Below are 72,089 nucleotides of genomic sequence, written 5' to 3' on the forward strand. Positions count from 1 at the left end.
ATTTTTGAGTCTAATAATCGATCCTATGGTATTATTTCACAGATTAGAGCTGTAACTAATGGAAATTAAGGGTTAAAAATTTAGGAAACTAGAGCTTGGCATTGGAGACTTAGACATGAGGATTGAGAGGCCATTTTGTGGTCGGATTTTGGGACTTTTGATATGTATGAACTCGTGGGGAGACAAGGAATCTATTGATATAAATTTTATCGAATTCCGCGACGTGGGCCCGGGGGTCGGGTTTTGGTTAATTTCGGGATATATGTTGAAATTTGAATATTTTCGCATGGGCTTCGTTCCCTTAGCATTTTTTACATCGTGATTCTGATTTTGGATAGATTTGATGCAATTTGAGGCCGATTCGAGGGGCAAAGGCGTTGTTGGCTAGAGTTTGGACTGGATTGAGGTGTGTAGTGATTGTAAATGTTGTCCTAAGGGTATGAAACCTCGGATTGCATATCGTTGTGCTATATTGAGGTAACGTACACGCTAGATGATGGGCGTGGTTCGTGCACCGTTGGGGATTGTGACTTAGTCCATCTCGAATGACTGTTTTACCGCGTATTTGATTGAAAACTAATTGCTATCATTATGTTTTGGGCTGAATGCCATATTTGGGCCTCGTGCCAACTATTTGGATCCTTAGGGGATTTTTACTGATATTTCCTCACTGTTTGACTTTATACTTGTACTCAGTCATGCTATATTCTACTGTTTTCATAACTCAGCCATGTTTACTCTGTTTTAAACATTAAATGATATTTTCAATGATAAATTGGGTTGAGCATCATGTTTTACTGTTGCCCGAGTGACTTATGAGATTCTGATTGAGTAAGGCCAATGGCCTGTGTTGTAAGGATACACTGATTATGATTATGAGGCCGAGGTCCTGAGTTGTACGCCACGAGGTGACTTGATATGAGGCCGAGAGCCTATTGATTATGCCACGAGATGGCTTGATATTGCGCTAGGGCCGTAAGGGGCCCTCCAGGAGTCTGCACACCCCCAGTGAGCGCGGGTACCCATTGTGATGTGAGATATAGCCCGAGGGGCTGGTATTGTTCCATGTGTTGCCTGAGGGGCTGATTCTGTTGGTATTGTGCCCGAGGGGCGGTTCTTTATGTGTTTACCTTTCCTAGTTGCCTGTCATTTACTTGCTTAACTGTTAAAAGGCATTCCGAAGAAGTTTTAACTGAACTAAAGTGACTTTATCTATTTTCCACTATTTCATTGCTTTTATTGGCTTTTACTGCTTCTTTATAATCTGTTGATGTGCCTTTACGTGGTTTCTTATTACTTAGTCTGCATTTATTATTATTACTCACTGAGTTGGAGTACTCACTTTACTCCCTGCACCCCGTGTGTAGATTCAGGCGCATCAGGTCCTGCTTGCGAGGGTTGAGAGAGCTTCCAGCAGATTCCGGAGATTCACTAGGTAGCTGCCCGACGATTCGCATCCCACTGCTTCTCCCTCTATCTTATTTTCTTCTGTTTTAGTTATGTAATAGTTGTGTAAACTCTTTTCAGACTTGTAGTTTTTATAATAGATGCTCATGACTGGTGACAACCTGATGTTGGGCTATGTCTATTCCGCAACTGTATTATATACCTTATTTTGGGATTCTTATTATTATGTTAAAGACGTAGTTTTATTACTTAATTGCTTAAAAATGAATTGGGAATGTGTGGGCTGACCATGTCTTCACGGGAGGTGCCATCACAATCGGGTCCGGGTTTAGGGTCGTGACAATTAATGTATCTCCTGAACAGAATAATATTAATCTACCTCATAAGAGAATATGTTCTTCAAAATTGAGTAAAACTTATCTGTGCACTTTTGTCTAAGTCATATTAATCTGGATAGGATTTCAAGTTGGTAAAGGATGGACCTTAAGGTTCATTGAAAATAGAGGCATTATGAACTTGTAGATCATGTTTGGAAGGAAATTTGACTAAAGGTTGTTTCCCTTCAAAAGGAAATAAAGCTAGTGATAAGTTAGAATGAGTCTCTTCTGATTTGTATGGTTAAATGAACTTACTGGTAAGCAATAGTTTTGAGTATTTTTCTGACGTCCATAAATGATTACTCAAAATATTAATATATTTATTTGATGCACCATAAGTCTTAATGAATTAAGTAATTCAATATTTTAAGACTTGAAACGGAGAAGCACCAAGGAAATATATTAAGTTACTGCAATTTGATTGTAGTGGAGAGCACCTCTCTAAAGAGTTCTTTTGTTACTTATCAGAATAAAGGATTACATCTCAATTGACTACACCTTAAACTCCATAATAGAGTGGTGTAGTAGAAAGAAGAAATAAGTCTCTCTTGGACTTGGATAGATTAATGACGTGTTATTCAGATTTGCCTTATTTATTTTTGGAATATTTCTTGGAAACTGAAAAATTACATTCTGAATTTAGTTCCTTCTAAGTTAGTATCTGGGACATCTATAGAACAATGGACTGAATGTAAGCTCAGTCTATGGCATGTTCAGATATAGTGTCCCAGATATGTGCTGAAAGGGAAAGCGGATATGTAAGTTGGAACTAAGAATGGATAGGTGCATGTTTATTGAATATCCAAGAAAACGAATAGAGTTTTATTTTATTGTCCTAAAGAAAATAAGGCAATTGTTAAAACAAATGCATTTTTCTAGATAAGGACTGTTTAATAAAACATGTTCCTAGAAGTAAACTATTTTTACAGGAATTGGGCAAAGAAATAACTAGATGCTCAAGAACATCAAAACCCACACGTCGGAATTGGCGTTCCATTGCATTTAAGTAGTGGGAGAACGTTAATAGACATGATATGCCTTTATCGAGTGGAAGTGATATTTGAACAGTGAACACTATAGTAGAAGTCACTAATATTTCAATGCCACAAGGTAATGAAGGTAATATTAGTAGTACTTCGTCGTAGTGGGAGAATGCTAAAGAAAATGATAGTTCGGTATACACACTTGGGATAGTTTCGGTAATAGGATCCCTGAAGAGTTTAATACCAAACTAGATAGTTACGACGAAGCACTACTGGACAAATATTGCATCAGATATAACTTGGCAAGATTCATTAACAAAACCTTATTTGGTGAAGACTTTTAATAGTCATGTAAAAGAATGCCTGGGAAAGTTGTAGATACATGGTTATGAGTCTAAGTGGGAGATTATTGGGGCATATACTATTAACCATGAATTTGGATATAGTATATTCTAATAATTGTCATGGTTAAAAGTCTAAGTAGAAGATTGTTGGGATATATACTATTAACCATATGTTTGGTTTAGATATAGTATTTATTATGAAAATTATTTATTCAGTTTTAATAAAGTTTTAAATAGATCATATATTAGTCTGTGTCCTTTGCTTATATAGTAGATGATTTAATGTATAAAGTTTAGCTTATACACGAAAGATTAAATCATCGGTTCTTATAAGTATAAAGTTTGAGTTCACAATCTAATAATGGAATTAGACAACCCATCAGGAATAATTGTAGCATAAGATTAAATATAATTTATCTTGATTGTGGGAATGGTTTAATTCCAACTTCTAGTGCTAGTATATTTTGTATGTATTGAATGGACCAAGTAGAGATAAGTATTTTATACTGACTTAATAAAATAAACTCTCTAGCCATTAAATGTACTTATACTCTTAATCTTGATATAATTATTATTAGTTGTGTACATTATTATTATTTTGATTTATTAAAATGCGAGATTCTTTCGTGGGTCAATATGCTTGGTAAATTGGATAATAATAATGTACATTGGTGAAATAATAGTTAGTTGATGGAATGCATGTCTCGATTTAGAGATTGATGATACACATTTATGAAAGCTTATAAGTTTTCATGTGTAAACCCGGCCGGTGAATTTTTATCAAACACATGAAATTAGTTAAGCGAAAGTCTAAAGAAAATAATCAATAAATTAAATCGCCGGTAATTTAATTTAATTGATTAGTATCTGAATCTTAACATGGGGAGTTAAATAAGATTTAATGGATGAATTTCGTAATTGAATAAGGAGTGCAATTACGAATTTTTAGTGGAATAATTCGTAAGGTGGATATTAATTTCGAAAATTACAAATTAATTCCATAATTGGAAGCCTTGTTAATTAAATTCTGTGGTCCCTACTGTGCCTAAAGAATAGGAAATAAAGGAATCCTTTTTCTGGTGGAAAAGAAAACCCAACAGGTTTTGGAAAAGGGTTTTAACCCTTAAAACTTGTGCTATAAATACATAAGGTTTTTCACATAGAGAAAGTAGATATGGTGGCCAAATTTCAATCCCTTTTTCCTAGAAAAATTTCGCCCACACGAAATTACTATTTCCGGATATTATTTGGGTAACATAGTAGAAAACAGTGGAACGTTCGGAGATCGTGATCGTGCGGGTGGTGGAGAATTCATTGAGTTGTTGTGGAATTGAAAGCTCACGTGATAAAGGAGCTTTGTCACGCTTCAAGAGGTAACCTATGAAATCCCGTTTATACTTGTTGTCTAGATTACATGTGATTTTGATACTAGGATTGCTTCCGCTGCTTATAATAATCCATCAAAAGATAGAGTGTATGCAGACCTTACTACTATCTTATATGAGATAGAGAGGCTGTTTCTGATAAACCCTTGGCTCAAAAAAAATATTTTCAAAACGCGATTGAAAAATATAAGAGTAAAGACGATATGATGAAAATGCTAAAGAAAAGAAGTATTGGTAGCAAAACTAGTAAAATAACCAAAGCAAAGGGAACAACAGTAGTAATAAAATTAAAGAAAAAAATAATAATAGAATAATAATAATAATAAGGAGAAGAGGGAATAGATAAGATGCTCTAAATTTGAACTACGTCCTCCCACACAATAGAGAGAAGTCGCTCGATTACTAATTTATGGGGGGGTTAAATACTACTCTGTAGGGCAAGTGTTGTATTAACCAAAGAAGAACAGAGAGGGCTTAGACCTTACCTCAAAATACAACATAAGAATGGAAAACCAATCCCTCTTTCAAAAGAATGGAGTAGGTACATTATATCAGATTCTACTTCATCTCTACCACTTTTTAACTACCAACTAATATATCATTTTCAAATATATTTTTTTGGTCATGCAAAGGAGTGGATAAGGTTAATTATTGGTCGGCTAGTAAAGTAATTTCACTAGTCTCCCACAAATTATAATATAGTATATCTCGCCAATCTCTTTGGAAGATTCGGTTGGAGAGTTTGCTTGATGTTCTTTAGATACATCTTAAAAAGAATTCAATATTCTTTAGTGAGACTAAATTTAGAGGGGAAGAAAAGTAGTGCTTATAAGTGGATTTTAACTCTTTGTGTTTGAGTGATGTATTGACTATTTGGCTTGGCAAGTAATGATGTTGTAGAAAAGGAATTCCTTTTTTTTTTCGAGCAAAGGAAGTTAGAACAAAATCTTAGAGGCTAACCAAAAAGGATTCTAATTAATTAAAAATAATATATTTATTCTTCACTTTTATCTTTGTGTATAACTTCAATTCTCCTTAACCAGTTTCCTTTCTAGGACGACCAAGAACCTAATTACCTATCAAAGTTGGGGTTGGAAAAGTTTGCACCTGAACCCTAATATGGACAATTAATATCAAAACTTTAACATATGCTTATGTTTTTGGCTGGGAAAAATGGAAGTTGAAAAAAAAAATGTGACTCAGATGATATCAAACGTTACTTCAAATTTAACATATATGGGTACCTTTTCTTGTAGTTAAAATGATAATGTTCATTATATTCTCGGTGGACGTGAATTATTAATATTAATTGCTATATTAATATAGGTTTTTATGATGTTTTATACTTCAATACCACACAATAGGAGGGAGGTGATTTGTATGGTCACCAATTTTGCTTAAACTGATTATGAAAGGACCTGGTTCTTCTAAGTGTTCCTTAACCTACTATTGCAGAAATAGTAAATGCGGAAAGTAAAGAATACAAGTATTTTACGTGGAAAATATCTGGCTCAAAAGGTGAAAAAACCGCGGCCTACTTAACAGTAAGATTTTTCCAAACTCTTCACTAAATCACTGAGCCAAAAACTGCATTTACAAAAGTACTTATGTAAACCTAGGACTAACTCTAATCCCGTTGTGGCAAACAACTTCTAACTGCTGCAATAACTTCTAGTTAACTCTAACTTAAAGACTCTGAGTACCTATTACAATTTCCTTTAGATAAAGCTGAAAGGTATAATATGAAAACACCTACTACAATTGAACTAGAATAAAATACAGATACTTGGAACTAGTTCTTCTATCTGGTTCATGTAGCTTCAGGTTTGCACACTTGAATCACACACGAACTGCTTGCAAAATTGCCTTGCTATTTTGATCTCAATTCACGTTTAACTTCTGCTTATATGTGTTACTTATAAAAGAGAACAACACTAATATTTATAGAGTTAGTAAATAAAGATTAACTAGAATTCTGATGCTACTCTTCCTTGGTGGAAGAGTTCTAGTTGATCTCAACCTCTAACTTCTTCCCTATCTTGATGAACAGTGTTCTCTTTGAGTAAGGAGTCCTTCTCCTAATCAATTATGCAACCTTTTCGATAAGGATCAGGAGATATCAATTTTGTCAAGTTAGGTTTATCTCCTTCACGTGCATCCCACACGCTCAAGTCTGTCCGTATCTGTGCTCAACGGGGATGGACCTGGTTCATGCCTGAGTTCCTTTGTCAGTCTTCAAAACTAACCTTTACTTGGGCCAACAAATGCCCCTTTTTTGATGATGACAAACTTTGTGTTTTTCATAAGCTTAGGCCCTGTTTCAACTTAGCTCAACATCAACACAATGTTAGAAATATTTTTCCTTTTTATCACTTATCATCAAGGACCAGGTTCATTAGGTTATAAACATCACTTGTTCAAAGCTAAACAACACTTGTTTAAAGCACAACCTATTTATTTTTCCTCTTTTGGCATCATCGAAAAGCTGCATAAAAATATGCAGAACCCAGATTATAAAGCTTACTCATGGCCACTGGGGCTATCCTAAATGCAATCATGGATTAATCATCATTGATCAAGCTAAGGAATTTCAACCATCAAAGAAATAAAAACAAACAGTTAGAGCAAAAACTAGCAGATTTCATTAAATTCATTAAAAGTTGATATGATTCTACCACAATGCACAAAAGGAAATAAAAATACTGAAAGCACGAGCAAACATCAATAAAAAAAATCCCAAACTAGATCACTAAAGGAACTACACTAGGCTAGGACTTTAGGCTTGGAAGAGGTAGGGGCTGGGTTATTTTCTTGGAGAAGTTTCAGCATGTCTTGAATAATTCCATCATTCTTCTCCTTTTCCCTTGCATGTTCAGTTCTGAGAACATCTCTCTCAGATTTTACCTCAGCTAATCGTGTCTTCAGCCTTGCTATCTCAACATACTTTGCCTCAGTCTCATGTACCAAGACTCTGACTTTGCTATTGATTGATGTCTTTTTGGATGAACCAGGTTCATTAGGAGTGGCAAGAACCTCATAATCACAAGCAATCAGAGTTTTTGCCCCAAAATGATCTTTGCTTATAGCGAGCTCCCACTTCTTCAAAGGCATCTTAAAATGAGCACGTACAGTAGTAAGAATGAACCCATATGGAATAGCATGGGACTTGGTACCATTGATAACCCTATCAAAAAGCTGGACTATAAACCCAGGCCAATTTATCTATTTCCCACTGTCTAGACACTACATCATAACCAAGTCCATAAAGCTCACAATGTGCCTCCTCTCCTGCCTAGGAAGAACACATTTGATGACACATTCAAACAGCACCTTGTGGGAAGGCTTCATTGCACTCTTGTATACAGCCTTGGGCTCACTTTCTTGCTCATGATCACTAAATTTTCTGGTGATGGTAAGGGCAGTCGGAAGATTTTCTAGGCTTGGCCACTTAAGCCTAGTGTAATCATTGTACCCCTTAGCAAGTACACCTAGAATTTCACCTAACTCTTTCATATCAAAAGAGATTGGCACCCCTTTCACCAAGCTGGTAACTCTTCCATTCTGCACAGCAGCATTTGCCATAAACTCAACTACTTTATCCCTAGCCAATCTGCCATCCATTTGAAGGACCATGTCCTTCCACCCTTGCACTTCTAGCTTTTCTAGCAGCAGGACCATCTCTTTTTCCTCTAGATCCTTTAGTAGTCTACCCTTCAAAATAGTCCTTTTGCCAAGCTTGGCCAGTTTGTCCACTTTACTGTCTGATCCATCCTCCTCTTCTTCACTCGAATCCTCTTCTTCAGCAATGTTTACTTGTTTAGGTTTCACTACAGACCTGGTCTTTTTTGCCAGGGTAGATGGTTCAACAGTCTTGGGTACAGATGTAAACTTCTTAGAAGAAGTCTTGGCTTTCTTTGGCTTGAGGGTCTGAACCCCACCTCAGTAGTCACTATTTTACTTTGATGGACCAGGTCCATCTCATCCACATCAACAGCCTCAACAGGCTCTCCCACTTTTTCTTTCCCTTTATCCATCTTTTTCTTCTTGCTTTCTTCTAAGGCTTTCTGAAACTCCTCCTCACTTTGCTTCAGCTTGCTCCTCGTGACTCTTCCTCTTGGGAGAGGAATTTTAGTAGTGTCAAAAGGAGCAGCCTTCCTTTTCTTGTTGGCTCTTGCTGTGCCAGGGGTCTGTGTTTTAGGAGTTCGATTTTTCTTGGGGTTATAACTGTCACCTACCTTTTTCAAGAGATCTGCTAGGGTTTCTTCAACGGATGACCTAGGTTCATCTGTATGCTTTCCAAGATTAACCAGCCTTTCAGCGGCTTCCCTTGATCCACTTCTCCCTGTTTTCTTGCCATTTACCTCCACCTTTTCTGACTCAGCTCCACAGATAGCCATCCTATCAGTTTCAGAAGTAGGTGAAGAATCAGCCACTTCTTTCCCTTTTCCCCTCTCATCACCCTCTAGCACCCTCACTCTATTTTTCTTTTTCTCTTTTATTTTTAACTCCTCTTCTTCTGGACTCAGGCATTTCTACATCCACTACAGATTCAACTAAAATAAACTGATTCTCTAGATTTTCAACAAACACAGAAATAACCTCATTCGTAGTATTTGTTCTAGAAGTTACCTGCTAAGAATCAGAAGACCCAGTTCCTTCCCCCTCAGTTGCAGACTTGAAAGAGTCACAAGAGTTTTGGGGTTCTTTGTCTTGACTTGCCTATAACTGTGCATTGAGTTTCCTTGAAAGCGCACCTTTAGCCACAGTTTTTCGAGCAAGCATTTTTACTCGTCGTTTCCTAGGTTGAGGGATAGTAGAAGATGAGGAACATGGTGGAGGTGTACCAGGGTTACCTTGAGGGTTAGTTATTTTTCTTGATTCTGTGATGAAGAAGATGAGTAGGTTGAATTTTAGAAGAAGAGAGAAGAGAGAAATTTTGACGGTTTTTGGGAATTATGAGAGAATGGGAGGGATGATGATGAATGATTTAAAGTAGGGGGATAATTAATGAGTAACGGAAGCTTTAGTAGTCAATTAGAAGTCTAATCAAATTGAAATTTCAGATTTGAAAAGACGGTTGAGGAGTCCCTAGAATCTAGGTGAGTTAATTTGGGTGGGAGTCTTTGAACAGAACTGGTTCACTTATTGGATAAGTTTAAAAGAAGTTTATCTTAGGTAGGACTCTGCTCATGATTCAAATATTATTATTTTAAAATATACAGAGTGTAGAAAGCATACCGTATTATCTTGATGAACCAAGTTCTTCACTGATAATTCTCTTGTATAAGTCCAAATTTGCAAAAATAGAGAAAATATCAGTAGAGATTAATGAATTATTTTAACACATGGCACAAGAGTATACTATCGAAAGTATGAGACTGAGCAAGATTTAGTCTACTTATGTACAATTTATAGACTTTCTAACCAAAAAAATATTTTTTTTTCATTTTTTAAAATTTTTTTTAATTCTTTTTTCCATTTAGCATTGAACTGGTCCTTTTAGGTGATCTTAATCATCCCTAATTCCAACCTGTTCCTCTCAAAATGGTCTCTACTCAAGCCTTTTGTGAAAATGTCAGCAATTTGCTTATCAGTAGCACAAAACTCCACAGTGATCAAGCCTTTCTCATAGTTGTCCCTCAAAAAATGGTGCCTAATATCTATGTGCTTAGTTCTCTTATGATGAACCGGGTTCTTTGTCATACTAATGGTACTAGTGTTATCACAAAAAATAGTGATGCAACCAACATCAATTCCAAAGTCCAATAATTGTTGTTTGATCCAAAGCAATTGAGCACAACATGAAGCAACAACAATATACTCAGTTTCAGCAGTAGATAAGGCTACTGAACTTTGTTTTTTAGTAGCCCATGACACAAGACATGAACTAAGAAAGTGTGACATACCTGAGGTGTTGTTCCTATCCACAAGGAAATCTGCATAATCAACGTCAGCATATCCTACTAGGTTAACATTACTACCTTTTGGATACCAAAGGCAAAGGTCAGTGGCGCCCTTCAAGTATCTCAATATTCTCTTGACAGTAGTCAAGTGGGACTCCATTGGATTTACCTGAAATTAAGTTTCTATTGATGGATCATAGTTCCATTTGAGTTTTTGTTTAATTTGTAAGCCTAAAAAGAAATTAAGCTCACCCATCATACTCATTTCAAATTCACTACCCATTAGTTTAGCAAATTCCTTACTTAGTTTTTCAGTAGTTGCTCCAAAGATTATGTCATCAACATATATCTATACTACTAGAAGATCTTTACATTTTCTACTTCAAGAATAGAGTTTTATCAATTTTACTTCACTTGTAACCATGTTCAAGAAGAAATTTTGATAATATTTCATACCATAATCTAGGATCTTGCTTGAGTCCATAAAGTGCCTTGTCAAGTCTGTACACATGATCAGGACGCTCCTTGCTTTCAAACCCTGGAAGTTGCTTGACAAACACTTCTTCCTTTAAATAGCCATTGAGGAAGGCACTCTTGACGTTTATCTGGTGAAGAGTAAATTCCATGTAAGCAGCAAAGGCTATGAGGAGTCTTATTGCTTCCAACCTTACAACTGGAGCAAAGGTCTCATCATAGTATATGCCCTCCTCTTGGCTAGATCCTTGAACCACTAATCTTGCCATGTTCCTTATAACAATTCCATCTTCATCAAGTTTGTTTCTAAAGACCCATTTTGTGCCAAGTACTGATGTCCTTGGGTCTTTGAACTAGATGCCAAACTTGACTCCTTTCAAACTGGTTGAGTTCATCTTGCATTGCATTTACCCAGTCTGCATCCTGCAAAGTCTCAGCAACATTTTTAAGTTCAATAAGAGATAAGAAAACATCAAAAGCACACAGATTATTTATTGAAGATCTAGTTTTAATTCCAAAGGTTGGATCAATAATTATGTTCTCAATGGGATGAGAACTTTGGTACTTGTAAGGTTTGACAACCTACTAGTTTTATCTTGATGTTTTTCCAATGCTTTATTGCTGAGGAACAAGCTCATGGACAGGTTCCATTGAGGTATTAGATTCAGTTCCTCTTTGTTTAGTTCCCCCCGTCAGGTTGCCCTGAATAGAAGAACATATTCCATCACATGTTCCTTATTCTGGTGCAGCTTCAGCCAGGGCTGTGATTTCATTTAAACTTCTTACCAGCCTAATAGCTTCATCTTCAAGTTCTTGTCTCTCAGAAAGAATGTTAGTTTCATCAAAAATCACATGTACACTTTCTTCTACACACATAGTTCTTTTGTTGTACACTTTATAAGCTTTGCTATTGTCATGACCCAATCCCCGATCCAGTCATGATGGCGCCTCTCGTGAAGACAAGTCCAGCCAACTAAACCCAATGCATCCTATTTAAAGCGGTTAAACAGTTCATAAGCAGTTTAAATGTGATTAAATGATAATAATTAGCGGAAGTACAACCCGACATAGCCTAAACCAGGGTGTCACAAGTCACGAGCATCTATTAGAGTATAAATACAACTGCAAGGCCTGAAACATATAAAATAGGATTGATAAACAAAAAGAAGAGATGCAGTGCTGCAAACGCTGGCAGTCACCTCACTAAACTCTGATAACTTAGCCTTCGACCAGCTCAAAACCCGCTATCGAGTGAACAAATACCTGCATCTGCACACGAGGTGCAGGGAGTAAAGTGAGTACTCCAACTCAGTGAGTAATAAAGGTAAATAATAACTGAGCAGTAAGAAATCACGAAAACTGCATCAACATGTTGTATAGAGCGGTCTAAAACCCTTTGAATAAAAGCAGTAAAACTGTGAAATCCTTGGAAAAACATCTTAGCTCAGTTTAAACCTCTTTTAAAAATGACTTTTTCAACTGTTACACAAATGAATGCAAACAAATAGTGCAGATAAGCACGAAAATCCGCCCCTTGGGCACAACACTCAATTAACAGATAAATGTTAGGCGATCAGATAGATATCACATGAAGTAGCACAAACAATAGATAATGGCAGACATATGAAGTAAAGTAAACACGTAGAACAGTACCAACACCGCTGCGGCGTGCATCCCGATCCATATATCGCTGCGGTGTGCAGACCGATCCATATATCTCGTCGACGGCGCTCACTAGGGGTGTGCAGACTCCGGGAGCGACCCCTTACGGCCCAAGCACAATATCAAGCCATCTCGTGGCATCAAATCTAGGCCTTCGGCCTCATATCAATATCAGTATAACACTGTTGCGGCGCGCAGCCCGATCCCATAGTATCCTCACATCAGGCCCTCGGCCATACTCAGTCCAGAAATCACATAAGCCCCTCAGGCGTTAGTAAAAACAGTAGCTCTCAGGCTCAAAACATCATTTAATATATCATTTTAGTTTCAAAACCGAGTAAAAGTAGCTGAGTTGTACAATAGTGGAAAACAATACGACTGAGTTCAAGTAGTAGGTCAAAACAGTGAGTAAATAGTGATAAAAGTCCCTTAAGGGTCCAAAACTGTTGGCACGAGGCCCAAATATGGCATTCAGCCCAAAACATGATAATACTTTTCAAAACATAATGATGATAACAAATAAGTTTCAATCAAATACACGGTAAAAGCGTCAATCGGGACGGACCAAGTCACAATTCCCTACAGTAAACGACCACACGCTCATCATCAAGCGCGTGTCTCACCTCAATATAGCACTACGATGTGCGAATTCGGGGTTTCAAACCCTCAGGATATCATTTACAATCATTACTCACCTCGAACCGGCGAAATCTCTAGCTCGCGATGCCTATGCCCCTCAAATCGACCTCTACGTGCATCGAATCTATCCAAAATCAGAACGAATGCATTACAATATACTAAGGGAACAAAGCCCAAGCGAAAACAATCAATAACGGGCACAAATCCTGAAATTACCAAAAACCCAAGCCTCGGGCCCACTTCTCGAAACTCAAAATTTTTTACATCAACGGGTTCCTTATCCTTCCATGAGTTTATACATATCAACAACATCAAAATCGGAGTTCAAATGACCCCTCAAATCCTCCATTATAGGCCTCTTAAACTCAAGCCATAATCCTCCATTTTTAGCCCTTTAAACCCATTAGTTACAGCCCTAAATTCATGAAATTCTACTATATGAATGTGTTTTAAGTCCAAAATCCTTACCTCAACGAAGTCTATTTGATTCCTCTCTTCAAAATCGCCCAAAGCTCCCAATTCCGAGTGCAAAATTGGTTAAACCCTTCAAAAATCTCAAAGGAAGACATATATACATTTTGCCCAGACATAACCGCATCTGCGGTCTAAAATCCGCTTTTAAGGTATCGCATATGCGGTCAACACATCCGCTTTTGTGGAGTTCATTAAACCGGCATAAGCCGCATCTGCGCTTCCGCAGATGCGATCCCTTTAGCCGCTTCTACGGTCCAGCTCGCCGGACCCATTTTTGCTTCTGCAATGATACACCCGCATCTGCGGTCCACAAACCGCAGATACGGAAATACCATAAGCAGCAAATCTAAAGCTGCAACACAAATTCCAATTTCCCCGCCAACCATCCGAAATCTCCCCGAGGTCCCCGGAGCCTCAACCAAAAGCACGAACATGACCCGATACCTTATTCAAACTTGTTCCAATCATCAAAACACTTCAAACAACATCAAATCCATCAATTCACATCAAATTCAAGCCTAAGTTTTCTAAAAACTTCTGAAATACGCTTTTGATCAAAAACCTAACCAAACCACGTCCAAATGACCTGAAATTTTGCACACACATCACAAATGACATAACGAAGCTACAGCAACTCTCGGAATTCCATTCCGACCCTCGGATCAAAATCTCACTTATCAACCAGAAATCACCAAAATACTAACTTCGCCAATTCAAGCCTATTTCTACTCCGGACCTCCAAAACCAATTCTGATCACACTCCTAAGTCATAAATCACCCAACAAAGCTAACCAAATCATAAAAATTCAGATCCGAGCTCATATACAAATAAGTCAACTCTTGATCAAACCTTTCAAATTCAAAGCTTTCAACTGAGACTGTTCTTTCGAATTTATACCGATTTTCGTAAAAACCAAAATCAACGATTTACATCAGTCATAATACATCATACGGGGCAAGTCATGCCCGAGAACTGGCGATCAAAGTACAAAATCTCGAAACGACCGGTCGGGTCGTTACATCCTCCCCCACTTAAACACATATTCGTCCTCGAACGTACCCAGAGTTGTTCTAAAAGCCAACCCGTAGCTGAATAATTTTACCATGCATATACCCGGGGGTGATCCCACGTCACCCTATCTCATATAGGTCCGATAACCCATTGCAACTGAAATAGCACAATCCAATCTAGCCCATAAGCCATAGAACCACATTTCCACTTCCGAAACCATCAATACGATCAAAACCTCACACCTATACTCTGAATAGACCCGAACCAGCTGTAATAACCCATGCCTGCAACCTCGGGATCAATCCCATAATAAACCACATAACTCAAACACTCGTAGCGATAACTTTTATTCACAGCAGCTGCCCACAACAACCGAATACTGTTAGAAAACCTCTTATCAACTAAAGTCTCATTCCAACACTTTCATATACTACCAACGATAAATAAAATACGCACTGAACCATAACCATTTCTGAGATCGACTATTCATGTAGCCACTTCTCCTTTGGCAAATACCATAGCAAATTTCTGAGCCGAACCTCGACATTATCCTCCCAACATGCTGAAATCGAATCCGTTCGTATTCATTAAAGATCCCAACGATCTCCTCTAATCCAACACATCACTCTGGTGACATGACGCATCAATAGAGGCCTAAGCCACAACTGGCATAATACGCGCGCCAATAAGCAACGGTCCTAACATACTCAATCATGAAAATGACTCAATGAAGGAGTTGTACCTCAAGATTACCCGTACCACCACAACACAAGACTGAGGACCCGTCTCACATCATAGAAATAGAACACCCGAATCTAACCTGCAAGGTCATATATCCACCTAGCTTCGCTGCAAAAATGCGCGATTCTATCCAAACATTGTTCCACGTGAAACACCTCAGGTCACTATGCTCGAAATTGACAACCGCACACAATTTGACACCTGGAGCCAAAGCAAATCACTACACCTACGGTGAAACAAGGAACACATACCACGCAGACCCGATACGACGTAACCGATACACCATCCACCGCTCAATTGCTTTTCCCGCTCGACTTCCACTATGAATCCCAATAGAACCGCACCATATGTGCCCATAATCAACAAATCATAACGTCTTGCAACACAGAAAGGCAGCTCATAGATCTCCCAGATCACTAGTAAGCTCAATAATGGTCGAATCAACCTGTCCCTCAACAATATAGCTTGGGGCCAACTAAGCCGACTCAGCTAGAACACGCATCCACATTGGCCTGCCACGAACTCCTTATCAAAGAAGCCTGAAACTGCTCCTTCCACTACTATAACTCCTGCTGGAGCCATACGATATGGTGCCAGACGCCAAATCAATACCGAAATCAACAAACCTGCCCGGCGACATGCCCGCCCACAAGGAACACATCCGGAGAGTTCCTCAACACCGGAACTGAATCAGTGGTAGAATCCTCTGTACTGATATCCATCATGAAGGCTCAATTAAGAAAGGCAATCCTTCCCAGCCGTTCGCTGGGTCTTTGAAATATAAACCACCCTACTAGAACATAATCTACCGCCCCTCGCCACTCAACCCGTGGCATTTCCGGCATAGCCTATAGCGTAATAGTCCAGAATAACCCAACACTGAGATGACCAGTCTGAACTCCAACATCACATCCAACATCTAACATACCAACAAAGAAAAATCCACTCGAGCCTCCAAATCTCGATAGTCGCTAAACAGTGTCGATACACACGATCCACAACCACAACATAGCCTGAATATGAGAACTTCCGTCTCCAAATCTACACGGCCCATGAATCACCACATCCGATCCCAATTTCGCCGTCTGAATACATGCTACGCCTCAAATACCCAATCATTCCATGATAGATACTCAAACAATTCCCTGTGCCCCCAAGCAAACTCGAATATCACCAGTCGATCTAACAAGAAAGTGCCGCAATACTACCGAAGTACCATCAAATTAATCACATTGTCTTTTCTGAAACACATACCCTCGTCAAATCACCCCAATTAGCACTACCTCTTCTTTAATCATCTGAAACTGGTCGTGCTGCCTAAGAATTCAAGAATGTGAAGTTTTCCTAAAGGTTCTGCAGCCTCTCGAGGATAAATAAAGATGTCTCTGTACCGATCCGCGAGACTCTACCAAACCTGCTCATGACTCGTGAGACCTATGTAACCTAGGCTCTGATACCAACTTGTCACGACCCAATCCCCGATACGGTCATGATGGCGCCTCTTGTGAAGACAAGGTTAGCCAACTAAACCCAATGCATCCTATTTAAAGCGGTTAAATAGTTCATAAGCAGTTTAAATGTGATTAAATGATAATAATTAGCGGAAGTACAACCCGACATAGCCCAAACCAGGGTGTCACAAGTCACGAGCATCTATTAGAGTATAAATACAACTGCAAGGCCTGAAACATATAAAATAGGACTGATAAACAAAAAGAAGAGATGCAGTGCTGCGAACGCTAGCAGTCACCTCACTAAACTCCGATAACTTAGCCTCCGACCAGCTCAAAACTCGCTACCGAGTGAACAAATACTTGCATCTGCACACGAGGTGCAGGGAGTAAAGTGAGTACTCCAACTCAGTGAGTAATAAAGGTAAATAATAACTGAGCAGTAAGAAATCACAAAAAATGCATCAACATGTTGTATAGAGCGGTCTAAAACCCTTTGAATAAAAGCAGTAAAACTGTGAAATCCTTGGAAAAACATCTTAGCTCAGTTTAAACCTCTTTTAAAAATGACTCTTTCAACCGTTACGCAAATGAATGCAAACAAATAGTGCAGATAAGCACGAAAATCTGCCCCTCGGGCACAACACTCAATTAACAGATAAATGCTAGGCGATCAGATAGATATCACATGAAGTAGCACAAACAATAGATAATGGCAGACAGATGAAGTAAAGTAAACACGTAGAACAGTACCAACACCGTTGCGGCGTGCATCCCGATCCATATATCACTGTGGTGTGCAGCCCGATCCATATATCTTGTCCGACGCTCACTGGGGGTGTGTAGACTCTGGGAGGGGCCCCTTACGGCCCAAGCACAATATCAAGCCATCTCGTGGCATCAAATCTAGGTCCTCGGCCTCATATCAATATCAGTATAACACTACTGCGACGCGCAGCCCGATCCCATAGTATCCTCACATCTGGCCCTTGGCCATACTCAGTCCAAAAATCACATAAGCCCTTCAGGCGTTAGTAAAAACAGTAGTTCTCAGCCTCAAAACATCATTTAATATATTATTTTAGTTTCAAAACCGAGTAAAAGTAGCTAAGTTGTACAACAGTGGAAAACAATACAATTGAGTTCAAGTAGTAGGTCAAAACAATGAGGAAATAGTTATAAAAATCCCTTAAGGGTCCAAAACAATTGGCACGAGGCCCAAATATGACATTCAGCCTAAAACATGATAATACTTTCCAAAATATAATGATGATAACAAATAAGTTTCAATCAAATACGCGGTAAAAGCGTCAATCGGGACGGACCAAGTCACAATCCCCTATAGTAAACGACCCCACGCTTATCATCAAATGTGTGTCTCACCTCAATATAGCACTACGATATGCGAATTCAGGGTTTCAAACCCTCAGGATATCATTTACAATCATTACTCACCTCGAACCGGCGATATCTCTAGCTCGCGACACCTTTACCCCTCAAATCGGCCTCCACGCACATTGAATCTATCCAAAATCAGTATGAATACATCATAATATGCTAAGGGAACAAAGCCCAAGCGAAAACAATCAATAACGGGCACAAATCCTGAAATTACCAAAAACCCGAGCCCCGGGCCCATTTCTCGAAACTCAGAAATTTTTACATCAACGGGTTCCTTATCCTTCCACGAGTTTATGCATATCAACAACATCAAAATCGGAGTTCAAATGACCCCTCAAATCCTCTATTAAAGGCCTCTTAAACTCAAGCCCTAATCCTCCATTTTTAGCCCTTTAAACCCATTAGTTACAGCCCTAAATTCATGAAATTCTACTATATGAATATGTTTTAAGTCCAAAATCCTTACCTCAATGAAGTCTCTTTGATTCCTCTCTTCAAAATCGCCCAAAGCTCCAAATTCCGAGTGCAAAAATGGTTAAACCCTTCAAAAATCGCGAAGGAAGACATATATACATTCTGCCCAGACATGACCGCATCTATGGTCCAAAATTCGCTTTTACGGTACTGCATATGCGGTCAACACATCCGCTTCTGCGGAGTTCATTAAACCGGCCTAAGCCACATCTGCGAACCACTTCCGCATCTGCGCTTCCGCAGATGCGATCCCTTTAGCCGCTTCTGCGGTCCAGCTCGCCTGACCCATTTTCGCTTCTGCGATGATACACCCGCATCTGCGGTCCACAAACCGCAGATGCAAAAATACTAGAAGCAGCAAATCTAAAGCTGCAACATAAATTCCAATTTCCCTGCCAACCATCTGAAATCCCCCCGAGGCCTCAACCAAAAGCACGAACATGACCCAATACCTTATTCAAACTTGTTCCAATCATCAAAACACATCAAACAACATCAAATCCATCAATTCACATCGAATTCAAGCCTAAGTTTTCTAAAAACTTCTGAAATATGCTTTCGATCAAAAACCCAACCAAACCACGTCCGAATGACCTGAAAATTTGCACACACATCACAAATGACATAACGAATCTACAGCAACTCTCGGAATTCCATTCCGACCCTCGGATCAAAATCTCACCTATCAACTAGAAATTGCCAAAATACTAACTTCCCCAATTCAAGCCTATTTCTACTCCGGACCTCCAAAACCAATTCCAATCATACTTCTAAGTCATAAATCACCCAACAAAGCTATCCAAATCATAAAAATTCCGATCTGAGCTCATATACAAATAAGTCAACTCTTGGTCAAACCTTTCAAATTCAAAGCTTTCAACTGAGATTGTTCTTTCGAATTCATACTGATTTTCATGAAAAATAAAATCAACAATTTACATTAGTCATAATACATCATACGGGGCAAGTCATGCCCGAGAACTGGCGATCAAAGTGCAAAAGCTCGAAACGACCGGTCGGGTTGTTACAGCTCTGTGAAGAATATCCTAAGAATATTTCCTCATCACTTTTGGGATCAAACTTACCTAGGGAGTCTTTTCCATTATTGTGCACAAAGCACTTGCATCCAAATGCCCTAAGATGGGATATATTTGGTTTTCTCCCTTTAAGTAACTCATTGGGAGTCTTCTCTATAAGAGGTCTAGTCATGCACCTATTGATGATGTAGCATGCAGTATTTACAGCTTCTTCCCAGAAACTAAATGGCAGTTTACTAGAAAGAAACATAGTCCTAACCATATCTTCAAGTGTCCTATTCTTTCTTTCAACTATTCCATTTGTTGTAGAGTCCTAGGAGGAGGAAAATTATGATCTATGCCATGCACATCACAAAATTCAGCAAACTTAGCATTTTCAAATTTAGTTCCATGATTAGACCTAATTGATGCAAGTTGATTACCTAGTTGTTTCTGAGTTTTTCTAACAAAAGAAGTAAACGTGTCAAATACTTCATCTTTAGATATTAAAAACAATGTCCAGGTAAACCTAGAGTAATCATCAATAAGCACCATCATATATCTTTTACCACCTCTGCTTAAAGTTCTCATTGGACTACAGAGATCCATATGGACCAGTTCCATCGATCTAGTTGTGTGAGTCTGTCTTACCTACCTTTCCAACCCCAATGATCTCATTTTTCTTACCATTTCCAAAAGAGACATTACCTCCTTTGAGGTCTTCAAGTGAAAGGAACTGGTTCTTACTTCTTATCATATGCTTTGAGCAGCCACTATCCATGTATCATATTTGACTGCTCCCCTTCACTTGGACCTGCAAAAGAAAATCAAGGGTTAGTCTTAGGAACCCAAACTAGTTTGGGTCCCTTTCTATAGGCAAAAGGGTTAATTAGATTCTTTTTAGCCCATCCTGACAGCCTATTTTCCCCCTAAACAAATGTTTTGTTCTTTGACTAGCCTTTTCTTTTGCAGTACATTCACTTTTGTAGTGACCAATCTTACCACAGTGTATGTGCATATTTTGTTCTCAGGAAGTGTGATGTACTTGCTTTTAGGATCCCACTTAGGTGAAGGAGTCCCATAGCCAAGTCCTCTCTTATTGCTACTATGGTGTTCTTGTAGCCATGAAAGTGCATCAGAGGACCTACTCCATTTACAAGTTCTGTCTAGCTCGTGCTTAACCTTGCTTAGATCCTCCTTTAGGACTCTTATCTGCTCATCTCTTTTGTACAACTCATCTTTCATTTTTCCTAGGTTTTCTTCTAAAGTGAGGTGTGTGATCAGCTTTCTTTTTACCTGTTCCTAATTTCAGTTTTAAATTTTCAGATCTAAGCTCTTGCACAGTGGTGTCAAGTTCAAGAACCTGGTTCTTTAACTCAGCATTTTTACTATCACTTTCACTAGCTCTAAGTTCCAGATTTTTGCACTTAGCTTTCAAAATCACACATTTCTTAGACTGTTGTTCCTTTTCATTGTTTATGAGCTCAAAATCATCAATGAAATCTAAAAGTAACTCAGATAGACTTTCTTTAGAAAAAAACTTAATCTTGTCTTTGAGATGAATTACACTTACCTCAGATTCCTCATCAGATTCTCTAATGGACATAAGTGCTTGTTCATCTCCATCTTTATCCTCTGAATCCTCATCTGAACTTTTTCCCCAGGCAGCAACCATAGCCTTTGTTGATCCTTTGTTCTTCTTAGGATGAACATGTTCCTTCTTCCTATTTCTTCGTTCAACCCTTTCCTTCTTCCATTCAATTTCCCACTAAGGATAGTTTTTAATGTGGTGGTCAGTCTTCCCACACTTGTAGCAACCCTCGTTGGTATGTTTTTCAAGAACCCTTGGTTTGTTGTAGCTTGCATCTCTTGAGGAACCCTTTCCTCTCATTAGATACTTCTTGAAGTCCTTTGTGATCATAGTCATTTCATCCTCTTCTAGATCAGCACCTTCAGTGATTCTGAGTGCCAGGATCCTTTTCTTCTTAGGTGCATCCATCTTTATGGTTTGCCTTATAAGTTCATAGGCAGTAAGATTTCCAATTAGCTAATCCAACTTAAGAGTGGCAATGTTCTTTGATTCCTGAATGGCAATGATTTTGCTTTCCCAAGTGACTAGCAGAACCCTTGTCAAAATTTTCTCAACTTTGTCCTCTTCAAGAATTACCCTTCCAAGAGACTTAAGTTCATTTGTTAGTGTGGTGAACCTGGTATACATCTCTTAGATGATTTCGCCTTCCTTCATGGTGAAATTCTCATATATAGAATACAGCAGTGTTCCTCTTGACCTTTTCACTTGAGGAGTTCCTTCATGAGCTACTCACAGAGTGTCCCAGATTTCCTTAGCAGTGGTACAGCTTTGAATTCTACTGTACTCGTCTGGACCAAGTCCATACACAAGCCATTTCTTGGCCTTAGCATTCTTTTCCCATTTCCTCAAGTCCTCATCATTGCAGTCAGCTCTTGTTTTTGGCACATCTACTCCTTCAGCAGTCTTCTTCATGGTAGCCATGGGACTATCAGTGATAATGTCCCATAGCTCATAGTATTCTCCGATGATGTGATCTCATCCTGTTTTTCCATCAAAAGTAGTACTGGCCATTAAAGAGTGGATGTCTAGCAGTGGATTGCCCTTCCCAGTTTCTAGGTGGTGCACTCATCTTGATCTTTTCCTAAAGTGTTAGCCTCTTCAATGATAACCCGCTTTGATATCAATTGATGTTTTATACTTCAATACTATACAAGAGGGGGGTGATTTGTGTGATGACCAATTTTTTGCTTAAACTGATTATTGTAACACCCCAGACTTTAGACAGAGTCCCACATCGGCAAAACATAAGAGAGATATTGCGTATATAAGTTAACAAGCCTTAGACCCTAGTGACGCATTTTAAACCCGTGAGGGCCTAGGCCCAGAGCGGACAATATCACTAGCGGACTGGGCTGTTACAGATGGTAGCAGAGCCACTCTTGTGTCAGCCTTTTCGATGGTGGGTCAGAGTTCAACTGAGTTTAGGCAAATCCCAGTTAGGCGGGGCAAACCTCAGTATTGAGTCTAAGCAAATCTCATACGGTGGGGAAAACCTCAGCGAGGACGCTGAGTCCATAAGAGGGGGTGTATGTAACACCCCAAACTTTAGACAGAGTCCCACATCGGCAAAACACAAGAGAGATGCTGGGTATATAAGTTAACAAACCTTAGACCATAGTGACGCATTTTAAACCCGTGAGGGCCCAGGCCTAGAGCGAACAATATCACTAGAGGGTTGGGTAGTTACAATTATGGAAGGACCTGGTTCATCTAAGTGTTCCTTAACCTACTATTGCAGAAATAGTAAATGGGAAAAGTAAAGAACACAAGTATTTTATGTGGAAAACACCTGGCTCACAGGGTGAAAAATCTGCGACCTACTTCCTAGTAGGATTTACCAAACTCTTTACTAAATCACTGACCCAAAAACTGCATTTACAAAAATACTTTTGTAAATCTAGGACTAACTCTAATCCTGTTATGGCAAACAGCCTCTAACTGCTGCGACAACTTCAAGTTAACTCTAACTTGAAAACTCTGAGTACCTATTACAATTGCCTCTAGATAAAGCTGAAAGATACAATATGAAAACACCTATTACAATTGAACTAGAATAAAAGACAGACACTTGGAACTGGTTCTTCTATCTAGTTCATGTAGCTTCAGGTTTGCACACTTGAATCACACACGAACTGCTTGCAAAATTGCCTTGCTATTTTGCTCTCAATTCACGTTTAACTTCTGCTTATGTGCGTTACCTATAAAAGAAAATAACACTAATATTTATAGAGTTAGTAAATAAAGATTGACTAGAATTCTGATGCTACTCTTTCTTGCTGGAAGAGTTCTAGTTGATCTCAACCTCTAACTCCTTCCCTATCTTGATGAATAGTGTTCTCTTTGAGTAAAGAGTCCTTCTCCTTATCAATTATGCAACATTTTTTATCAGGATCAGGAGATATCAATTCTGTCAAGTTAGGTTTATCTCTTTCACGTGCATCTCACACGCTCAAGTTTGTCCGTATCTGTGCTCAACAGGAATGGACCTGGTTCATGCCTAAGTTCCTTTGTCAGTCTTCAAAACTAACATTTACTTGGGCCAACACCTTCCTTGCTCGTCATGTTTAGACTCAAAACTTGCGCTCGACTTGATAAATAATTCTAAATAGCACAAACTTAAAATACAAATTAAAAATGTTGTAAAAAAAGATCATTGCCTAATTCGTGAATAAAAATAAATTTTAACATCACACTTGAAATATAACCACTTTTGAGCTTTTAAAACTCATTCAAATCCTTTGTTTCAGCTTAATTATCAATAAAGTGTTGATAGTTGATAATTTCACCGAGTAATATACAATTCTTATGTTGAGTCAAGTTAATCCTATTCAATTACTCGACCAAGTAAAGTTCGAGTTTCAAACAACTACATATTTCAATATATTATGTACAATCTTTATAGACACATGCAATTATCAGAATGCTCGACTGACAAGTTCGCTGGTTCGTTCTTAAAAATTATCTTTAAAATCTTATGAGATTAGCAAAAGATTTATTATTTAGGTATCAATGGGAAAAAGGTTGTGGTATTGATAGGAGTATCAAAACAGCAGCAAACAATCTAATCAAATATAAACTATGCACCGAATATTATGTTCCATGCCGCAAAGATATCGAATAACATGAAGAAAGGAAATTTTATAACAACTCGTATCAACTCATTTGGTGCAGGAAAGCCATGCATGTGTTTTTCACTTCTAGGCAAATTCAGAAGACTAGCACCCATAATATTTTTTTTTTTATTTTGAATAATTCTAGATCCTGCTGAAATTTCCATTAATGCATAATAATAAGAATTACAAGGAAGAGTTTCGCAAGTACAGATATGCTTTACTATTCAAGCTCAAGGGAAACACTAGCACATGGTTCACATATGCCATGGCCTCAGCCCATCCCTCTTTCATCACCGATCTTTGGGTTTCTGATCATCCAGCATTTTAAACTTTTCTTATGGATTTAATTTATATACCACTGAAATGTATAGTCTTTTCACAGCTATGGTAAATTTTAAGGTTATAGCAGGTCACGTGCTTTATTTTCTAGATAAGTAATTTGTACGTACGCTTACTCGTAGTTGTTTTTTTAGGACCATTGGTATCCGTTAACGTGTTTGTCCAAGTAGTGTAATCGGTTCTGCAGAAAAAATTGCACGGGACTTATGCCCATTTTTTAAAAAAATTTTAATTTGTACCCAATTTTTAAACAACTTCAGCCCATTTCTCCTCCTCCTTTTTCTCCTCCTTCGTTTTCTTCTTCTTCTATTAACAACTGAAAGGCACTATGATTAATTCTCTAATACTACCACCATCTTAAGAGTTCTATTTTTAACATTGTATTGGTAGAATTTTTACATTAGGTGAATGCTATGGTTGCAGCAGTAGATTTGGAATTTGTTTATGTAGAATAGTAGTACTAATAGATCAGGAGAATAATATCGGTTTTTTTATTTAAGAAGAGGATTGAGGAGGAAGATCACAGTTCTCTTGCCTTTGTACTTGTCTCAATGGTAAAGTTCTTAATGTGCTGCAGTGTCAGAACGAACATCTTTGGATTATTAGTGTTTTGTGTAACAACTATGGGATAATTGATTGTTGACTTAAAATTTTGTGAAATGTTTCAGTGCTGATTCGATTTTTACATATAGAACTTAAGTTTTGCCATTTATATTTCACTCTTCCTGCAAAATGTTACTTCAGCTTATATAGTACTGAAGTTTTTACAAATGAACTAAATAACTTCAGCATCTTCTGCTGAAGTTTTTGAAAAAGATTTATGACAAAACTCATGAATCCAGGACAAAAAACTCCAACTGTTTTAGTACTTAAGTTTTTACAAATGAACTAAATAACTTCAGCATCTTATCCAGGACAAAAAAACTTCAGCACTGCCTTTGCTACTTCAGGCCCGTCTACTAGAATGCTGAAGTTTTGCGTGATTGTCTTTGCTACTTCAGCCCCGTATGCTTAAGTTACGCGAAAAAGTGGGTACGTTTGCAATTTTTTTTTACAAAGCGGGCACAAGTTAAAACGTGACCCAAAAAGCGGGTATAGATGCAAATCTCCCGGTTCTGCATGGGCGGAGCTAGGGTAGCAGAAGCGGGTTCGAACTTTCCAAAAAATTACAATGTGTATATAAGGCTAAAAGTATTTTTGTGTATATATATTAGCTGTTGAATCCCCTTGATTTTTTCGTGTGTTTACTTTTCTTATTTTTTGAATATTTTGAATTCCCTTGTGAAATCCTGCTTGTGCCACTGTGTGTTTCTCCCGGAAACCGGAAATGAGGAAAAAGGATTTACATGGTGAGAGACTAAGACTGGACGTAACCATAAACAGAACTACCTTCAAGAAACAACTTCAGCAAGTAAGGAGAAACATGGACTACAGTCGACTGGGAAGTGCAGTTAATGTGGAAGAAGGAGAAAATAGACTAAAAGGTCATTGTCAGCGTCCTGCCTCGGCGACGTTTCGTTCTTATCCTCGGAGCTACAATGAAGCCATTTTGGCATCGTAATCTTGGGAGGCTCAGTAAATTGGGGACCTAAAGTTAAATTTTATTATTAATATAGCCAATCAATCACATGACTAATAACCCGTTTGGCTTGCGAAAATCAGCTTATTTTGATAAGTGCTTTTTTTCAAAAGTATTTTTCTCAAAAGTACTTTTTGTGAGAAGTAGTTTGTGTTTGGCTAATTAGTTTGAAAAGCACTTCTGATCAGCAATTACTGTTTGGCCAAGCTTTAAAAAATTGCTTTTAAGTGTATTTTTCTCAAAAGTGCTTATCAAAAAAGTGTTTTTGGAGAGAAGCTATTTTTTTCTGCTTCTCCAAAACTGCTTCTGCTTCTCCTCAAAAGCACTTTTTTTACTTCCAAAAGCTTGGCCAAACACCTCAATTTTTGGCCAAAAGTGCTTTTGACAACAAAAAAAAAAAAAGCACTTTTGTCAAAAAAAAAAAAAAACTTGGTCAAACGGGCTATAAATAGTTTTCTTTCATTTTTATGAAGATTTTGTGCTTTTTATCTTAAACAATTTTTGCAGAAAATTAACTAAAGAATCTACTATATATTAATAGATAGTGAGGCCTTAAAACTTTTGAGCCTATAGCCTTTATTGCTTTAGTTACTTGGCCCTTCAGCCGGCACATCATAATTTTGTGTCAAAAGAGAATAATTCGAATTCGTCTAGTGTCATGGGTTCGAATTTGGCCACGTCCAGGTGAGTCTTTTCTTATTCCCTTAGCTTGTTGGTATTGAAGGGAAGGCCATCTAGTAAGAGTTGGACTATAAATGTCGCCACAAATAACCTTCAGTTACAGTTTTTCTTGTGACAATACAATAGTCGCCGTTAATACCCTTTAGCAGCGACTCCTAGGTATTTGTCGCCACAATAAAGGTGATATCTTGTAGTGAATTTGGCCACGTCCAGGTGAGTCTTTCTTATTCCCTTAGCTTGTTGGTATTGAAGGGAACGCCATCTAGTAAGAGTTGGGTTATATATATATATATATGTCACAATCCAGTATTCAAATACGTTTGGAGTCGAGAACATGAGATTTTTTCTCATGGATCACATGATTACACAGTTGATGACTTGCAATTTCGCCCGAACTGGGTGGGAGGGAGTTGTTTTAATTTCAAGCTGGCCCAATGCTCTTGACCACTCGAGCAGAAGAAAAAAAAGATCTATAGCTTAGAGAAAGGTAATAACAGTTTCATTCTTAGTTTACTTTTCCATTAATGAAGTCACTTATAATTAACACAATTTTATGACAAGGTTGTAGAGATGAAGGAAGTATGTAACGTATTCAAGGAGAGATTATTTTATGAAGATGTAGGAAAGGGGCACTTTCTCAAAGGTGCAAGGGTCCCAACAATCTGATAAATACATGATTTATCAGTCTAGCTGTTATTGATGTTGGTAACTAAGGAAACTGTGTAAATCATAGTGCAACGGAAAGTTGCCAATTGACATCAAGCATATTCGACTATCGAATTGTCAATTCTTGCAAGTAGCAAATTTCCCTGCTGATTAGAGAGTAAGGAAGCACTTATTTTGGAGCGATTCCCAACTGCTTAACATGCATAGCTGATAGTAAAGAAAGTTTCAAGTAGATTTGGCCTTAATGAAGGGGAGCCTTGGATGAAGGGGAGCCTTGGAACAACGGTAAAGTTGTTTCCATGTGATCCTCTAGGTCACGAGTTCGAGCCGTGGAAACAATCATTAATGTTTGTACTCCCTCCATTTCAAATTTATGTAAACCTGTTTGACTGGACATGGAGTTAAAAAAAATGAAGACTTTTGGAATTTGTGGTCCTAAACAAATCAAAAAGGGGCCCAGAATATTTGTGTGGTTATAAAAACTTCTCATTAAGGGTAGAATTGTAAGTTTAAGCTAAATTGTTACCAAATTTAGAAAGGGGTCAATCTTTTTGGAATGGACCAAAAAAGAAATATGTTCACATAAATTGGAACAGAGGGAGTATTGGGGTCGGTTGTCTACATCACACCTCTTAAGGTACGGCCCTAACTCGAACCCGGCATGAATGCAGGATACTTTGTGCACCGAATTGCACTTTTATTTGCCCTTAATCTGCACAAAAACAAATTACTATATAAATTCCAGAAGCCGAGCTTTGGTTGCCCTATACTGTTGGAGTAGAGTGCCCTTACTATTTTTGGTGTATTGATTAGCTAGCTAGCACTCTGGTCCCTCCTTTGACTAACTTAGAGGCATTCCGCACGGTGACTAGTGGGCAATTCGTGTATTTGTCGGTAGATGGTGTAAATGAAGTAAGGATATAGTTTTTCGTATGTATTTATCTTGTCATTAAGAGGAGGGGAGATGAGCCCGGAACCCAATTATTTTTTTTGGACTCAAAGTATAAAGTGCAAAAAAAAAAGTTATTTTTCTATATATAATGTTCAAATACAAGATATTATACCTTAACGGTAACTTTTGTTGTTAAGGTATAGCGTCTTGTATTTGAACGTTATATAGCCTGACGATTTGACTGACATATATAACGTATTTGACTGACATATATAACGTTTTGAATTTTTACGCTATATATATAGCGTACAAAAAAACACGCTATGGCAGAGGGGTGCCTGATCCGCTTCTCCAACTAAGGTACTGGTAAGAGAAAAGAAAAGGTTCCAAATCTATAACTACGGTCAATATGATCTTGTAACGTGTAGCAGGCTGCCGATAAATTAGTTGAGACTCGTGCACCCTAATTCCAAAATACCCACTACCTAGAAAAGAGAAGAATATAGGAATTTTATTTCTTTTTAAGGATTTAACTTATGCAGGTGGTAGTACAGACTTATTTACATTTTTAATGTACTTTACCTATTATAATAAGGTACTTATTTTATTTTTTAGGTTGCTAAATTAGACTTACTATAAACAAAGAACGTTAAGAACCAATGTAACTGCTTATTTATTCATGATAAGCAAACTTTCACTGCCAATATTCAGAAGTGTAACTTTTTACTTGCACCGTCTTGTGGTACTCTCTCCCGTCCACATTAAGTGATCAATTTGCCTTGAGCACACCCATTAAGGAAATACTAAATTTTAGACAAGAATAACTAGTGTGACTAAACTACCTTAATTAAATGTTGCAGTATAATTTAATGTGAGGAGAAAGACTTTTTATGGATACGTACATAAAGGTAATTTTGAAAAAACAAATTGAATTTTTTCTTGATTATATAAATGGACACTTATTTTGGATCAAAATAAAAAAAAACAAATTGTTCACTTATTGTGAACCGAAGGGAGTAACTTTTAACTTGAAGTGTAAGAAAATTTTACACGGTCAATATTCAGAAGTAAACTGCTTATTTATTCATCTCTTCGTATTATCTGCACTTATTCTAGAGACAACTCAACGTTTAAAATGTGAAAATCTGAACCGATATTACAAATCTAATGACCTAATCTAATTTTCTTAAGCATGGACGAATCTAGCACTTAAGTTACAGGTTCATTTGAACCAGCAATTTTAGTTCATTTTCTTGTATATATATTAAAAATTTTACAAAATTTTGTGAATCTAATATTGATAGTAGGTTTATTTGGGTGAGAGAAATGATGAGTTTTGTAAATCTGTGAGTTTGTCGTGATGGGAGTAAATAAAGAAAGCAGGTAACGGGAGAAGCGGATCAGGCACCCCTCTGCCATAGCGTGTTTTTTTTGTACGCTATATGTATAGCGTCCAAATACAAGACGCTATACCTTAACGATAAAAGTTACCATTAAGGTATAACGTTTTGTATTTGGACGTTACATATAGAAAGGTAACTTTTTTATATATACTTATTAATGTACTTTGAGTCCAAAAAAACAACAATTGGGTTCCGGACTCTAGGGAATCCCTAGCTACATATGGTTTTTAGGGCCGGCTACCAAGGTAGAAAATATCTACTAACATTGTTCAAATGAAGGTGTGCCAATCAAAATGCAGTATATAGCCAAACTAAGGAACATGGTGAGGTCATTTCCTTCTTGATTGAAGACATAGCAACTGCATATCAGATATGTAAACCTGAAAAAAGAAAAGTCCTATCTCAGATAAGTACTAGACGACTACGTTAAGCCGTAGAGGGACCATTCTTGTAGGCAGACAAAAACCAAGCATTTGCAGTGAATTGAAGCCATCAAAAGATATTGGCAAATCCTAAAGATTTTGATTTGTGGGGTCCTCTACAAAAGGCAATTGGGACTAGAATTAGCTTTTGTGCCACTAATTCTACCCTCAAAATGATGATAGAAATGAACCCTCTTTATTTCATGGAGAATACAAGTACCGTACCTCTGTTCATCCTAAACATGTACTCTTTATCTAGACACTTCAAGAAAAAAGAAAATATGTAAAGTCTTAAAGCACTAAAGAGTAAAGACTAATACTAGTAGGTTAAATCAAGCCATTAAACTAGAATTCAATCTAGATAAAACATTTTGCATTATTCCCTGATGAGTGGCTAATGTTGCTTGCAGACGGATTGAGGTAACCTTTATCTGGGTGTCAATCATATTCTTGGAAAATAAAGGCTAATAATAAGACATGATTTGTACAGATTTTGCATCTTTGAGAGAAACTGTGTTGGGAGGACAATAAAGGCAGATAGTCCAATTGGAGGAAAAATCCTGTCCTTAAGCTAACCTATCATGGACTTTGAAGAAATGTCATGCAGCTAATTGAGTTAATGGCAGAACAAGAGTGAAAGTTGTCCATTAAAAAGTTTACTGTTTTCAAATAAGCTGCTCGAAAAGAGTTAACTTGATCTTTCTCCAATCCCTCTAAAAGAAGCTATGAATTCAATAGGTCCAAGGTTGGTAGTAGAGGTAGATTTAAAGAAGAAGCCATGGGAACAAAATCCACCTCTTCACAACCGGTGGCACCCGGAGATACCTCCGGTAGCAGAGGTACGAGTTGGAGAGGTGTTCAGGATTGAGATGGTGGATTTTCGTGGAGGTGGCATTACACAAGAATACACTGCCGAGGACATCAAGCATGCTGATCAGTCTGTTGTGAGTTTCTGCAAGCACTCAATTATTTCACTGTTTCACACATTTATTACTTTTATTAAATTGAACCCCTTTAGAACTAGTACTTTCATGAAAGAAAAAGGTTTGACACGAAATTAACAGTGATAGTTCAACCCCTAATAAGTAGAAGGATTATTAGGTGATGAAAAGTGATCATCCTGCCCATCAGAAACAAGAATGAGCAACAAATTGGCAAGGATGAAGCTTAGTCTAGGACTCCAGCAGTAGCACACAATTCAATAGATAAGGCGTAGCATCTAAACTAGGGAATTTCCATGATACGATTTCCATATTTCACTTAAATTCAAGAACCAGAGTGAAGAAACAGGGAAACACCCAACTGGAGAATCAATATCAACTGAGCAATTCCTTTTGAGAGTGTTTTTGTCTTGAAAATTCTCTTTTTTGCTCTAAAAGTTCAAAATCCTAGTTGCTATTGAAGCTAGAAAGAGCTATATCATGTTCTAAGTTCATTGGGTTGGATTAAACTAGTTGGTTTAGTAGGAAGAATCATATCTTTCATCATAAAAAATATATCCTAAATCTCTTGCCTCAGGTGAAAATACTAAATCATCCTTTGGTTACGGAGTTTCCCAAGTTGAATATACGTCCCTTAACGATGAATACAATTGTGAAGTCTGTCCAATATCTTTGTCATTTTCAAGAAGTAGACGGTGACCATTACAGAGACGTGACTCCCATTTGTCAGCTAGCAATCTAGTCACTTGCTTTCCTTTGAGTGCCATGTAATGAAAGTAAACATGCTCAAAGTTTCACAAAACACTAAGTTGCCATGGCTCCTCCAACTCCAAGACTAATAATCCCCATAGACCTAAAGAAGAAGCCATGGGATCAAAAGCTACCTCTCCACAATCGTTGGCACCCAGAGATACCTCCTGTAACAGAGATTAAAACCGGGGAGATGTTCCGAATTGAGATGGTTGATTGGACAGCAGGCGCTATTCAAGATAATAACTCTGCAATTGATGTAAAAACCATTGATCTATCCACTGTAAGTATGCATAAACTTATCACCCAACATCCGGTGAATCTAACCAACAAAAAAAGTCCTAAGTCACGTAATGGACCTCCATTGTCGAAATAGAAAGTTGAAAATTGGAATAAGTTCAGGCTAAATCACATAACTCTCTCATGCAGGTCCATTATCTTAGTGGACCAATAAAAGTTGTAGACACGGATGGAAAGCCAGCTGAACCAGGTGACCTTCTTACTGTTGAAATATGCAACTTGGGGCCTCTCCCTGGAGATGAATGGGGTTTTACTGCCATATTCGACAGAGATAACGGTGGCGGATTTCTAACAGACCATTTCCCCTGTGCAACTAAAGCCATTTGGTATTTCGAAGGAATATATGCCTACTCACCTCATATTCCAGGTAAAGCTGCAAACCTTATCCTAATATACCCTGGACAAATATACATATCAAATCCTAATTAGATTTACTGGACATCTCATGGACAGGTGTAAGATTTCCTGGTTTAGTTCATCCTGGAATAATTGGAACAGCGCCTTCAAAAGAACTACTCAATATCTGGAATGAGAGAGAAAGGAAGCTTGAAGAAACTGGTCCCCAGTCTCTCAAATTATGTGAGGTCTTGCATTCAAGACCATTGGCTAACCTACCTTCAACAAAGGGGTGCATTCTTGGCAAGGTATGATCACTTGCAATTGTTTCAGAAACCGAAGAGAGGCCTCATTGGCTCATTCACTCCATAACAGTAATTTACCTGTTAAACTAAACCTAATCTATAAAAGAAAGAGACAACAAATTATGCATCAATGCATTTGAAGTTAGTGCATTCAGGAAACAGAATATAATCCAGTCATAACAATATGAAAACTGATAAAAGAATGCAAAAAAATGAAAAAAGAGAGAAGAATGAACAAACTAAGCACATCAAGTTTTTCTGACAAGTCATAATTATATGCAGATTCAAGATGGAACTCCTGAGTGGAATAGGATTGCCAATGAGGCTGCAAGAACAATACCTGGACGCGAAAATGGAGGAAATTGTGACATCAAAAATCTCAGCAGAGGTTCAAAAATATACCTTCCAGTATTTGTAGAAGGAGCAAACCTCAGTACTGGTGATATGCATTTTTCTCAAGGCGATGGTGAAGTAGCATTTTGTGGGGCAATAGAGATGAGTGGCTTCCTAGAGCTCAAGTATGTTCCACATCTCATTTACAACAAATGGCTATGAATAAATAATCTTTTTCTGCCTTGGGGTTGACTGCCACCAGAGTCGATCCTTTACATCAACCAGCAAACTCAGGAAATAAAATCATGCACCATTTTATTACAAGCAATATAAAGTAACTTGGAACTAGGCTTTATTTATAACTCTGTGCTTATTTTACTCTGCCACCCCACATTGCTGCTGATGCTACATCAATGTTAGTCATCTTAAGGTACCCACATATAGCATCAAGAGCTCTTCTAACTTATGCGCTACACCCCTGCCTTTATAAGCTAACAGTACAGATGTGGCAGATGTTAGATTTACCTATTTATTTTTGCTTGGATCAGGTGTGAAATCATAAGAAATGGAATGAAAGAATATCTTACTCCAATGGGACCCACACTGCTACACGTGAACCCAATATTTGAGATAGGGCCTATGGAACCAAGATTCTCGGAGTGGTTGGTGTTTGAGGGCATCAGCGTAGATGAAAGTGGACAACAGCACTATCTTGATGCAAGTGTTGCATACAAGCGTGCAGTGCTAAGTGCAATTGATTACCTGTCAAAGTTTGGCTACACAAAGGAACAGGTATTAAGAATCTTACTGAAAATTACTCTTGTAATAGAAGATTTTTGGGACCACATAACATAAACATCCAGAAGAAGAAAGCAATTTGAGTAAATATGAATACTGATTATTGCTGTGCCCACAATGATGTTGGTGGCTATCAGGTGTATCTTCTACTTTCGTGCTGTCCCTGTGAAGGAAGGATTTCAGGAATTGTTGATGCCCCCAATGCTGTAGCCACACTTGCCATTCCAACTGCGATATTTGACCAGGTACTGAAAGTTCTCAGAGGTCAATCATGATAAATTATAAAAGTTGCAACCTACAAGTCCAATAAAGGTTACCATCATCTAGTTACTCCAAACCTTGATATTGCTAAATCTTCCGCGCTGCTAGGCATGGACGTGTAAAACTGTAAAGCAGCAATTTTGGTCTTGATCCAAAATCCATCTAGAACCTGATTCTAAGAAATCAGTTCCTTTATTGTCGGTATTCATGAGCCGGAAGTTCTGGTTTGTTACAACAGAACCGGTTGTTTGATGCAGGATATTCGCCCAAAGGTCAACAAAGTGCCTCTTGGGCCAAGACTTGTGAGGAATCCAGGAATTCCACAATGTACTTATGATGGCAGCCTGCCAATCACCAAAAATCCCTTGCTCCATTAACTACAAGGAGCAGCTGCAACATAGATGCTGTTTCTTGAGCAGGGGATGTGCATGTAAATCTACTGCAGGAAGATATGACCAAGTTGAAGCAAGAAGCAAAACTGAGATGAATAGTGCCCTACTAGACCTTCTAAACATTTAAAGAAGTAGACATGATCATCTTAAATGTAATAGCACGCACAGTATTAGTCATAAGTAGTTTGTGGATCATATCATGGAAAACTTCATAGTGGGACTAATCATTATAATGAGGTCTGAAGAAGATATCCTCTTTGAAATGTCTCCACCATAAAGAATCATGGAAACAGTCAAAGTCAATAAAAATTCCAGGACAAAGAGGACCAATTAAACAAAAAGTCATGTATTCCAGCCAACATTTACCATTAAAGCAAATAAAATCTGTATGTAGGTCAATTTACAGAAATTTAACGAGATTGAAAGAGGTTAAATAACTGATATTCAACCTCCATGCTCTTTAAAGAAAGTGAATTCACCACTAGGAGGGAAAAGAATCCTGTATAATTCCTGCACTCTTACACCTAGATGCATAAATGTCAAAATTCCTTGAACACCAAAAAAATCATTTGAATGCAAGACCGCAATGGACCCAGCTTAATTTCTGTAGTCAATAATAGATAGAGAGTGTCCTGTGGTGTTGAAGAGATGGGCATTTTATGCCAAAAGCCCATAACCAAAGATCCAGCTCCACGCTCAACACCTGGAAAGGAAAACGAGATGTCACATTTAGTGAAAATGAAATTCAATCAATGAAAATTGGAAAGCTGGGAACTCAGTTTCGAATACACACAAAACAGGAATAACAAGTAAAGAACACAGCTGACATGTCAGACTAACTGTTACACCACTAGCAGCCTTATTTATATATTGCTTGTACAATGAAATCAAGCATAGAGCCACAGCCCATGTACAACTTACATTGGCCATTGGACATGTAACTCACCCTTTTATCTTTTCTTGTATTTAAATGGGAGATATAGATATACACTTAAGAGGTCAACATGACATAAGGATTGTAACTTAACTGGAACTTGCCAAGCTAAAAGTTAAATAGTCTTGAACAATGAGAAAATCAAGTGCACTACTTGCAACATGATTCAGCAACATGCACCTAAGCTGTACTCTACTATTGACTGGACTATAAACAGTTTCAGATTCAGAAGTATCAAGCAGCGCAGACAAAGGCATTGCCAAAGGATGACAGCCACTTTTTTTATTTTCTCCTCTCTTTCTTTATTTTATTAAGACTCTAGGAGACAGATATGAACAAGACAAAATTTTGGAGGAGCACAAAAGATGCCATCTCATATTTATGGTTTCTTGTTCCAATAGGCAATAGTTATATATTAGAGAGTCAAAAGACCCATATAAAGTAGAAAGTATTTTACTCCATTTTGTAAAATTTTAAATCAAAGATAATACATTAATGATCCGACAGAACAATTTAGATGGCAGGATTTCTATTAACATCAGCTGCTTAGCTGCATCAAAGCTGAAAGAATGATTTTGTCTGTAGATTAGTCTATTTCATGAAGTCATCTATCTGTGAATTCTGGAAATTATTGGTCTAATGGTCTTCTACGTGAAGTAAATGGAATATACTTAAACAAGAAGTATCCATTTTTCCACTCACCCCTTCCAATAAGAGACACCAAAGCTTTACACATGCAATAAATACATACTCATTTTATAAAATTTGACTTTCAGCCGAGTATAAGTTATGAAGCACCAAATCTGATCACTGAAGATACGAAGAGCAATATAATAGCAATGAGCTAGACCAACCTGCTTCCCAGTCTTTTTACTGATCAAGTCCTTCATTTGCTCCACAGCATAGACAGAGCAGGCTCGGAGTTCTACCTCCTCGTCACTGCCTGAGGTAATTTCAGTATTTTTCTTGATAATACTGGCCACGGATGAACTATATCTCAGCACTCCAAGCTGCTGAAGGACAGCTGGAACAATATAATCAGCAAATATGGTTATTGAGCTTATGTCTTCAAAATCACCATATCCTTGACCCTTAAATGCACCCCATAAATCAGCAGCAAAAATTTGAGCTCTTTTATACAAGAAAATCTGGTGGCCTTTGTACACCGTGTGATCACGGAAGCCTGCAACAGTAAAATAAGCAAAGATAAATATATTATCATTGGAAATAATGATTAAACGTATCATGTAAAAGGAAAACTATAGAAAACAAAGATACCAGGAAAGTGGCTAGCGATGAGAGTGACAAGCTTTGCAGCAGATTTGTCGCAGGACTCCACAAGCTTAGATGCCTTTCCCCCAAAGCTCCTCTCAAGCTCAAGCCCAACCTTAGCCATGAGAGCTATTAGCTTAGTTAACAAGCTTCGAAGAACACAAAATTGATTCACACTGCAAGCTACTGGAACGTTAAGAGAATGCATGTAACACCAAATGAAAAAAATTAGAAGTGTACCTCATGCAATAAGCGCACCCGTTCATCCTCCAAAGGCAGTGGTCTCGGCCAGTTCAACATTTTCCTTAACTGAGGACCTAAAAATAGGTGTTTGAAATTTAGCAGGGAAAGGCTACAAGATTTCAGAACTTGAAAACAACTCAAGGCATTTGCAAATATATATATATGCAAATGTGAGTTGCTTCACATGACTTTCCAAACACAAGCAGAACTGATGAAGATGCTTTCTAGAATTTACTTTAGTGCTGAGCTCTAATATTTGTTGATCTTAGGCGTCTCTATTGTAGCATCAGTTATGATCCATCTAATACTTTATTAATCTTATGTGTCTCTACTGCTGCATCAACTAAATCCTTTTCCATTTCCCGATTTAACCTTGAGAATGATGAACAAATTTATAATTGGAGGTTGGTACTAAAGATTTGATGTGATGACCCAAAAGGTCATCACTTGTTTTAGAAACAAATTCAGTGTTCCGAGGCCTAAAAACCTCCCTTTTACCTCACCTTGATTTGCGTACGTGGTCCGGACCTATATCCGGAAAGTCTTCTATGTGAAAAGATGAGAAATAGAAATTTCTAGAGTTAAAAATTTGATATTTAGTTGACTTTGGTCAACATTTTGAGCAAATGGACCCGGATCCGTGTTCCGACGATCCCGGGAGGTCCGCAGTAAAATATGGGACTTGGATGTATGCCCGGAAATGAATTCCGAGGTCTCAAGCCTTAGAAATCAATTTTTGAAAGAAATTGTTTTGCTGAATTATCTAAGAAATGAAGTACAGAATTAATGTTTGAAACCATTGGTATCGGGCCCGTATTTTGGTTCCGGAGCCCGGTACAAACTTGTTATAGTATTTGAATGATAACTATGAAATTTGGTGAAAAATGGAGTCTATTTGACGTGAGTTGGATTTCCGGTTGAACCCGTTAGCGCTGACCGCATTGATTTTATGCTGACCGCGGAGGGGCCTTTGTGGCCGTACTCCTTTTTGTGCGGTCCACGGTGAGGAAGAATTTCACCGGTCCGACTTCGGAAGCCTATATCTTTTGATCTACAAGGTATTTTGAGATGATTCAAAAACCAAAGTTGTAGCCCTTCGTGTCTAGTTTTTAAAAAGCTAAAGAAATCACAATTTGGACATCTGTAGAGAAAGTTATGGCCAAAATACTAACGTATATCACTGCAGTCAACACTGTGAGCTCTGCGACCGCACTCCTTTTTGTGCGGTCCGCGCAGGGGGTCTGAGAGGGGTATATTTAAATGGGATTTTCAGTTATTTTTCACTTTTCAAAACCCCAAAAAACATAAGAGGCGATTTTTCAATCGACCTTTCTTCTCCAAAACATTAGTAAGTGATTTCTAACTCATTTTCTTTACTCCTTAACTTCTTTTTACAAGATTTCATCCTAGAATCTAGAGTTTTCATGGTGGAATTGGGGAATTTTGGGTAAAACCTAAGAATATTAAAATTTGGAGATTTAGACCTCAAATTGAGGTCGGATTCCAAAACCAATTATATATCTGGGCTCGGGGGTGAATCGGTAATCGGGTTTTGGTCTGAATTTCGATTTTGGACCAAGCAGGCCCGGGGTCGATTTTTGACTTTTTGGGAAAAAATTTAGAAAACTTATTTCCATGCATTAAAATTGATTCATTTAGCACTTATTAATATTATTAAGTAACTTGTGGCTAGATACGAGCGAGTTGGTGGTGGACTCAAGAGGTAAAGCGATAGTTGAGGCTTGAATTGTGTTCGTGGCATCGAGGTAAGTGTTTGGTCTAACCTTAGCTTGAGGGATTAGGAGTTGAGTCTTATTTGCTTGTGTGCTAATTGTTGAGTACGGCGTATAGGCATGGTGACGAGTATCTATACGTTGGTGTCAAGCATGCCCGTGATTCTTGTATTGTAATTGTTGTGACTCCGTTGTGGTTTATTGCACTTCATATGAGGATTATCATTACTGTTCCCTTGCCGGGATGTTGTTGTCATATTATTGTTCCCTTGTCAGGATGTTGTTGTTATGGTATTGTTCCTTTGCTGGGATGTTATTGTTAAAATATTATTCCTTGTCGGGATTCTTTTATGGTTGGTATTGATAAATGAAAAGGGAGCGGGTTGCACGCCTGCAACGATACTATATTAAAAAGGGAGTGGGTTGCACACCTGCAACGGTAACATATGAAATGGGAGCGGGTTGCACGCCTGCAACGGTAACATATGAAATGGGAGCGGGTTGCACGCCTGCAACGGTAATATATGAAATGGGAGCGGGTTGCACGCCTGCAACGGTAACATATGAAATGGGAGCGGGTTGCACGCCTGCAACGGTAATATATGAAATGGGAGCGGGTTGCACGCCTGCAACGGTATCATATGAAATGGGATCGGGCTGCACGCCTGCAACAGTACTATGTGATTTGGGATTACATGTGTACTTGTTTCTTATGTCCATATCTTTTGTTGGTATTTGATTTATGGCGTTCCTTACATTTCTATACTATTATTCTGTTGTTACCTGCTACTCCCCGCAGCATGTTTCCCCCGTCCAACTTTAGTTGTAATTATCTGTTTCTATTTCCGCTGTATATGATTTAACTGCACAGGTTTATTTGGTAGTCTGGTCTTAGCCTATTCACTAATTCGCCGAGGTTAGGCTAGGCACTTACCAGCACATGGGGTCGGTTGTGCTGATACTACACCCTGCACTCTTTTGTGCAGATCCCAGTGCTGTAGATTTCGGACCGCAATGAGATTGTTGTTTCTTGTTCATCAGGCGACCCGGGTAGTCCTGCAGGCGTCCGCAGGCCTTGGCGTCTCCTTCTATCTACTATTCCTTTTTCTTTCATGTATTTCCAGAGACAGTATTGTATTTATTTCTTTCAGACCTTTATTTGTAATACTCCTAGACAGTCTGTGAAGTTGTGACACCAGTCTTAGGTAGATTTGTTATGGAATGGTATTTGCAGTATTATTAAACTTGAAATTTAATCTTCCGCCCAGTAAATTTTGTTGATTGATAATTGTTGGTTCTTAATTGTTAATGGATTTAAAATGGAAACAAGGCAAATAATTCAATTGGTTGGCTTGCCTAGCTTTTACTAGTAGGCGCCATCACGACTCCCGAGGGTGGGAAGTCCGGGTCGTGACATTTAAGAGAGTGAGTATCATTTCAGAGAAAGACTACGATTTCTCACAATTTTTTTGTCCATATAGGCATATAATGAGCTACTTCAACAAGAAAAGAAGATTCAAACTGAAGAATCAAAATCGATTCTTCTCTTTTGAATCTTGGATTACCTCACTTCTAATAGTTGTGTAAGGACCTCAAATTTAAAGATCGCAAAGGCATTCTCCGCAGAGGGTAGTTTATTTGGGTTGAAATTGATTGGATCGTCAGTTAGGTATTCAAAAGCAAGAGTGAAAGTCATCGGCATTCTTAAGAGACCACGCGTGTATACGAAGCAAGAAACTGTTCACTGGACATTCTTATACAGAACCCATGCACCATATAATTTCTGGAAAACCACGGGAGGGGTAGGGAACAGAGGCATAGCAGAACAGAATCCAAAGAAACCTGCTTACCTGTATATTTCTGTAGACGATCAGCATCAAATGCAGTTTTGTCACTCTCAAGAGTAGCCTTCAATCCAGATGCCAGATGATCATAACTCAGGTCCTCATCTGCAGTTAGAAGTAAGCAAAAAGTCACTAGGCCAGAGTATACTATCAAACAACTGACATGAAAAACAGCCATACGACTTTTTAGTGAAGCCCCAGCATCAAGCATCATGAATAGGGTTCTGTACTAAAAACTTTCTTGATTGACATAAATGTGCAAGTTATATGCTTTGGAAAAACCAACGCAGTTCCAAATACTGGCATGTACTCATACACAGACAGAGAATGAAATAAAAGCAAATTAAGTTGTATTATTACAGTTAGGGGTGTACATAGGTCGAATTGGTTTGGGTTTTTCAATTGCCAAACCAAACCAATAGTGTCGGGTTTTTAAATCTATAAATCAAATCAAACCAACAAAGTCGGGGTTTTCAATTTCGATTTTTCTCTGATTTTTTGGGTTTTTCGGGGTTTTTTCCTCGCGTAAAGTATTCATAGCACAAAATTTATAACTTGTACTCCAAATATTTCTTTAGTCCTAGTAGGATACAACTATATAATGTATTTTCCAAGAAAAAAAACATAGCATTATACTAAAATATTCAATAATAAAGGCAATGAAATCACATAAAATAAATATTGCTCATTAATAAGCCATAATAAAATGAACATAATCTACAAGTATACTAAGTCATGCTAAAATAAGTACGGTTAAATTACATGACTAAACACTAAAGAAAAAAATAAACTACAACAACAACATACCCAGTAAAATTCCACTAGTGGAGTCTGGGGAGAGTGGAGTGTACGCAGACCTTACCCTACCCCGAAAAGGGTAAAGAGGCTATTTCCGGGAGACTCTCGGCTCAATAGGAGAGTCTAAGTTATGCATTTTTATTACAAACCAATGGAAAACTAAAAAATAGATATCCAACACACTGTCATCTTAGTGTTGAATTGAATTTCTTTTGTTAGAATTAGTATTGATTTGAACTTTATTTTAGTTACTACATTAAGTACAACCTTAAAATAATACGTTAAAAATAAAACCATGAAAAAGTTTAAGAAATATTTATAAATTATATTACAATAAATATTTTTATGTATAAAATATTTTTAAAAGTTATGTTAATGTAATGTCGGGTTGGTTTGGTTTCAGTTAGTTAAAATCTAACCCAAACCAATTATGGTCGGATTTTGTTTTCCAATATCAAACCAAACCACAATCGGGTTTTTTTATTCGGTTTGACTCGGACTATCGATTTGGTGCAGTTTATCAATTTTCTTTGTACAACCCTAACTACAGTTAAAGAAACTAATTTGCAGACAACTATAACAGATTAAACCTTTGTCAAATTACAACTTTATTCACAATTACGGAGCTATCGTAGTTGCAAACTTGTTAAAGTACCTGGCCAGAAACAAAAATTCAATGTATCCAAGACCAACAAGTATTGAACAGTGAGTGGGCCGTTATCAAAATAGTGTATCCCTTCAAAATCCCACTCCACTTTCGGCAATGTATTCTTCATAGTTTCAGCAACCTTCTCAATGCCTGCGCATAACACATGCAAAATGTAATTTTATATATCAAATACAGGCCACTTTAAACTACCATTAAACGTGACTCTAAAATAAAGAGAAAATAGAGCATTGCAGTTATTTCTAGGCCCTCGCTCCTGGACAAAGCATAATGAACACGGAGGATTCTTATAACGGACTCCAACTAATTTGAGACTGAAGGTTAATTAATTCAATGCAGAAAGAGAATGCATTGGATGTAATGAATAACAACATAAAGAGGAACCTGAGAAATCAACGGTAACATGAGAGGAGTGAGTAGAAACCCAAGCGGTGCTGGACCTAACTTCTTCCATGGCGGCCCAAGAACTTCACTGCAGAAGATCAAAACCCTAGTAGCTTAACAATGGAGACGAGAAAGGAGGACCAGTGGTTTTTGCGCCAACCGAAATTTCTGTGCCATTCGTAACGCTTTCAGAAGATTTGACTGGTCACGTGAAGCCCAAAAAGTTTGAGTAGTAATCTAAAGTCATCAGTCACTGGGCCCAATGAAAGCTTCCTTCTCCCCGATTTCTTTCGTGTGTGTACTTCCATAAAAGGTTAAAACCATATTTGATTCTTTTTTGTGTCACCGAGAAGGCCGAAGGTGGAGCGTGACATAATTGACTACTTTACGTGGTTTACCCTTTTAATATACTTATCGAAAGACCCGAAAACCAAACCATCCTTTTGTTCGTGAATTAGTATTCCTAGATATTTGTCATCTTAAATTAAGAGAGAATTAATATTTTTTTAAATTTTACCTGAATTGTTTTACAATAGAGAGGCACATTAAATAAACAAAGATTACATAATTCATAAGGGATTAGCTAGATTATTTTTCTTATTAATAATTTCCTGATGGGTCTATAGAATTTTATCCTTACAATTAAGTACTTTGTGTATCTTTGGAACGATCCGATTGGTCGTTTTGAGCAATTTCGCATGATTCGCTAGTTTGATATCTCGATCAGTTTCACATTATGTATATCAACTTGTGTGCATGGTTGATTCAGTTTCCGGATGAATCAGAGTTGAACTGGAAGAAGGAACCTAGTTTTGGAAGTTTAAACAGTGAAAATTTGACTAGAATTGGACTTTTGAGTAAACGGTCCCGGAATGGGTCGTGGGTGATCTCGACCGCTTCGTATGGTGATTTTAGACTTAGGCGTTGTAACGACCCGGCTGGTCATTTTGCCTTTTAGGACCCCGTTCCCTTAAATAAAACTTTCTGTGCTTGCTTTAGCTAATTTACGACTTGCGGGGACGGTTTGTTCGGGAATTTGGTGAGTTTTGAGTGAAATAGGTCCATTTGATTCTTTAGGATTCTATTAAAAGACTAAGTTTGACTTTGGTCAATATTCTGGGAAAACAAACCCGGATTCGTGATTTGATGGTCCCGGAGGGTCCGTGTGAAAATATGGGACCTGGGCGTATGCCCGGAATCGAATTCCGAGGTCCCTAGCCCGAGTAATGAATTTTTATTAGAAATTGTTAATTTAAAGCTTTAAGGATTTAAAGAAAACTGAGTAATCATTGATTTCCTAGGTATCGGGCTCGTATGTCGGTTTTGAAGCCTGGTACAGGTCCGAAATATCATTTAAGACTTGTCCATAAAATTTGGTGTCAATCCGAGTAGTTTAAGGGCATTTTGACCCGTTAGAGGAAAATTAAGAACTTGAAGTTCATAAGTTTGATTCATTTGGTTTTAGGGGGTGATTCCTAGATGTAGCGTTGTTTCGGGTGTTCCGAGGGTTCGAGTAGGTCTGTCTCATGATTTCTGACTTGTCGGTATGTTCGGGCAAGGCCCGGGAGCCCCGAGCGTCAATCGGACGAGGTTCGAGTGAAGTGAAAAATTGGAAAAGTGTTGAAGATTTGCTACTTCTATCATAACCGCATCTGCGATTCTTGGACCGCAGGTGCGGTCCTTCAATCGCTAAAGCGGCCCAGGGCAGGCCAGGCCAGAACCGCAGAACCGGTTTCGCAAATGCGGTCCCAGCCCTTTTGCCCATTTTCGCAGGTACGGCCCATCTTTCGCAGATGCCAGACCGCAAATGCGGTCCCCTAACCGCAGATGCGGAAATCCGCTGGGCAGAGAGGTTTATTTAATACGAGTTCAAGACCATTTTTATCACGTATACAATTTTCTGGGGAGCTTTGGAGAAGGGATCTTCACTTAGCATTGTGAGGTAATTTATTCCACCCATCTTTAGTTTAATACTTGCATATTAGGTAGATTAAACACTAGAAATTAGGTAAAATCAAGGGGTTATAGCAAGACCTAGGGTTTTACCAAAACTTAGATTTAACCAAGAAATTTGTTATGAAATGAATTAAAAATCATATATTATTGATCCTTAGGTTATAAAGATCAACTCCCTTCGAAAAATCTCGAAATCTGGGCACGTGGGCCCGGGGTCGGAATTTAGGAAACTCGTGTTAATGGTTGGGAGATTTCTTAAATAACTAGAATTCGATCTTGTGAGCCTATATTAATTAGTTCTTACTTCATTTAACTAGTTTGGGATCGTTCGACTCCGAATTGAGGACTTGGACTTGTTCTTGATATTTGGAAGTGCGCTTTGGAGCAAGGTGAGTCTCCTTTCTAGCCTTGTAAGAGGGAATTGACCTCATAGGTATAATAATTGAATTAATTGTCATTATATGCGGGGGCTACGTACATACCAGGTGACAAAAGTCCGTGCGTAGCGACTATTATGTTAGGTTCGGGTAGTCTAGGGCCCAAAAGGATGTTCTACGTGATATTCTTGTAACTTGATGTTAAATTCAGAGTTGTATAAATTATCTGATTAAGGTAAATGCTACTAGTGAGGAAACCTTATTCTATTTGGTCCTTAAAAGAAAATTGGGAAATTTCCTGTGAATAGTTGCTCCTCAGATATATTTTATTGTCTGCTTGAGATGATTTTATTTCAGTTGACAGCGTCACACGTGTGATTCGCGAGCGGGGTAATAGATGCATCTATGGTTCGATCTGTTCGACCCTCGGCAGTGCACATTTTACATTTATGTTGGATTGGGTCGTACGTCCCTCGATGTTATTTGCGCATGATTTGCTTAGCCTCCTATCTGTGGACTGGACTTTATATCTGCTTACTATATAGATGGACACTCATAATAATATTTGGAAAAGAACTGTTATTCCATGTTAATTAATGCTAATAATTTGTGCTATTCCTGCTTATTATAAATTCTCCTCATATTATTTGACCTTAGTAAGTATTGAGTCGACCTCTCGTCTCTACTTCTTCGAGATTAGACGGGATACTTACTGGGTATATGTTATTTATATACTCATACTACGCTTTTGTACTTAATTGTACAGGATCTGAGGCAGGTGTATCTGGTTATCATTCTGGTGCGCATCCTTGAGCGGACCCAAGCTGCTTTTCTTCCATGCCGACCAGTAGCCTGAAGACGTTTTTCTTATGTATTTCCTTTTGCTATCTATCCTAATTCGGACAGTAAGATAGTGTGATTCTTTTGTATATTCTATAAGTTGCCCATAGTTTGTGACACCAGGTCTTGGCACACACATTAGTAGACATTTATTTTAGGTTGTATAATCCTTTTGTATACATATTGATCTCTTCTGGCTTTAGCTTTAAATTGTAGGATCTGTTTCACTTATTTTTGGTAAAAGTAAATTGAGAACTCAATTATATTTCCGCATCGGCTTGCCTAACAACGGTGTCGGGCGCCATCATGGCCTATTTTGGAAATGGGTCGTGACAACGTGGTATCAGAGCACTAGGTTCACATAGGTCTCACAAGTCATGGGCAAACCTAATAGAGTCTTGTGGATCGGTACGGAGACGTCTGTATTTATCTTCGAGAGGCTATAAGGTATTAGGAAACACTACTCTTTATTCATTTCCTATGGTGCAATGGTTGGTATACTAAATTTCTCTACTAGTCTTCTCTCACGGATGGCGAGGACATGCACGACTGATGTTCTAGACCTGGGCGGAGCTGCTCCCCCCTCCCCCATTGCTAGAGGCCGAGGCAAAGGCCAGGGGAGGGCACCGACCTGTAGTAGGGAACGAGGACGTCCCAGAGCTATTCCAGTAGAACCACCAGCAGATCCTGCGGGAGATCCCATTATCGAGGAGCAGGGTGAGATGCCCGCAGCTGAGCCTACCCTGGCAGACTTTATGATAGCACCGGGATTTCAGGAGGTCATGAGTCGTATGCTACGGTTCATGGATTCTATGACTCAGGTTGGTTTATTTCCAGTAGATCCAGCTACCTTACAGGCAGGAGGGGGAGCATAGACACCCTACTACTCGGGCTCTAGGTCATGCAATAGTAATGTATCAGACTCCGGGTGCACTACCCGCAGATGGGGCCCAACCAGTTGCCGCAGTGGCGCCCCAGCCCAGACTAGCTGCGGATGGTAACCCGTAGACGTTATTGGACAGATGGACTAGACTTCACCCTCCTATCTTCGGGGGTGAGCGACATGAGGATGCCAAGGGCTTCATTGACAGGTGTAGGGACTGGCTGCACAACATGAGGATATTGGAGTCGCATGGAGTGGACTTCACTACTTTTCAGCTGGAGGGCAGGGCCCGTAGATGGTGGCAGTCCTATACTCTTGGCAGGCCAGCAGGTTCTCATCCCCTCACTTGGGGTCAGTTCACACAGTTATTCCTGGATCGATATATTCCAACCTATGAGAGGGAAGAGCTGCGGTATCAGTTTGAGCATCTTGAGTAGGGTCAGATGTCGGTGACCGATTATGAGGCGAGGTTCTCTGAGTTGTCTCTCCATGCACTTATGATACTCCCCACAGAGGCAGAGAGAGTGCAGAGGTGTGTTGCAGGGTTACACCCCACTATTCGATCGAGCATGGGCCGAGAGGTGGAGATGGGTACTAGGTATCAGCTAGTGATTGAGATTGCCCGCAGGATTGAGGGGTACCGTCAGAGGGGTAGAGAGCAGATGCAGCAGGATAAGTGGGCTAGATTTTCGGGAGAGTTCAGAGGTGCCCCAACTAGGGGTAGAGGCCACTTCGGGAAGGGTCAGCCTAGCAGGCCCCTGCAATCAGCGCCACCACCCCCTCCCCGAGGTGCTCCAGTGAGGCCTTATTTCAGTGCGATGCCGGAGAGTTCTTACCACCCAACAGCTATTCAGTGTTCCTCCAACGGGTATTCTGGTTATCAGGGTTCTTCCAGTGCTCCTTTCAGTGCCATACCAGAGAGTTCATATCGCCCACCAGCCATTCAGGGGTCTTCTAGTAGGTATTCGGGTCAGCAGGCTTAGACTTCAGAGCAGCAGGCCATGGTACCGAGATGATGCTATGAGTGTGGAGATTCGGGTCACATGAAGAGGACCTGCCCCAGACTTCGGGGCAAGGCAGTGCAGCAGGGTCAGTAGACCATGATTTCAGCACCAGCTGCCCAGCCACCTAGAGGTGGAGGGCAAGCTGGTAGGGGCCGTACTAGAGGTGGAGGTCAGCCAGCTACTGCTCAGTTAGGTGGAGGCCAGCCAGCCGGTGCTCCAGCCAGATTCTATGCCTTTTCGGCCAGGCCAGACGCATTGGCCTCAGATGCCGTCATCAGAGGTATTATTTTCGTCGGTGGTAGGGATGCTTCGGTATTATTTGACCCAGGGTCTACTTATTCATATGTATCATCTCTGTTTGCTCGTTTCCTGGTTATTTCTCCTGAGCCTTTGGGCACTCCTGTTCATGTGTCCACTCATGTGGAGGATTTTGTGGTTGTGGATCGGATCTACCGGTCCTGTGTGGTCACATTTTGTGGTTTTGAGACTAGAGCAGATCTTCTGTTGCTTGATATGATCGATTTTGAGGTAATCCTGGGCATAGATTGGATATCTCCATATCACGTCGTCCTAGATTTCCACGCCAAGACTACTTCACTAGCATTGCCAGGGTTGACGAGGTTGGAGTGGAAAGGTTCCACAGTTGATATACCTAGTAGGGTTATTTCTTTCCTGAAGGCTCGGCACATGGTCGAGAAGGAGTGTTTGGCTTATTTAGCTTATGTTCGAGACACCACCGCAAAGTCTCCGACGATTGATTCAGTTCCGGTAGTTCGAGAGTTCGCTAATGTTTTTCCTTCTAATCTTCCTGGCATGCCTCCGAATCATGATATTGATTTATGTATTGATTTGGCTCCAGGCACTCAGCCTATATCTATTCCACCGTACCGTATGGCTCCTAAAGAATTGAAGGAGTTGAAGGAGCAGCTTGAGGAGTTGTTGGCAAAGGGGTTTGTTAGGCCCATCGTGTCACCTTGGGGTGCACCGGTGTTATTTGTGAAGAAGAAGGATGAGACTATGCGGATGTGTATTGATTACCGCCAGTTGAACAAAGTCACCATCAAGAACAAGTCTCTGTTGCCTCGTATCGATGATTTGTTCGACCAGTTGCAGGGTGCTAGGGTGTTCTCTAAGATCGACTTGAGGTCAGGGTACCATCAGCTGAAAATTCGGGACTCGGATGTTCTGAAGACTACATTCCGGACTAGATATGGCCATTATGAGTTTTTGGTAATGTCCTTTGGCCTGACTAATGCCCTTGCGACATTCATGGATTTGATGAACAGGGTATTCAGGCCTTATATTGATTCCTTTGTCATCGTCTTCATTGACGACATCTTGATATACTCACGTAGCCTGGGGGCACGAGAAGCATTTGAGAGTAGTGCTTTAGACCTTGCAAGAGCAAAAGTTGTATGCTAAGTTTTCCAAGTGTGGGTTTTGGCTAGAGTCAGTGGCATTCTTGGGGCATGTTGTGTCAAGAGAGGGTATTAAGGTGGATCCCAAGAAGATTGAGGCAGTTCAGAGTTGGACACGTCCTACTTTAATTTGAGGTGGCGCAGGTGGCTTGAGTTGTTGAAGGATTACGACATCACCATTCTTTATCATCCGGGCAAGGCAAATGTGGTCGCAGATGCCTTGAGCAAAAAGGCGGAGAGTATGGGTAGTTTGGCATTCATTCCAGCAGAGGAAACGTCACTAGCTTTGGACATTCAGTCCTTAGCTAACAGACTTGTGAGGTTGGACATTTCAGAGCCCAACCGAGTTCTTACGTGTGTGGTGGCTCAGTCTTCCTTATTGGGGTAGATCAAGGCCCGACAGTTCGATGATCCATATTTGGCGGTTCTCAGAGAGACGGTACTTCAGGGAGGTGCCAAGGAGGTTTCTATTGGCGAGGATGGTGTTTTGCAGCTTTAGGGCCGCCTATGTATTCCTAATGTTAATGGTCTGAGGGAGAGGATTCTAGAAGAGGCACACAATTCGAGGTATTCCATTCACCCAGGTGCCACGAAGATGTATCGTGACTTGAGGCAGCATTATTGGTGGCGGAGAATAAAGAAGGACATAGTGGAGTATGTGGCTAGATGTTTGAATTGCCAGCAGGTCAAGTATGAACACCAGAGGCCGGGTGGCCTACTTCAGCAGATGCCTATTCCGGAGTGGAAGTGGGAGCGCATCACCATGGATTTTGTAGTTGGGTTGCCACGGACTTTGCAGAAGTTTGATTCTATATGGGTCATTGTGGATAGGTTGACCAAGTCGGCTCACTTCATTCTAGTGGCGACTACTTATACAGCAGAGAGGTATGCTCAGATTTATATTCGGGAGATAGTCCGGTTGCATGGTGTGCCTGTTTCCATCATATCAGACAGAGGCCCTCAGTTCACTTCCCATTTTTGGAGAGCCGTTCAGAGTGAGTTGGGAACCCATGTAAAGCTTAGCACAGCATTTCGTCCTCAGACCGACGGGTAGTCGGAGCGGACAGTTCAGATTTTAGAGGATATGCTTAGAGCATGTGTGATTGACTTTGGAGGGCAGTGGGATCAGTTCTTTCCTTTAGCGGAGTTTGCGTACAACAACAGCTATCAGTCCAACATAGAGATGGCTCAGTACGAGGCTTTATATGGTCGACGTTGTCGTTCTCCTATCGGGTGGTTTGAGCCCGGTGAGGCTAAGTTACTTGGTACAGATTTGGTACAAGATGCCTTGGATAAGGTGAAGTTGATTCAGGAGAGGCTTCGCACAGCTTAGTCCAGGCAGAAGAGTTACGCGGATCAGAAGGCGCGTGATGTATCATTTGTGGTTGGCGAGAAGGTTCTCTTGAAAGTCTCGCCAATGAAGGGCGTTATGAGGTTCAGGAAGAAGGGCAAGTTGAGCCTAAGGTTTATTGGTCCCTTTGAGGTGTTGAGGCGAGTTGGGGAGGTTGCCTATGAGCTTGCTTTACCCCCCAGCTTATCGGGAGTTCATCCAGCTTTTCATGTATCGATGCTTCGGAAGTATCACGCCGACCTATCCCATGTGTTGGACTTCAGTACTATCCAGCTGGATGAGAGTTTGGGTTACGAGGAGGAGCCAGTTGCCATTATTGATAGATAGGATCGCTAGTTGAGGTCAAAGAGGATTTCTGCAGTAAGGGCCAGTGGAGGGGCCAACCAGTTGAGGAGACGACCTGGGAGTCCGAGGAGGACATGCAAAGCAGATACCCCCTTTTATTCAGCAGTTCAGGTACTTTTCTATGTCCGTTCGAGGACCATCGTTTGTTTAAGAGGTGGAGAATGTAACGACCCGACTGGTCGTTTTGCCTTTTAGGACCCCGTTCCCTTAAATAAAACTTCCTGTGCTTGCTTTAGCTGATTTACAACTTGCGGGGACGGCTGGTTCGGGAATTTGGTGAGTTTTGAGTGAAATAGGTCCATTTGATTCTTTAGGATTCTATTAAAAGACTAAGTTTGACTTTGGTCAACATTCTGGGCAAACGGACCCGGATTCATGATTTGACGGTCCCGTAGGGTCCGTGTGAAAATATCGGACTTGGGCGTATGCCCGGAATCGAATTTCGAAATCCCTAGCATGAGTAATGAATTTTTATTAGAAACTGTTAATTTAAAGCTTTAAGGATTTAAAGAAAACTGAGTAATCATTGATTTCCTAGGTATCGGGCTCGTATGTCGGTTCCGAAGCCTGGTACAGGTCCGAAATATCATTTAAGACTTGCCCGTAAAATTTGGTGTCAATCCGAGTAGTTTAAGGGCATTTTGACCCGTTAGAGGAAAATTAAGAACTTGAAGTTCATAAGTTTGATTCATTTGGTTTTAGGGGGTGATTCCTAGATTTAGTGTTGTTTCGGGTGTTCCGAGGGTTTGAGTAGGTCCGTCTCATGATTTCTGACTTGTCGGTATGTTCGGGCGGGGCCCGGAAGCCCTGAGCGTCAATCGGACGAGGTTCGAGTGAAGTGAAAAATTAGAGAAGTGCTGAAGATTTGCTGCTTCTGTCATAACCGCATCTGCGGTTCTTGGACCTGCGGTCCTTCAATCGCAAAAGCGGCCCAGGGCAGGGCAGACCAGAACTGCAGAAGCGGTACCGCAAATGCGGCCTGAAGACCGCAGATGCGGTCCCAGCCCTTTTGCCCATTTTCGCAGGTGCGGCCCATCTTTCGCAGATGCGGTCCCCTGACCGCAGATGCGGAAATCGCTGGGCAGTGAGGTTCATTTAATATGAGTTCAAGACCATTTTTATCACATATACACTTTTCCTTTGGGCGATTTAGGGAGCTTTGGAGAAGGGATCTTCACTTAGCATTGTGAGGTAAGTTTATTCCACCCATCTTTAGTTTAATACTTGCATATTAGGTAGATTAAACACTAGAAATTAGGTAAAATCAAGGGGTTAGAGCAAGACCTAGGGTTTTAACAAAACTTAGATTTAACCACGAAACATGTTATGAAATGAATTAGAAATCATATATTATTGATCCTTAGGTTGTAGAGAACAACTCCCTTCGAAAAATCTCGGAATCCGGGCACGTGGGCCCGAGGTCGGAATTTAGGAAACTCGTGTTAATGGTTGGGAAATTTCTTAAATATCTAGAATTCGATCTGTTGAGTCTATATTAATCAGTTCTTACCTCATTTAACTAGTTTGGGATCGTTCGGCTCCGAATTGAGGGCTTGGACTTGTTCTTGATATTTGGAAGTGCGCTTTGGAGCGAGGTGAGTCTCCTTTCTAACCTTGTAAGAGGAAATTGTCCCCATAGGTATAATAATTAAATTAATTATCATTATATGCGGGGGCTACGTACGTACCAGGTGACGAGAATCCGTACGTAGCGACTATTATGTTAGGTTCGGGTAGTCTACGGCCCAAAAGGATATTCTACGTGATATTCTTGTAACTTGATGTTAAATTTAGAGTTGTATAAATTATCTGATTAAGGTAAATGCTACTAGTGATGAAACCTTATTCTATTTGGTCCTTAAAAGAAAATTGGGAAATTTCCTGTGAATAGTTGCTCCTCAAATATATTTTATTATCTGCTTGAGATGATTTTATTTCAGTTGAGCGCGTCGAACGTGTGATTCGCAAGCGGGGTAATAGATGCATCTATGGTTCGAGCTGTTCGACCCTCAGCAGTGCACATTTTACATTTATGTTGGATCGGGCCGTACGTCCCTCGGTGTTATTTGCACATAATTTGCTTAGCCTCCTATATGTGGACTGGACTTTATATCTGCTTACTATATAGATGGACACTCATGATAATATTTGGAAAAGAATTGTTATTCCATGCTAATTAATGCTAATAACTTGTGTTATTCCTGCTTATTATAAATTCTCCTCATATTATTTGACCTTAGTAAGTATCGAGTAGATCTCTCGTCTCTACTTCTTCGAGATTAGAGAGGATACTTACTGGGTACATATTGTTTATGTACTCATACTACACTTTTGTACTTAATTGTACAGGATCTGAGGCAGGTGTATCTGGTTATCATTCTGGTGCTCATCCTTGAGCGGACCCGAGCTGCTTTCCTTCCATGCCGACCAGCAGTCTAAAGAAGTCTTTCTTATGTATTTCCTTTTGCTGTCTATCCTGATTCGAATAGCAAGATAGTGTGATTCTTTTGTATATTCTACAAGTTGCCCTAGCTTGTGATATCAGGTCTTGTCACACACATTAGTAGACATTTATTTTGGGTTGTATAATCCTTTTGTATACATTATTGATCTCTTCTGGCTTTAACTTTAAATTGGAGGATCTGTTTCACTTATTTTTGGTAAAAGTAAATTAAGAACTCAATTATGTTTCCGCGTCGGCTTGCCTGACAACGGTGTCGGGCGCCATCATGGCCTCTTCTGAAAATGGGTCGTGATAGGCGCACGTCCGGATTCGGATTTGGAGGTCCGTAGGGTAAATTGAGGCATTTCGGTGAAAGTTAGAAAAGTTGAAGTTTGGAAAATGGAGAAGTTTGACCCATAGTTGATTTTTGTGATATCGGGGTCGGAATGTGATTCTGAAAGTTGCTCTCATTTTGGACTTGTCTGCAAAATTTGGCTTCATTCTAGGTTGATTTGATCGGTTTCGGCACAAGTTTTCGAATTTGGAAGATTTGGAAGTTCATAGTTCTGTTCATGGTCTGATTCGTCGTTTTGACGTTGTTTGATGTGATTTGAGACCTCGAGCGAGTCCGTGATAGGTTATAAGACTTGTTTGTGAGTTTAGACGGGGTCCCGGGGGCCTCGGGTGTGTTCCAGGTGGGCTACGGGTATTTTTCCCCATTTTTGGAATTGCTGTTTTGATGCTTCTGGTATCCTTCTTCGTGATCGCGAACAGCCTCTCGCGTTCGCGATGACTTGTTGCTGACCATCTCGAAATCCTTCTTCGCATTCGCGAAGCCCTGCATTTTCCTTCTTCGCGTTCGCGACATTCCCTACGCGTTCACATAGGGGCCTGCTATTCTTCTCCGCATTCACGAGCTCCTCATCGCGTTCGCAATGAGCAACCTGGCAGCCTTAACTTTTCTTCTTCGCGAACACGGTCCTCTCTTCGCGTTCACGATGCACAAAAATCTGGGCAGACAGAATATATCCCAAAATCGAGGATTTTACCATTTTCATCATATTTTGACTTCTAGACCTCGGTTCTTGGCAATTTTTGGTGGGTTTTTCACGTAATTCGATTGGGTAAGTATTCTTCAACTATAATTAAATATATTCCATGAATTTGTCTTTATTTTTATCATTTAAATTGTGTTTGGCGTTGGGGAAGGAGTTGGTTTTTGAAGAAAAATTCTAAAACGAAAAAAAAGTGATTTGAGGGACCAAATGGTATCGGAATTTGATAAAATTTATATGGTTGAACTCGTATCAGAATGGGTATTCAGCTTTTGTAAAATTTGTTGGGTTCCGAAGTGCAGGTCCGGGGGTCGACTTTTGGACCAATTTTTAGAATTTGATCAAGATTGAAACTTTATGATCCGGAATGGTCTCTTGTGTGTTTTATTTGTACTTTGAAGTTAATTTGTTTAGATTTTAGCCGTTCGGAGGTCTTTTCACCCGAGAAGTGCATCTTAGAGTATCGGGTTGTCATCTTTGAGGTAAGTATCTTGCTTAACCTTATGTGGGGGACTTCCCCTTAGGAATTGAGTCTTCTATGCTAATTGTAGTCCATGCATGCGAGGTGACGAGTGTGTGCTCAGACTTATTTGTAGGAAATTTGACTCTAGGGTTCTTAGGTTCTTATGTGGAAAGTATCATGTTATGATTGGGTTTCCTAGTTGCTTAAATTGCCTCTATATGTTCCATATGACGTTGTTAGCTTTCCTCTAATTCTTACGTGTTACATTGACCCTTAATGTCTTAATTAGAGTGATTGTCTTCCTTATTGTTTTGATACTTCTTGATTGTGAGTTCCTCTATGACTTCGTGCAAATAGGTTACATGTCCAATTGTGGTGGTTACCGGTGTAGTTATCCCGTGCTTATTATGTTTTGTTGTTTAGTTGAGGTTTCATTATGAAGTTAATTGGTGGTACAAGTTTGGTAATAACCGATTCCCCTGCTGGGACATATTTAATTCTTACTGTTGGTTCCCTTGCCGGGACGTGTTTATTCTCGTTGTTGACTCCCTTGCCGGGATATTGTTTTTCCCTTATTATTCTCTTGATGGGATTCTTTTCTGATTGGTGTTGATTTATATTGGGATTGGGTTGCATGCCGCAACAATATTATATGGATCGGGTTGCACGCCGCAACAATATTATATGGACCGGGTTGCACGCCGCAACAATATTATATGGATCGGGTTACACGCCGCAACATCATTATATGATTTGGATCGGGTTGCACGCCGCAACAATATTATATGATTTGGATGGGTTGCACGCCGCAACAGTACTATATGATTGGGATCGGGTTGCACGCCGCAACAAGAAAGAATAAAAGTGAATATTGACTCTTATGGTGAGAACGAGAGTAAAAGCACGAAGGGTGGTGACGTGCACTTTCTGCTGCTGTGTTTATTTGTTGTTATCAATTCAAGTGTTTAAACTGTTTAAATTCCTTTATTGTTGTGATCCTTTGTGTTAGAACCTACACTGTTTTCAATACCTCACCGTATTTATGTGTGTGTGTGTGTGTATATATATATATACACATATATATATATACTCAAATACATCAAACTTCAATAATTGTTACAGCTGTAATTTAATTAGTTTCTCAATTATACCCCTTAAATCATTTAAGGTTGTATTTTTCTCAAAAAGGAATTTCTACTAAGTTTTAAGTTATCAACGCCCCTATTAAAGGTAATAATTCTTCCAATGTTATATCTTAAATTTAAAGGGGTACTTTCTTACTCGAATGATTTCTTAAAATAACTTCATCTTTTCTCGCCGATTTACCAAACTTATTTAGAAATTGAAATTTAATTTATATTATGTAAATAGGACTTCTTGAACATGTTAAGTGCATTTTTAAGGACATTTTGTATTGTATATCATGTGGATTTTATTGTTAAGAGTGAGATGAAAAATATGTGGGCACGAGGTGTCATATGTGTTGAAAGTTTGAAAGTTGAGATTATGATATGAGAAGTCGAGGATTGAAATAGTCGGGATGGTGTATTAAACATGATGTGATTGATTGAGTCAACATTGTTTTCTTTAATTGGATACATTCTTACTTGCCTATGTCTCTATTACGTCAGTGTTGAATTGCTTGGGTTATCTGATTTACTTGGTTTTCATTTGTTACTACCCGTATTCGTCCTTTATTGGTTATACTGTTTGCACTTGGATTTTCTCTCTGCGGTTGATATCACTTCGTTATCTTTATCTTGATGTTTTATTATCATATCCTGTTCATTTCATTTGACCAGTAGGTGTCTTGACTGTTCCTCGTCACTACCCCACCGAGGTTAGTCTTGATACTTACTAGGCACCGCCGTGGTGTGCTCATACTACACTTCTGTATATTTTTTTGTGTACAGATCCAGGTGGATTGATAGTAGTTGTGTGGGTCGTCGCGGTGGAGACTCAAGGTAAACCTGCTACAGCGTTTGCAGGTCTCAGAGTCACCTTCATTTGTATTTACTTCCATTTGCTCCTTTGTTTCAGGGCAGTGATGTATTAATTTGTGAAGTTACTCTTAGATAGGCTTGTGACTTGTACCACCGGTTTTGGGAATTTTGATTTATTCAGAGTTGGTTAATTTAAAGTTAGTAAGCATCAATATTATTTCAGTTTATGTTAGGCTTACCTAGTTTAGAGACTAGGTGTCATCACGGCTCCTTTTAATATAATTTAGACTTGGTAGGTCGTCAATAAATTTCTTTTCAGAATTTAAACTCAAAAAATATTACGAGCAAAACATACATGAAACATAATAGTAATTTTATTTTTTTATCTAGATTCCTCATCTATAAAAATGCGTTTGTCTATTTTTGGAATATCTAGCTTAAATAGATGTGAATGTAATAGTGAAAATAAAAGGTTACTCCTCAAACTTAATCAACGAAACTCGTGGAGTTAATAGTATTTGTTTTGGAGATAAGTGCTTAACCTATCTTATCGAGTGTCTAGCTTAAATTGGCATGAACGTGATGCATAACAAGACTTTTAAGTTATGTGAGCCACATCGTATCAATGTTTTTTTAACAATCAATTAAATCGACCTATAATAATAAATAATTTTAGAAACCTGCTATCAACAATTAAATCTTTTATCTATATTATATTAAAAAGAAGATAGTGAAGCATGATGTTAACCCAAGTGGCATATTGAGAAAATACCACTTGGCACATTCAAGACATAATCTAGAAAATAAATCTAATCTATATATTTATATTTATATCTATATCATATATAAATTCAATCATCAATTTTCCTTCTATATTAGCTAAAAACATAGAAGTGAAAAAATAATTAGAAAGCCATAATAATAAAATAATACAAATATTAGAAAGAAGTAGATTGGAATAACTATGACTATTTGTTACTTTGGGCAAGTTAAAATATAAATAAAGTAAATAAATTTATTTAAGATATTAAGGATTGATGACTTTGAAAATTGAAAAAAATTCAAGTAGCACATTTTTATTACATAAAATACAAAAAAATATTTAAAAAGTCACTTGGCTTAAACTTATGTAAACTTAATATATATTAGGTTTAAAAAGATATTAATTAGCATTATTTAAAGTTAATATGTACTCACTATTTTGGTGGTGGATTTGATTGGAGAAATAAACAAAAATCCCACATTCAAAGGGAATAATTATTGTTATTTATTATAAATAATAGTTGATAATTTTTATCAGATTCTTTAATTGATATATTAATTTCTTAACAAAAATGAACCTTACCAATACCATAATTACAGGGCAATTGAAAAGCTAATTGTATATATCCATATTTAGTTCTTACCATGCTTTTAAATCTTAACAATACCTTAATTATAGGGCAACTCAAAGTCAATGATATCTTTTTTTTTTTAAAAGAACCGTTTCTTAACCAAATATCACATTTAATTTGAATTCGAATGGGAACATAATTATCATTCAAAATTTATACATAAACTAAAAATGTCTCTCTACTATTTGAATGAGAACATTATTGTAACGACCCGACTGGTCGTTTTGCCTTTTAAAATCCTGTTTCCTTAAATAAAATTTTTCGCGCTTGTTTTAACTAATTTACGACTTGCGGGAATGGTGGGTTCGAGATTTGGAAGAGTTTGGAGTGAAATATGCCCATTTGATTCCTCGGGATTTTCTTAAAAGGCTAAGTTTGACTTTGGTCAATATTTTGAGCAAACAGACCCGGATTCGTGATTTGACAGTCCCGGAGGGTCCGTAGGAAAATATGGGACCTGGGCGTATGCCAGGAATCGAATTCCGAGGTCCCTAGCCCGAGAAATAATTTTTATTGGAAATTGTTAAACTGAAATTCTAAGGATTTAAAGAAACTAATTAATGATTGATTCCATGGTTATCGGGCTCGTGTGTTGGTTCTGAAGCCCGGTACAGGTCCGAAATATCATTTAAGACATACCCGCAAAATTTGATGTCAATCCGAGTAGTTTAAGGGCATTTTGGCTCTTTAGAGGAAAATTAAGAATTTGAAGTTCATAAGTTTGATTCATTTGGTTTCGGGGGTGATTCTTAGATTTAGCGTTGTTTCGGGCATTCCTAAGTTTCGATTAGGTTCGTCTTGTGATTTCTGACTTGTCGGTATGTTCGGGCGGGGCCCGGGAGCTCCGACGTCAATCAGACGAGACTCGAATGAAGTTAAAATTTTTGAGAAGTGTTGAAGCTGTTGCGTCTGTCATAACCGCACCTGCGGTTGGTTGACCGCAGATGCGGTCCATCTATTGCAGATGCGGCCCATGGAAGGCCAGATCAAACCGCAGAAGCGGCTCCGCAGAAGCAACCTCAATACCGCAGAAGCGGTCCCAGCCCTTTTAGCCCATTTCGCAGATGCGGTCCTTTCTCGCAAATGCGTCCCCCTGACCGCAGAAGCGGAAATCGCAGAAGCAGTAAGCTTCATTTAATATGGGTTTTAAGTCATTTTTTACACTTTTCACTTCTCCATTGACGATTTTGGGAGCTTTTGGAAGAGGGCTTCTACTTGGCATCTTGAGGTAAACTTACCCCACCTATTCTTAGTTTAACACTTGTGTTTTAGGAAGATTAAACACTAGGATTAAGGTAAAATCATGGGGTTAGAGCTAGACTTAGGGTTTTAATAAAAACTTAGATTTTACCACGAAATTGGTTATGAAATGAATTAGAAATCGTATATTATTGATCCTTAGGTTATAGAGAACAACTTCCTTCGAAAAATTTCGGAATCCGGGCCAGGATTTTAGGAAACTCGTGTTAAGGGCTGGGAAATTGCTTAAATAGCTAGAATACTATCTTGTGAGCTTATATTGATTAGTTCCTACCTCATTTAACTAGTTTTGGATCGTTCTACTCCAAATTGAGGGTTTGGGCTCGTTCTAGGCATTGGAAGTATACTTTGGAGCGAGGTAAGTCTCCTTTCTAACCTTGTAAGAGGGAATTGTCCCCATAGGTGTAATAATTGAGTAATTTGCCACTAAATGCGGGGGCTACGTACGCACGAGGTGACAAGAGTCCGTGCGTAGCTACTATTATGTTAATTGTCCGGGTAGCCTAGGACCCACATCATGCTATATTTGTGAATGTCTCTATATTTTCTTGCTAATGTGATCACTTAGGATATGCTAGAGGCTTGGAAAGTGATATAAGTGAGCATATATACTTGTTGAACCCTTGTATGAATTTATTTGAATATAAATGCGTCTTCGTGTGTTTCCTTAACATTATTTGATATTTGTGGATTGGGCTGATCGCCTCGGTATAAATAGATGCATCTATGGTTCGCGCCATTCGATCCTCTGGCAGTGCACATTTTATTTTCTGTTGGATCGGGACGTCGACATCGACATAGTGTGCGCATGATATCTATGTGAAATCTTATCCATGACGTGACCGGCTAAATATTTGAAATATAAATGGCTAATTGTAAAATTGTTAAGAACATGACATATACCTCTTGCTACAAACTGTTGAATTATTTGTGATTTCCATGCTTAGTGCAACACTTCATTGTATTATTTGACCTTAGTAAGTATCAAGTCGACCTCTCGTCTCTACTTCTTCGAGATTAGACGGGATACTTACGGGGTACATATTGTGTATGTACTCATACTAAGGGTGTTAAACGGGTGGTCCGGGCTGGGTTGGTATTTTTTTTACCCTTACGGGTTATGGTCCGGGCCGGTTAAGGGTTGGGGCTTAACGGGCTTAACGGGTTCGGGTTCATCCGGGTAAAAATTGAACCGTAAGGGTTACGGGTTGAGGGGGACGGGCCGGGTTTAGTATATTTTTTAATTTTTTTTTGTATTTGTATAACTATTGTAAGTTATATTAATACAAAGTATTAACATAAAGAATACAAGGAACATGGAAAAAAAATTGCACTTATAAATTGCAAGTGCTACATTTATTTCAAAATTCAAACTTACAAATTGAAAGGTTTACATTTAACAACAAGTAAATTAACCAAAAAAGAGAAAATTCAAAAGTTTTGCATTGCCTTAGTAAGTTCTTCATAATCAATATGAACTGAGTGACCTTCTTCTGGAGTGTTAAATTTGGATGGGTTACCATGTGTTAATATATCTTCAAGTTCCTCGTGGGCTATCAACATCTTCACGTCCTTGATTTCTTCGTTTCGATCTAATCCAATCTCTGAAACATACTAAAACTTCCAAAGCATTGCTTCCCAATGAGTGACGGGTGTCTCCAAGTTGTTGTCTTGCTTGGCTAAATGCACTCTCTGATGCAATAGTAGAAATTGGCACATTCAGCACGTCCAGAGCTATAGCAAAAAGAACAGGAAATTGCTTTCCATTCTCATGCCACCATCCCAACGGTGAAAATTTCTTTGTGCGAGGCTCTTTTTGCTTCTGCAAATAGAATTGAAGTTCATCAATGTGCCTGTTACTGGTTTGAGTGTTAGAAAATGTAGAAAAAATATTAAAACTATCAAGGCCTTCTTCATCACCCACAATAGCAGAAGTGGTACAGTGCATAGTGGGATTAACATTGCCTACAGTACGAGCAACATCATCAATTACATTTGCATAATAATTATATAATTGTTGTAAATATTCATTTAGCTTGTTCATACAAACATATAAATCTGGGGTTTCAGTTGGTCCAATCTTCATATAAGTATATAAAGCATTCATTAATTGGTGACAATCAGACATCTTAATAAAAGGATTTAAAACAGCACCAATTAAGTAAATCGGAGGAATTGGAAAGAAATATTTTTTGAACTTTGCTTGCATTTTTTCAACAACATCCCTATATTTTTCTTCTTCTTAAATCCAAGGAGCAGAAAAGAAATTTCAGCTATATGTACTAAAGCCATAGTAACAGTAGGGTAATATGCTCCAGAAAACTCAACAGTAGTTGTATAAAATTTATGTAAAAATTTAACAACATCATTAATGACCTCCCAAGTATTAGTTGTTAACATACGGTTTGGATCAGTACAATGCGCATTAGCAACTTCAGTTATTGGGAATTTATATTCGTAGCAACATTTTAAAAATATATATATAATTCCATCTAGTAACAATTTCGTCTAGCATGAATCAGGGTTTAAGGTTATACTGGACACACTTATTCTTAAATTCCTTTATTCTAGATTGTCTATTATTTCCTTGAATAACACCAACTGCTTTTCTAACATGAGTAATCTCAGTAGAAAATAAATCAAGGTCACTTTTAACAATTAAATTATAAACATGACATGCACACCTAACATGAAAACTTTAATCAAGAGGTGGTTGCAAATGCAGTTTTAATATTGAAATTGCGGCATTATTGTTAGAAGCATTATCAACAGACATACACAAAACTTTTTGCTTGAGATTATAAAATCTAACAACTTCACGAATAGTACTACTTATAAACGCAGCAGTCATGATCTTCATCATATCTAAAAGCAATAATACATTTTTGCATACAAGTAGTATCATCTATCCAATGACATGTAATTGTCAAATAATCATTTCCATTAACAGCATAGCCAATATCAGAAGTTAGAGAAACTTTACGAGGAAGGTGGCTAAACAAATAACGTATGTATGTTTGATATTGTCCATGAAGTCTAAAGATATCAGCTCTACAAGTACTTCTAGGGATACCTTTAAATAAAGGATTGTAAATCCTTTGAATAAATTACTGTTACTTTACTTCGCAATAGTTAAACCTTTCAACTAGGATACTAGTTACCACGTGTTTCCTTCTAGTTTGATTTGTGTACGTTGTGCACTAGCGAGTCTTCTCTAGATTGTTGTAGGTGTAGTGGCTGCAGTCTGGGATGATAGAATAAGGGCATGTCCTCGGGTGGGGCAGAGTGTGGGGCGGGGTTCAGGGGGTGGGTTGGGTAGCAGGGGAGGTAGAGGGGGCAAGGGAGCCTATAGGTTGAGAATCGGGTCATGGAACATAGGTTCACTAACGAGTAAATCCATAGAGTTTGCGAAAATCCTGCAGAAGAGGAAGATTAATATAATGTGTGTCCAGGAGACTAGGTGGGTCAGATCGAGGGCGAAAAACGTGGATGGGTATAAGTTGTGGTACTCTGGAGTCCTGAGGGGTAAGAATGGAGTGGGTATCCTGGTAGATAGCCATCTTAGGGAGTCCGTGGTAGAGGTCAGGCGGGTGAATGATAGGCTAATGACTATTAAGTTGGTGGCGGGTGAGGGTACTTTAAATGTCGTTAGCGCGTACGCACCACAAGCAGGCTTGGATGAGGATATTAAAAGGCAATTTTGGGAGGGGTTGGATGAGATTGTTCGTAGTATACCGCCTTCCGAGAGGTTATTCATAGGAGGAGATTTCAATGGTCATATTGGGTTATCTGCAGGTGGGTACACTGAGGTGCATGGCATATTTGGTTTCGGAGAGCGGAACAGAGGGGGCATTGCGCTGTTGCACTTTGCCAAGGCTTTCGATCTAGTCATTGCAAACTCGAGTTTTACGAAGCGGGATGAACATTTGGTTACTTACCAAAGTTCGGTGGCGAAGACTCAGATTAACTATCTCCTCCTCAGGAGATGCGACAGAAGGTTGTGCGAGGACTGCAAGGTTATCCCAGGTGAGACCCTCTCTACGCAGCATAGGCTTTTGGTGATGGACATTTGTATTAGGATAAGGAGGAAGAAGAGGTCATTACAAGGACGCCCCAGGATTAGGTGGGGCGCCTTAACTAAGGATAAAGCTAAAGAGTTGGAAGGAAGGTTATCGGCAATGAGAGCTTGGAGAAGTAGTGGGGACGCAAACACAATGTGGTCGACGACGGCGGACTGTATAAGAAAGGCGGCGAGAGAGGTGTTAGGGATATCTACGGGCCACTATGGTGGACACAAAGGAGATTGGTGGTGGAATGCGGTTGTCCAAGGTAAAGTGGAAGCAAAGAAGGCGGCTTACCTAAGGTTAGTAGGGAGCACTGATGAGGAGGAGAAGAGAGAGAACAATCAAAGGTATAAGGTAGCTAGGAAGGAGGCAAAGATGGCAGTGACGGAGGCTAAGACGACAACTTTTGCTCGTCTGTATGAGGAACTAAGGAACAAAGGTGGGGAGAAGAAGTTATTCCGACTCGCTAAGGCGAGAGAGAGGACAACTCGGGATCTGGATCAAGTGAGGTGCATAAAAGATGATGACGGCAAAGTTTTGATGGGAGATGACCAGATGACAGACCTACTTTCATAAACTTCTAAGTGAAGAAGGGGATCAGGATATTATACTTGGGGAATCGAGGAATGCTGACAGTCACCATGAATTAAGTAATTGTAGGGACATTGAGATCGATGAAGTCATGGAGGCAATGCGTAAGATGAGAAGGGGCAGAGCTACCAGGCTAGACGAAATTCCGGTTGAACTGTGGAGGTGTGTGGGTAGAGCAGGCTTGGAATGGCTTACTGCATTGTTTAGTGTTATATTCAAGACTAATAGAATGCCTGAAGAGTGGAGGTGGAGTACAATGGTCCCGTTGTATAAGAACAAAGGTGATGTCCAGAGCTGTAACAACTATAGGGGCATCAAATTACTAAGTCATACCATGAAAGTTTGGGAGAGAGTGGTAGAAATGAGAGTGCGAAGGACGGTGTCTATTTCAGACAACCAGTTCGGGTTCATGCCGGGACGATCTACCACATAGGCTATCCACCTTATTAGGAGGATGGTGGAACAGTACAGAGATAAGAAGAAGGATCTCCACATGGTGTTTATTGATCTGGAGAAAGTGTACGATAAGGTTCCTAGGAAGGTCTTATGGAGCTGCTTAGAGGATAAAGGGGTCCCGAGTAACTATATTAGGGTGATTAAAGACATGTATGATGGAGCTAAGACTCGGGTTAGGACAGTAGGAGGTGACTCTGAACACTTTCCAGTTATTACGGGGTTGCACCAAGGGTCTACGCTCAGCCCATTCCTATTTGCCCTGGTGATGGATGCACTGACTCATCATATTCAAGGGGAGGTTCCATGGTGCATGCTATTTGCTGATGACATTATTCTAATTGATGAGACAAGAGGCGGCGTCAACGAGAGGCTAGAGATTTGGAGACATGCTCTTGAGTCTACAGGTTTCAAGTTGAGTAGGACGAAGACGGAATACCTCGAGTGCAAATTTGGAGTTGAGCCGATGGAAGCGGGAGTTGAAGTGAGGCTTGAATCTCAAATCATTCCCAAGAGAGGTAGTTTCAAGTAACTTGGATCGGTTATTCAGGGGATCGGGGAAATTGATGAGGATGTCACACACCGTATAGGGGTGGGGTGGATGAAGTGGAGGTTAGCGTCGGGAGTCTTGTGTGACAAGAAAGTGTCACCGTTACTAAAAGGTAAGTTTTATAGAGCAGTGGTTAGGCCTGCCATGTTGTATGGAACTGAATGTTGGCCGGTAAAGAACTCACACATCCAGAAGATGAAAGTAGCAGAGATGAGGATGTTGAGGTGGATGTGCGGGCATACAAGGATGGATAAGATTAGGAATGAAGATATTCGAGAGAAGGTGGGTGTGGCCCCCATGGAGGACAAGATGCGGGAAGTAAGACTCAGATGGTTCGGGCACATTCAGAGGAGGAGCACTGATGCACCGGTGAGGAGGTGTGAGCGACTGGCTGTAGTGGGCACGCGGAGAGGTAGAGGAAGACCTAAGAAGTATTGGGGAGAGGTTATCAGACAGGACATGGCGCGACTTAGGATTACTGAGGACATGGCCCTTGATAGGGAATTATGGAGGTCGAGCATTAAGGTTGTAGGTTAGGGGAGAGTGTGAATATTTCTACAGCACAATAGAGTGAGACTATCAAGTTAGGAGTTAGACTAGGAATGTCATTGGTCGTCTATTGATGCAGGGCTTTACCTTCTAGTTGTACTATACCAGCCATCTATTTCATATTTCGTATTTCGTATTCTGTATTTCAAATTTCATATCTCTTATATATTGTTGTTATTTTTATTACGCATTTTTATGGTACTAATATATCATCTCCTATTGCTTTTTTGAGCCGAGGGTCTCCTGGAAACAGCCTTTCTACCCTTCGGGGTAGAGGTAAGGTCTGCGTACATATTACCCTCCCCAGGCCCCACTTGTGGGATTATACTGGGTCGTTGTTGTTATTGTTGTTGTTGTTGTTGTTGTTGTTGTTAAATCCTTTGAATATACATAATAAGATATGATGAAGAAGTAAAAGAAAAAGGTAGACAACCCAAAGCAATCATTTTTGCTAACTCCTCACGATCCTTCATTTTATCATATTTCATAAGACCTCCAGTAGTAGAGTTGAGAGTTGTGTGATTTCCATCACCATCAGCGCCCCATTCTATGGGATATTCAGTTCTCATATATCTTCTAAGCGTCTCAGTCCCCCCTAAATTTCCTCCAGTCAAATGTTTAAAATCACCTTTATAAAGTTTGTATTTAACTCTATCAATACCTTCTATTATTTGAAAAAAAATCTAAACCTTACTTCTTTTTCTACGATTAGTAGTCGGAGCCACAAGTGGTCTACTACGAGTGTCACGACCACCATCCCTTGTAGCAACTCCAACACTACTAGCTACAGCACTAGTAGATGTAGCTGGTATCTCATCTTTCATTCCTAATTCATTATCTTCTATTCCAAAATCTTCTTGTAATTTTTCATAATCTATATTATCATTAGGCGATGTTTCAGAAACATGTGTAAATGTTAATGGGGTATTACTATTACTACCAGATGCTGAAGGACTATCTTTTTTTTTTATTTTCCCTACCAGTAACTTTTCTACACGCTCTTTTAGCAGCATTAAACATATTGTAAAAATTAAAGTATAAGCTAAAATTAAATATGCAATTAAAATAGTAAATAAGAGAAAGAGTTGGAGGGAGTGCACCGAATTTGACAATAAATTGAGCACTTGATTACGCAATTCCGATGTTACCACAAACAAACGTCAAGCAAGTATTTCAATTTTGAAGTTCAATTGTTCAAACTTCAAAATTCGAATGATAAAACACGATAAATTAAATTCAAGAAAAAAGAGCCAAATAAAATTAGAAGATGAATTGAAGACTTGAAATCTTGAAAATTGGAGAATGAGAGAATGAGAGAAATTGAGATTGAGAAATGAGAGTTGAGTGAAGAAATGAAGAAGAGAAGGGGGGGGGGGGAGAGGGTATTTATAGTTTTAGAGAAGGTTAATTTTGTAAATTGAAAAAAGGTTAATTTTTTTTTTAAAAAGGAGGCTATTTATGCAATTGACCCGTTGGCCAACGGATCAATTCCAGGTCTGACCGTTGCCAACGGTTAGTGGGCCCCATTTAATTCAAAAAATTTAAAAAAAAACAAAAAAAAAGTTATAACCGTTGTACCGGGCCGGTTAAACCGGTACACGGTACTGTTCACGTGGATCGGGTTTGACCGGTTCGGTTAACCGTTACCAAAAAATAAACGGACCAACCCCCTCTACCCCTCCTCCTACCCAGCCCCACCCGGCCCCTATGTATCGGGCCCGTCCGGTTACGGGTCAACCCGGCCCGTTTAACACCCTTAACTCATACTACACTTCTGTACTTAATTGTACATGACTTGAGGCAGGTATATCTGGCTATCAGACTGGTGCACGCCCCTAATTCATAGACTGAGACTTCCACGGTGAGCTTCTCCCTTCCGGTGCCGTTCAGCAGCTTGATGGGGTCTTCCTTTACTTTTGCTGTCTATTCTATCCTGGACAGTAGGATAATATTATTCTTTTGTACATTCTACTAGTTGCCCACTACTTGTGACACCAGGTCTTGGCACACACATTAGTAGACAGTTCTTTGGGGTTGTATAATTATTATTACATATTGCTTATCATCACCTGTTTTAATTGCAAATTAAGAATTGTTGTAACCGACTTGGGTAAGTAAAAGAAGAATTTACTAATACTTCCGCATCGGCTTGCCTGACAACGGGGTTGGGCGCCATCACGACCCTTAGTGAATTTTGGATCGTGACAATTATATGACAAAGAATATTCATATAATATTATTCCTTATATGGAAATTAGAATATTGCAATTCAAGTATATTACCATATAAAAGATAATATTATATGCCAAACAATATTCATGGTTTTTACCATATTTCATAATTGATATATTAATTTCTTAATAGGAAAATAAATTTTAAATTTTGATTTAAAAGCTAATTATATTTATTCATATTTAGCACTTAGCATGCTTTTAAAGCTTACCAATAGCGTAATTAAAGGGCCATTCAAACTCAATAATATCTTTTTTAAAAATAATTATTTCTTAACCAATTATTATTGTTTAAATTAAAATTGAAAGATAGAAAAGTTAAATTCGATTGGGAAGGTAACTATCATTCAAAACTTATTATGTGAAAATATAAAGATATATGAGTCTAAATTTTGATTGAGATACTCTGGTGGTATAACGTTTTAGTAAATTATTTGAATTCAAAGGCAACAAAGTATATTCGTATTAAAATTTGAAAATTATAATAAGTATTGCTACATAAGAAAATTAAGATTATGCATGCCTTAGATCTAAAGGTAATTAAATCAACGTATTTACTTCATTTATTACTTTTAGTTTGTTAACACTTTGAAGAAAAATATTAATATGAAAAATTAATTCATATTTTAAGTTTTACGTTTAATACATGGAAGTGAATAATTGATTGACAATCAAATGACATATATGGTAAAATAATATTGGGATTAAGATCCATTCAGCATAAGCCTATGTAGAATACTATATATTCAGATTCTAACCCTGCAATACTATACGAACCTTTAGGTTAGTCTCTCAATTGTTCATTTTTCTTTGTCTACTCTGAATAATTTATGTAAATAAAATTGTGATATCTTCAAACTAATTCAGTATTCGAATGTTTTTTTTGTTGATTAGATTAACAAATTCTATGTTTTTATAGTTTTGTACTAGCAAATAGCACAAGTAATATTTATTTGTCAAGACATGCAGTTTGTGATAACCTTATATGGCCTGCCACTGCGAAGGGATGGTATGAGACAACTCCGTTCTTTTGTTTTTTGTTTTTGTGTATCGTTTGTTCAATCTATTAGAATAAGTTATTGATCTCCTACAAATTTCACTATCAAATAGAAATAAAGTTTTATATCTTTCTTTTTTTGAATTTTTCTTTTCCGTTCTTCGGGAAAAAACCTCTTCCTCATGAGTTGTGATCAGTATAACTTACCAAAGTGTTTTCCGAGCAATGAATACGATGCTAATTATTTAGACTATTATTTGTTGCAGGTAGAATTTAGTGTGAAAAATAATAAATATTTTTCGGACATCGCGCGAATATATATACTAATATTTATTAAATCAGAGAAGTATTCTACCATTTGATTTTTCAATGTCCTTTTTATATTTTTTATTTAATGGTTAACATGTTTACTAAATGAATTTAAAAGATATATACAGTGACAGTTTAAAAAATATTAACACAATCAAGTCACTAAATCTAAAAATTAATTAAAATTTTTAATAAAAATTGTACTTAATAAGCTGATAGTACAAAGAACATGTACGTTGTCATTATATTGTATACCGGAAAGACGAGAAACAAAGAAAAGAAAAATGGATAAGCTATCATTCCTTTAGATCATCTCCAACCCAACACCAATTTTGACATTAAACGTTATTTTAGTGTAAGATTTGGTATTTGTTTTACTCCAACCCAACACCATTTCTTATACCATTTTAGTATGTAAATAGTGTTACACAAAATTTGGTATAAACTATTCATCAACACCATTATTATTCATCATTATTTTATTATTATCTTTTATTATATAACACTTTTAATTTAACATATTATAATTTTGTAATTACTTATAGTTTTTATGTAATATCTTTATAATATAAATTTTATATTTTAATTTTGGTGTATAATTTTTATAAATTAATTTTTGTATATTTTATTTTTATATAAAATTATAAGTTATAATTGTATAAAAATATATAACCATAAAAAAAATTAAAAGTGCAAATTTGAAATATAATATGTTGTTAATATTTAATACAGTAGCGATTGTAATGCACAAAGATGCTTATTTTGCACTTCGTAATGCATTAATAGAGCATTTTTGCTAGCAACATACTAATCTTGTAAGTTGAATATTTATGTAAAAATTAAATTAAATTTTATCATATTGTAATATTTATTTAGTTATATCTTATCAACGATTTTATTTTTATTTGAATTATACATTAATATGTATAATATTTGCTTATAATTTATATCTATATCTATCTATATTATATTAAAAGGAGGGTAGTATGCATTGTGGTTAAGCCAAGTGGCAAGCTAAAATGAAGCCACTTGGCAATTTTAAGACAACATTATTAATTAAAAATTATAAATAGAAACATAATTAATGAAAGTAGTTTAATAAATCTTATACATAATCCAAATAGATCTTAGACAAATCCAATATATTATATATATACATAATCCAAATAGATCTTAGAGAAATCCAATATATATATTGATTCACTCATAGATTTTCTTCTATATTAGCTAGAACTATGGAGGTAAAAAATTAATTAAAAAATTAGAATAAAAAAATAAAAAATATAGAAAGACATAAATTGAGATAAGCTATGACTATTTGTACTTTGGAGCTATAAAATAAAACTAAAATTTACTTACGATATTAAAAATTTATTGAGTTTAAAAATTAAATAAATTCAAGCAGCAAATTAAGATCTTACATAAAGTATACAAATTATTTATAAGGTAAAAAAATTAAATAATCAAGAAAAAATATTTTAATAACAAGAATAACAAAGTCATATTAATATTGATAAATCACGTAAACGAATATTTTATACGTAAATATTACTGCAATATTTAGATATAATGTATTCAGATAATTAAGAAAATATTTTTCTATGATTAATATTTGAATTGAGTGCAGTTAGTTTAAATTTAAAAGCATAACATATTTTTTTAAAATGCGGTTCAAATTAGAAAATAGAATGATAAAAATTATTTGAATTTGAGATGAGAAAGTTTTTAATTTTTTATCAATATTATATTAGAATGAGTGTGGTAGAAATAGATATTAAATTCATACAAGCTAATAAAAATTCACATGACAATGTAATAATATTAGTTGAATAATATAATATTAAAAATAAAGAATAAATAGAGAGAAAAAAATTAAAATTCAGATTTTTTATCATAGAGAAAAGGGTAAAACTTATTTAAATTTGAGATGAGAAATTTTTTTATATTATGATACGAAAAGTCATAATATGGATAAGTCCACATAACTCAAGTCTAATAGATAAAATCAAAAACTAAAATATTGAATAATAAATTATTTTGTTATGTATAATAATAATAATAATAATAGTATAATAATAATAATAATAGTAATTGCAATAATAATAATAATCTTAATATATTCTCTCTATTTATTTTGTTAGACCAAATAAACTCAAATCTTATCTTATCTAATCTTTTGAATTGAAAAACTAAACAAATCAAAATTCAAGCTTTTGAATTGGAAAATAAAACTTCAAGGATGGCAAAAAACTTAAGAATTTGGAGAATTATAAAATATGAGCATATGCATTTTTTTTCTATTATTAGATTAAATACTTGACGGAATAGTTATGTCAAATTTCATAGTAAAATGAATGCAATACATATATTAAAGTGAAATACAAGAAAATCTGAATTAAAATTAAATAATTTGAATTTTGATACGAAAATTAAATTCGAATTAGTAAAAGATAAAAAAATATATAATCAATATAGAAAATTATGAATTTGAAATCAAATATAAATATATTTTAATTGAGAAAAAAAATTTGAAGATAAAAGTATATCACTTTTAAATTTTTCCTCTAGATTTCTATATCTATATATTATTAAAAATAGAGGAAAAAACCTATACATTAAGCAAAGTGGCAACCTCACAACAGGCACAAAGTTAGTTAGGCTAGATAATAATTAGTTTTTTGAATTTTAATTTTTTAAAAATTTAAATTATGCATTATATGTTGTTAATAATTAGTTGTTCTCTTTGAGTTAACAAATTTGTAGTTCTAAAATTATTCTAAAATAAAAAACGAAAATAATAAGAAGAAAAAAACTATTAATTCAAATTGGGAAATAATTTCTTCTTAATATGATAGTCTATATCTATAAAATACTATAAATATATTATTTATAT

The 72,089-nt window shown here is 38.0% G+C and overlaps 2 protein-coding genes and 1 long non-coding RNA gene across 6 annotated transcripts; 2 read left to right on the plus strand and 1 right to left on the minus strand.

The window, feature by feature from the left end:
* The first annotated feature begins 26,965 nt into the window (after positions 1-26,965).
* On the plus strand, positions 26,966-29,119 carry LOC107781572 (uncharacterized). Its single transcript, XR_001647036.2, has 3 exons — positions 26,966-27,259; positions 27,417-27,533; positions 27,608-29,119. It is a non-coding gene; the product is annotated as an uncharacterized LOC107781572 (long non-coding RNA).
* Positions 29,120-30,650: 1,531 nt separating this feature from the next.
* LOC107781569 (uncharacterized) lies at positions 30,651-40,293 on the plus strand. Of its 4 annotated transcripts, none has more exons than XM_016602296.2 (8): positions 30,658-30,849; positions 30,920-31,373; positions 32,550-32,787; positions 32,874-33,064; positions 33,344-33,579; positions 33,943-34,186; positions 34,330-34,437; positions 34,711-35,108. In XM_016602296.2, the coding sequence occupies exons 2-8, from the start codon at positions 31,155-31,157 to the stop codon at positions 34,828-34,830; spliced, it is 1,356 nt and encodes a 451-aa protein (XP_016457782.1). In that variant the 5' UTR covers positions 30,658-30,849; positions 30,920-31,154; the 3' UTR covers positions 34,831-35,108. The 4 variants fall into 4 exon arrangements, with proteins under 4 accessions (XP_016457781.1, XP_016457782.1, XP_075105888.1 ...); XM_075249787.1 differs by lacking the exon at positions 34,711-35,108 and adding an exon at positions 40,014-40,293 and having other exon boundaries at positions 30,659-30,849; XM_016602295.2 differs by having other exon boundaries at positions 30,651-31,373.
* LOC107781571 (uncharacterized) lies at positions 35,191-43,028 on the minus strand. Its single transcript, XM_016602298.2, has 7 exons — positions 42,721-43,028; positions 42,325-42,468; positions 40,878-40,976; positions 37,292-37,368; positions 37,058-37,166; positions 36,634-36,962; positions 35,191-35,548 (listed from the first exon to the last, which is right to left on the minus strand). The coding sequence occupies exons 1-7, from the start codon at positions 42,788-42,790 to the stop codon at positions 35,456-35,458; spliced, it is 921 nt and encodes a 306-aa protein (XP_016457784.1). The 5' UTR covers positions 42,791-43,028; the 3' UTR covers positions 35,191-35,455.
* Positions 43,029-72,089: the final 29,061 nt, after the last annotated feature.

Source organism: Nicotiana tabacum, chromosome 3 (genome assembly GCF_000715075.1).
Source record: "Nicotiana tabacum cultivar K326 chromosome 3, ASM71507v2, whole genome shotgun sequence".
NCBI lineage: Eukaryota > Viridiplantae > Streptophyta > Magnoliopsida > Solanales > Solanaceae > Nicotiana > Nicotiana tabacum.

Bases quoted from the DNA above. Each gene is read 5' to 3' on its own strand.
- LOC107781569 (XM_016602295.2), top strand. From the start codon at position 31,155: ATGAATTCAATAGGTCCAAGGTTGGTAGTAGAGGTAGATTTAAAGAAG. The intron at 33,065-33,343 runs GTATGATCACTT...AATTATATGCAG, and splicing joins AGGGGTGCATTCTTGGCAAG to ATTCAAGATGGAACTCCTGA. The intron at 34,438-34,710 runs GTACTGAAAGTT...TGTTTGATGCAG, and splicing joins CAACTGCGATATTTGACCAG to GATATTCGCCCAAAGGTCAA.
- LOC107781571 (XM_016602298.2), bottom strand. From the start codon at position 42,790: ATGGAAGAAGTTAGGTCCAGCACCGCTTGGGTTTCTACTCACTCCTCT. The intron at 42,469-42,720 runs GTTCCTCTTTAT...TGTTATGCGCAG, and splicing joins TGTTACCGTTGATTTCTCAG to GCATTGAGAAGGTTGCTGAA. The intron at 40,977-42,324 runs GTACTTTAACAA...TTCTAACTGCAG, and splicing joins GAATTTTTGTTTCTGGCCAG to ATGAGGACCTGAGTTATGAT.